Raw genomic sequence first — 72,089 nt, forward strand, 5'->3', positions numbered from 1 at the left:
TGTTGTCCTCTTATGCCATAGTTTGTACATCTTGTCAGTAGAAAACATATTTATTTAAGCAAGTCAATCATATCAGCTATGTTCTTTTTAAAAGTAGTAAATTAGGCTGAATTAACTGTTTCACTGCCAGACAAGGCTCCGTTGATAGCCAGGTGTAGCAGTGGTAAGGTTTTGGGACTGCTGTTGGGACAGCTTTATGTAGGGCCTAAAAGTTTGTGGGCGCAGTTTGTTACCGTTATAGTGCAATTCATGTATTGTTTAGTGTTGTGTTGTGTAGTGACTTTGTTGGCATGCATCCCCCCAAAAAATATGTTTGCCACAACAAGATTTACATGCTAAAATCGCCACTGTTCTAGAGGATGCATGTTTCACTGAAAAATTGTGTGAAGAATTTCCATGCATTCTCAAGCTGAGCTAAACATTAAGCATTGGATGCCCTCTGTTGAAACCATGTAAATGCTTTGGTAAGTGCAGCACAGCACACATTCACATTATACAAATATGTAAAGAGTCACAGGGCAAGAATGAACTGCAAAGACCACAGCAAAGACAAGCACAATAACAACTATTCACTTTTGTGTTGTCTGCAAAATATATTTCATTATGCAGTAAAACAGATCATGTCACTTAGTAATTTACAAAATAAAAAAAACAAGCAAAGCCACCCTGCTGAGTTCAAGTCGATAGCTTGAGGGACAACTGTTTTTCAACAACAACACTTCTCATTGGCTACCATTATTTCTAAAACTAATATAGAGATGTTCTTGATTTTAAAATACTATAACACTGACATCAGACTAATGATGGATGAAGAGGACGACAATGTTAATGAGAGGAGAGACTCATGGGAGCAGAAGTATCTTTGCTGGAGGATTGCAACTTTCAGTACCAATCTTATGCCCCAAAAACCTGGGGAAATTGGGAAAAATATCAAGATAAAAATATAGGGAATTCAATACCCTTTTTAGAGCTCACTCCTGTGCTGTCATGAGATCGTTTTCTGTGGGTGTGTCATGTCAAAGTAAAACGCTTCAATCAATGTAAGTGCGAGAAACACATAACATGTCTGACAGTTGATTCAATCAGAGAGTAGAAGCCTAATTGTGGGTTCATACTTCATCCCACTATGACTCAGCCAAGTAATCTCATCTCTGAGCCAAGGGAGACCAGAGAGTGGCAATCTAATAGCCAGGTCCGCTATGTTCACAATGGTTATATATCTCCAGAGCAGAGCATCTTTCACTTTACGACTCACAGGCCTCAGCGCCATACTGATGAACGAGAGTAGAGAGGAAATTACAGAGCATTATCACCATCTACTGGACAAAGTATTTAAGAAAGTGCCTCACACAGAGTAACATCACACAACTGCAGTATTGATGCAATCTCAGGGTGAGTATTAGTTTAAATTAATGGCATATTTTATGGATGATTTTGAGTGAGGAATGCCAGACCTGACAAGAAAAAGGTGCATAGAAGGAACGTTTTGGTGCAGAAATGTCCCATCTCTGTTAACAGTTTTAGTTAAAGAAATGGGATAAAATAAGTAGATCTACACATATCAATCCCTTTTTTTGCTCATGACCTCATTAATCTCCGACAGTTTTGCCACAAAACCCTCAGTGGAGGATATTTCACTGCCGTTACATCATGATTGAGACATACAGTGATACTCCTCCGGTAGTCTTCACGGTAGAGTTGGCTCAATTTCCAACATGCTGAAACAAAATTGGGGTTAGGTAGGGTCTGGGATAGGCTGTTCTTCAGTCCTGGTCGTGGGGACCCATAGGAAGTGTTCCAACACAGTATTAACATTCCAGTTGACATAGGCCTACTGTAAATATACAACATAACCAGGCCGGTGAAAGCCTATGGCAACGTGGATTAGTATTTCGACAGATGTAGGCTACCACTGCTTAAGGCAGCTTTTGTTGTTTCATTAATCCAGCCAAATGTCTTTGTAACATGGATTCATGGATGATTCAAAATGCACTGAAGTATGGTTTTTAAATGTTTGTGATTGTAATAAACCATGCTGCTGAGGAGAAGAGACTATTGTTTACGTGGGATATAGACAGAGCATCAAAGCAGACATAGCCAATCGTATCAGAAGTAAAAAAGATGTGCATTGGTGGGGAAAGCAGAAAAATAGACAGAACTGCACAACACTGACTGCCCGGCCAACTATACTACAAAGTCTATTTGGAGTTTATACAGACAGGAGTGTTGCTATTTTTGTGCTCTATCACGGGGTGCAGCCTTCAAGAGAGTGCAGAAATTGAATCTGCAGTAGTGATGGGTCGGCTCTAAGAGCCGGCTCTTGTAGGTGAACGTTGGAAGCTGGCTTGCATATCAGAAGAGCCGAAACTATAAAAAAAATATATAAAAAAATGAAGATATGAATAATTCAAAGATTTAAATGAATAGAATGAACTAATTCAAAGAACCAAAACAGAAATAAAATAATATAGGCCTAAATACTCAAGCGCACACATTTGTTCTGACTGTCTGCTCAGACTAACAGCCTCACCTGTTGTTCCTGTCAATCAGACACGCGGTGTCAACCAATGAACCAAAGATGCGTGAGGGAGGGCCGAGCCAACTCACTCACCGTCACACACTTAGCAGCAGAGGAGATAGAGTAAGGACAGCTGTGAAAACAACAGCTGGAAAATGAGTTGGAAGCACAATAGCATTTTGATGCATTTTAATAATGTAGACAACGTTAGAGCACAGTGTAGAATTTGCCAAAACAAAATCTCATATAAAGCCGGTTCTACACACAACCTACACAGGCATATGCGAACTGTGCACCCAACTGTGAAGCTAGCTGTAGCGGAGCTTTGAGAAACTAGCGGGCCTGCCAGTGATAGTGGTGGAGCCACTCAGTCAAGTAGGCCTACTCCGCGACCCACAGCAACGCAGTCTTCTATGAACCAGTTTATGCCAAAGTCTATGTCTGTAAAAAACAAGGCCAAATTGATATTGCATTGGCTAAAATGATTGCCACCGATTTCCAGCCATTTTCAATCGTGGAGGACAATGGTTTTAGAAATTATAGCAATAGTCTAAATCCAATGTACACAATTCCATGCAGAAACACCCTTTCAAAATCACTTATTCCACAACTGCACGAGAGCACACAGGCTTCAGTGCGGGAAAGAGTCCAAAAAGCTACTGCAGTTTGCCTTACCACTGACCGCTGGACATCAAGGGTAACCACTTCTTACATGTCGGTTACATGTCACTTCATTGAAGATTTTTCGATGTCGAGCTGTCTTCTGGACGGCTATGAGTTCTGCGACAGACACACCACAGAGAACTTGGCAGAGGAACTGTTGAGAGTGGCCAGAGAATGGCAAGTAGATGGAAAAATGGTCTGTTAAGTTAGCGATGATGCAGCTAACATGACCAAAGCTATGAGAATTTGAATGCCATGTCTTGCCCACACAATCAACCTGATTGTAAGAGATGCTCTGAAGGTGATGAAGCCCACTGTGGACAAAGTGAAAGCAGCTGTGTATACACAGGAACATAGTAGGTGCTGAAAAACTAAAGTCTACACAATGCCAGATGGGGAGGTCTAAGCTGAGGCCTAAACAAGACGGCACTACAAGGTGGAATTCAATATTTTATATGTTGAAGCGGTTTCTTGAGTCATCATCTTTACCCATCATCATGCCATCATCTTTACCCTAGCCTTTGTCAATGCACTTGTTGATGCTCTGACCCAAGAGGAATGGGAGGTGGTGGTGGTGGGGTGGGGGGGGGGGGGGGGGGGGGGGGGGGGGGGTGGGGGGGGGTGCAGAGTCCCGGAACCCTTTGAGCAGGTTACTGTGGAGTTCAGTGGAGAGAGGTACAGTAAGCAGTTATTACTACATCATTATTTAATCCAGTATTATACATATATATATATATGAGCAGTAGATGAGAATGTTGTATCAGTAGACAAAACATGAACAAAATGATACTCCTGTGTAAGCATCTGCAGATAATCACAGCCAGCCGCCAGAGACAAGCAAATGTAACCACAGGACATGTGACAGAGTTGATGGACACCCTATGTTCATCAATGGACACAAAGTTCCACAGAATGGAATATAATCAAGTGCTATCAGAAACTGCTGCACTTGACCCCAGGCTTAAGAAGTTAGCCTTCAGTGATGCCAGAGCGATTGATGAGGCTCTTCTTAGAATAACCCCAGCAGCAGGCAGGGACAACAGGAAGAAGAGGGATCAGATGGAGCAGAAGCACCAGCAGTAGTGCCACAAACGTCTGCTGTTTGGATGCTGTTTAACGAGAGAGCAACTGGGAATGCAGCACGAAGGAATCCCTCAGCAGATGTCATAATGGAGGTCCGATCCTAATTGGAGGAGCCCCACCTCCAAAGATCTGCAGATCCTCTGAGCTGGTGAAAGAACAAGGCCTCTGTCTACCCACGGCTTACTAAAGTCATGACAGGGAGCCTGTACAGTGGCCACATCCATTCCCTCTGAGAGGGTCTTCTCAAAACCGGGACAAATAATTACTGAGAGTAGAAACCGTATCAGCCCCTCGAAAGTGAGGCGGCTTGCATTTCTGAATGCAAATCTCTTATAAAAGCAAAATATGGTCAGAATTGCTGTGTGCTGCTGGTTATAACATGGCAATAAAGAACAGAGAGAAAAGAGGGACCAGTTTAATGTTTTAAGTGGGATGCTGCAGTTTTGCACATTGTTATTTAATTTTCTTTCATATGGTGCAATATTATATTTTTATATTGTTCAGATTGTATTCGTTTTGAATAGCTACATTTATATGCACTTTGTTTATATACATTAGAAAGTTATACTTTAAATGCACATGTGTAATAGCATCCTTCTTTTTTACATTTATTTCACTTTGTGGGATGCTGCAGTTTTGCAAATTGTTATTTATTTTTCTTTGATGTGGTGCAATATTATATTATGCTGTTCAGATTGTATTCGTTTTGAATGGTTAGATTTGTATGCACTTTGTTTATATTCATTAAAAAGTTATACTTTAAAATGCAAATGTTTAATAGCATTCTTTTTTCATAACAAACTGCAGATTAGTGATGGGCATTCCGGCTCTTCTCAGTGAGCCGGCTCGTTCGGTTTAGCTCACCACAAAGAGCCGGTTCTTTTGGATCCCAAACGGCTCTTTAAAAAAATATGTTTTGTATTTTTTCAAGTCAAACAGTTTGCGATAGTTTGACTATGATTGGTGTTAAAACAATTCTAATTAAAGTATTACATGAAATCATACTCTACCTTAACCAAAACGTATTTAAAAATGGTTTGGTTAAGGTTTGGTTAAGGTAGAGTGTGATTTCATGTAATACTTTAATTAGAATTGTTTTAACACCAATCATAGTCAAACTATCGCAAACCGTTTGACTTGAAAAAATACAAAACATATTTTTTTAAAGAGCCGTTTGGGATCCAAAAGAACCGGCTCTTTGTGGTGAGCGTCTACCACAAAATCACAGTACATTTCTGCAGAAGAGCCGGAATGCCCATCACTAATCTGCAGAAATGTACTGTGATTTTGTGTAGACGCTTTTCTTGTCTACAGTGGTAGTGATGCTTGATCGCCCCGATGCCGGTGTTGTAAACAGTTTTTCCCCTTGTAATTGCAATAAAAGCAAGACTATATTTGAATTGCACATGTATTGTACAAAATGTTTATTCATGAATGGGAATATGCAGAAGAGTTTGGTCACGAGGGAAGAATGACGTCACCCTTTCAACCCGTTGAACAATCAGAGAGCTCCCGGTCGAGCGACAGGGACTTGAATAGCCCAACTTTTAATGTATTCTGCCTGAACCTAGCCAGCATAGCCTATCTTGGTGGTCTTATTTGTTCATATTAGCCACTCCTTTTCTATGTGTCGATGCTATTTGAATAGATTCCTACCGACTGACAATTTAGTCAACTCTGCATTGAACAGGTTTTGTAGTCTATCAAGAGCAGGCTATTCCTCTGTGAGTCCAACTTTTATAGGGTAAGTGTCCAGTGTTCATATTTACAAAGTTGATGCTAGACTGAATTAACTGTTAGCTCGCTAGCTGTTCGTATCTTTCGCTAACGAGCAAGTTTGGTTGAATGAAACAAATGTATCGGATAAAATAGAATAAAAAACAATGCCGTTGAACATTGTGCACTAATGTAGCCATTATATTCAGTAATCTATTGCTACAGGCTACTGTAGACACCTCAAAATCACGTCCAACGTGCCATGGGACTTGAGCGCTCGCTTGATCCTTTGTAGCAGCCAAAAACTTCAGTCCCATGAGTTTGTTTTCATTCATTAGTGCTGGATAGGCTATGGCGCCTTTAGAATAATGGGCAGAGGGCAAGACACGTTTCTATTGCAAATTGTTAATATTACACAGTTGCTTCATATTAATGCTAATAAGGGCTAACTCTCAAATAAGTTAACATGTGATTGGACAAAGTGTTACATTTTCACATTTTGTTAATGCCTCGCCCTGTTGCACTTTAAATACTATTTAGAGTTAGCTTTTTCAGCAGTTAGGTTTATTAAAAGTGTAAGATGTGTAACTATGCATTTTATTTTTTTTGGTTTCAGAGCCTCTCCTGGACAAGTGGGGGGAAACTGTATGGACCAGGTTTAACATGAAGAGCCTTAAAGCAAAGTTTAGGAAGAGCGACGTAAGAACATGCATCACTTATCAGTGGGGTTGGGTGGTGGTGGTATGTTATTGCCTGACAGAATGTTTTCATTCATTCATCCATTCATCCGTATGGCTCTGTGACTGTCATAGCAATGAAGCCCTCAGCCGTAAAGCTATTTCAATAACAGCCTCCATAGGTTGTTTCTCCATAGTTGTGACTGAATCATTTGGGTGTGACTTTTCCAGGCAGGGAGTATTCTAAAGATCCTACAGGAAGTGAGCAGCTTCCACTGAGTATGACTCATTGGTCGTCACGGTGACCTGTATCAGACAGCATTAGTGCCAGAGTGTGGCCATGAAGGGGGGGCGATTTTAGACACTTTACACTGGCTACCTCCGTCATCTCGGAGGAGTACGTACCTAATCAGGAAGCTGGTGAGAAGTCCAAAAGTCAGGGAGTAGGACACTCAAGTTTGGGTTTTCATAAATCAATTTACATTTCAGAACCGTTCCTATGTTATTGACAGGCAGAGAATTTAAATGCAGAATAGCTTCACTGAAATATGTAAGAGTTGATGAGTCCTCCTGTGTCACTGGAATACTAAGAGTTGCCAAGAGGCCCAAAAACTGTTTCAGGTGGGGATTATCTGTGGGAAAAGTACTTTGTGTTTAGCACTTGACGTGCGCCTTAAATCATGGAAGGTATATTTTCTTGCATTATGCAAATCTGATGGGAAATTATTTCCCTAGATACCTCTATTAGCTTGTAATTATAAAAGTGTGAGGCTAAATGCAAATATGAATGCCACAGATAATGGAGTCGTGGATCTGATGCTTTTGTGGTGAAACATAACCATGGCTTATTGCTGATGAATGTAGTTTAACAGTGGGAGTTGCAACCCGTGGGTGTTTTTCACATTAGGTTGCTTAGGAACAGTCGGTCTGTATCTCTGTGACCATCTACTTCACACCCACTTAATCACTTCTCACACTTTTTTTGCTATTAAAAATTCCTCTTCTGTCCTCAAGATTGGCTACAGTTCACTCTTTCCACTGGTTGCCTTAGTGTTAGTAGATCGAAAATGACCTAAACTGTGACCCGGTTCTCTACTCTCATCCTCACAAGAAACACATCGTTCACTGGTGGTCATGGTAGAGTCTTGGACTGAATACATTCAAAACAAACGTTCAAAACTACGCACTCAGGGAAGAAAAAAAACATCAGAACCAGCCGTAGACTTGCCTTCTTTATTAATGGATATATTATATTTTTGTTGAATTCTGGTTTAGTATACAATTGATCCCATCTTATGAATGTAACATGCTACTACTAATTTTAAGAAGAGGCTCATGAGAGGTTCTCAAGTTGAGCTATCGGCCTGTACATATTCCATGTGGCGTTTAGATGGACAGCCTAAGTCAATACCAGAACCATGTGCCATTATGAGGCTTGACTTTTCCTCTCATACAATCTGAGAAAACCCTCCTCATATGTCAGAGTAGTGGGATTACTGTGGATCAGCTAGCTCCACAGACCACATTCATTCTTCCCTCAGCCATACCAAGCTAATCAAGGGCAATAGAAAGAAAATATCCTCCTGATTCTATTTTAGGGCTGTGTGGTAGCCTGAGATTGTGGCGGAATTCATTCCAGAGCCAGACATTCATTCTTTTACAAAACAAGGAGACCTGGAATGCCAGTATATAAATCATTTTATGTAGTCAGCCATTTGCCAAAAAGTCATTTTAATGTAATGGCTATTTTATCCAAGAACTACGATAATGTTAACTGTCAAATCAATGCTAAATGTGTCTCTCGGGATTTTCTTAATCTACAATGATCTATTTGCAATAGGCATTCAAGTCAATCACTCATACAACAGGGAACTCAGCTGAGAATGTTCAGGAATGGAGTGGAGTTGTGTCTACAGTGATTATTAGTGAAAAGTCTTGCCCAGCACTTCCAGCTATGTCATTATAGTTCATACATCCTAGTCTCAGCTATCCTTCCCTCTGCACCTCCTCCCCTACTCCCTGTTTCTTCTAGCCCAAGTGCATATTTTTCAGACTAGCCAGTAATCCCCTATAGACCTGTCCTTACCTGACACCTTCATTGAGTCTAGTTATCTAGTATGTATGCAACTCTCTGTTACAGATGAGCCTCTGTTGCTGCAACTGTGTCTTACTGGTTAGGCTAGACTGTGTTGCAATTGGCTCATACAGGTTGGACACAGTTCCGTTGACCTGATGCTGTTTTACGGAACGCAAACGCCTTCACAACCCAAATTGGAACTGGATCATCTAGCAGGCCTGTATTGACAGGGCCAGGTGGTGTAAATGTGCTTTCCCAGCTTGGTATTAAACAGATTTAACGTTGCATGAAGGAAAATGTTATATCAAGTGAGCCATGTAAGAAAACAAGTTTCACTGGTTAAAAAAAAAGCAGCCATTGTAAACTATCAGCAGCAGGTGTCTTACAGTGTCTAGCTATAAGGTCGTGGTAAACGAGAAGAGCTGATGAATGTTTTTTTGTGTTTTTTTTGTATGTGTCTGTGAATATTGTTAGCATTTTATTCTAAGCCCATTTGGCGATAGCAACAAAAGTGAGAGCCTTGTTTTTTTTTTCTGTCTCAGTAAGTCTCTGTGGCTAATGGCCAAGCACATTCCCAGAAACCAGGTTATATCCAGTCTGCTCCCTCCCAGTCACCAATCAGAAATCCACAGCTGCAGTATCTAGACCACAGATCCAATCAGGAGAGAGCTTGAGACCTGGCCAAACTGCAGGTGACCAATCATAGAATCTGGCAGCGGCGCAGCATAAGGGAATGAGACTGGCTGGGCGCAGCGGGACAGGGAGGAGTTCAAGCCTCTGAAGTACTATGCTATTAGAGTCTTTGTAGATCCCTATTCCCAAGGTCTCTGTGGCTTACAGTAGCTACCTTCTGGTCTGGCCGAGTTACCATGAACAGTTTTGTACACACACACCGCTACACATTTTACAATATTCCTCATTTGAAGTATTGGAGAAATATAGATATTGGCATGTGTACTCGAGGTTGTTCCAGTCATTATTGTGGTATATCTATTGAAAATACCCACGGTCTGGCCGGTTGCGAGAAGAGAAATTGTAAACAACACTGGAAGCTATTACAACCATGTGTGACCATGCTCATCTTGTTGTCATGTCAACATACTACCGTGTCCCTGCATTACCCTTCTCCCTCCCAGACAGACTCTCTAGCCTACTACCATACTTCTGCACTGGAGTTGATGTATTACCCTGCCCTGGCTGCCCAGAGGGATTAACAAAGGCTTGTCTCAACATACCGCCCCCTCCAATCCCCTCTAGCCTCCAGACTGTGTCTAATTCATGCGTGTGCTGGATTATGTATCCTCGACTCACCAAACACGGCTGTATGAATGATCTCAGCACAGAGCAGGCTACACGCACACTGTCTCTTATCTCTGTCGTCTTACTGAAAGGCCTCTTAATGGGGGGACAGTGACAGTAAACCGGTGTAGGAGGGCTTTAATCTGGGCTGCCTGGTGGGGTGTGTGTGTGAGGGGGGGGGGGGGGGGGGGGGGTAGATCCCGGAGGCTTGTCTGAGGGGGGTCTCAGAGACAGCCCAAACACTGACGTGTAGTTTATTAAAACTAGCACCACGTGGATTCTTTATCAGTTGTTTACAGAAGCAGAGACAAAGTAGTGGAACTTGGTCAATAACAGAAGGCTTGACTCCCAGTAATTCTAGGTTGAGCTGACGCTGACCCGGAGCATGGTATAGGGTGGCTCTGTGGTTGTTTAGAGCGCGGTGCTAATTCTGTCTGTGTTTGAACGCCACAATGAAAAAAAAAAGAATGTGGTAATAAATCAAATGTTCCTGGGCTCGGGCTGTGGCGTCGGTTACATTATCACCAGGAATGAGGTAATGATACAGTCCACTGATCACTGATGAAGGGAATGCCACTAGAGTAGTGGGAGAGAGAGAAACTTAAGTAGAGATGTAAAGGAAGGCCTCCCTTTAAAGTTAACGCATGGAGTTATTGGATTTAGGACGTCTTGCATTACTGCAGGCATGACATGTGACCTGAAGGAGTCCAGGTGAAAAGCTTGTAAGTGAGATCACTGACAAGGTCATACTGCTATTTGTCACAATTTGGCAACCTTGTGTCAATTTGTTTGCAGAACATCCCTCCTCTGGTCCATCTGATTCAGCTGTTATTTTGTTAGTTGCACCTCCATAATGCATAGAGTGAGAAGAGGAAACTAAGTAATGAATGTGTTTCTGTGAGGGAGAGCTGTTTTCCCCACAATTTCTCAACAGGCATTCAGTGTTTCTGGAAATGGGGAGCTTTCTAAGTCGAATGTTGCTTATTTATTGAACAGGAAAAGCTATTTGTGTTAGTACTGGGCTTATTTATTGAACAGGAAAGGCTATTTGTGTTAGTACTGGGCTTATTTATTGAACAGGAAAGGCTATTTGTGTTAGTATTGGCTTATTTATTGAACAGGAAATGCTATTTGTGTTAGTACTGGGCTTATTTATTGAACAGGAAAGGCTATTTGTGTTAGTACTGGGATTACTTATTGAACAGGAAAGGCTATTTGTGTTAGTACTGGGCTTATTTATTGAACAGGAAAGGCTATTTGTGTTAGTACTGAGCTTATTTATTGAACAGGAAAGGCTATTTGTGTTAGTACTGGGCTTATTTTTATTGTATGCATCAAAAGCGACATTTAGGCCTCGGCTTGGGGACGTAACTGAAAGGAAACTCCTGCACAATAATAAACCTTGTTCTTCTCCTGCACAATAATAAACCCCACGAACTGCAATGGTTCAGAAAACCAGCATCTTCGCCAAGATCACATGTGAGGGAAAACATGATGTTCTTACTCTCAAACGCATACATATGCTTTCCAACAACAGTCCCTTGTCTGTACCCCTGCCTTGGCTACTCATCACCTTTACAAGATGAAAAACGGTGAAGTTAATTTGGCCAAGCTCAGTCTGCACTGCGGCGATGGGGAAGCCAGAGGATGGACTGAGAGACTTGACGCAAAAGGAAATGTGGAAATTATAATTTCTTCGCTCTGTTTATATAGCAGTAATTGATGCCATGGCAATATACAGTCGAGTATTTTTTGCATGATGTCTACACAATGGATTCCTAGCTACAATTGCTAGTCTAAATAGGCCATAAAGTTAATTTGACTAAATGTGGGGGTGTGCATTCAACACACGTTTAGAGGTTTAATACCGTGAGGTAATAATGTACATGTGAAAATGTACTATTTTGTATGAAAAAAATATGAGACTACTGCTATGTCTGAGAGTGGAAGTCTGTCTGAAACCTACCATATGTTCTTTGTTTAACTCTGATTTGTCTGTGGTCTCCAATCCCTTATTCTGTTTGGAGTTTCAAAGTCATGTATACTGCTCGAGCCTATTTGAGATTGCTTAAGCAATTTCAGCTGTTATTTAGTAGAAAGGATGCCTTGTTTTGGGGACATTGTGCATGTGCTTTGTGTTAGGAAGTGCTTGAAGTGAACATTTCCATTGTTTATCGTAATGCTGTAGATACTTGCCACCCATTCTACACAGACATGCATCTGTGTGGTGGCAGACAGGCAATACCCATAGGGACGCACTTGAAGTGGTGTCAGACCTCGGGGTCATCGGCTGTTCCTCAGATCATTTGTTTTGTGCAGTTGTCTTTTCTGAGCCTGAGAAACAAACCGTATTGCCTGTAGCAAGTTTGCGATCCGGTGTAAAACTTTCTCCATAAACCAAACATTAAAATCATGGCTCTTGGGTTTTGCTTGTCCTTGGGGGTCCAGAGAAGAGAAAGAGAGAGTGACTTTTACAGTTGCTGTCTGTCTGCACTAAGTGGTCTATGTGTAAATCTAGGCTGATGATTTCACCAGCAGGCCGTAGTGGAAGTCCTTCAGACCAGACCCGGTATGGTAGTACAGTGCACGATAGTGAGAATACCAGAGGCATCAGGTATACTTATACAGTACATTGCTCTTGTTGTGTGGAGAAGTAATCCTTGAATAGTTGGCACGGTAACAGTATAGAGAGAATACCAGAAGCTGGCTGAGTGACACAACTGTGAGCATTGGAATGAGAACAAGTCTACATATGGAAAAGTGTATTCGGATGGCAATCCAGAACAGAACACCCCATATACTTGACTATTGTGTAGACAGTACATGCCTTGTTTCACAGTATTTACAGTTGAGGGAACACACTTTCCATGGACTGCTTCATGTTGAGCTTAACATACACTCGTAATCAAATGTTTACTAGGGTCTTGGTGTCTTTTACCTAGATTTTCCCTCTCACAATCTCCATAACCCCCCCCAGGTCAAATCTATTTATACGATTTGGCCTGCAGATTATGGTCTAAGTGTACTTTTGCCCTCAGGAAATTGCATCCGGGATAGAGCTTTGCAAGATGGCCTCCTCTTTGTTGAGTGGGACACTCAAGCAGTTTCCAGAAATGCTGCATCTGCAATTGTCAGTAGGTCTTATGTAGTTTGTTTCTGTTCTGCAGTAAGTCCTCCTATACATGATTTATCTCTGCTATCCAGTAAAGAGCCCTGCTATCACCAGGGACCGCTGTGCTGCTAACCTGGTGTGACCCAGTGAGCTTCATTTACTGTGTGTTTATGATGTTGGCCCAGTTGCCTGCTGTACTGTAATGGGAGTGGCACAGTTAGGATCATTACATACTTGGTACAGCTAGGAGACCCAGGTGCTTGCATGACCTGTGGCTAAATAAGTTCTGCTCTACATATTTTGTTGACAGGCATCACTCAATCTTTTGGAATGAATTAGCAAATTCGGCTTTAAGCGTTATTGTTATTATGGCAACATTGGTGAGAGGATCAACAGTTTGTTTTAGTCGGATACTCAGTTCACTGTTTTAGGGGGCAGTCTTCTGATTTCCTTCTTCCTAATATAAAGAACCTCAAACTAAACAAACACATTGAGTGTAGCTGAAGGAATTACAACTTTGCAGTCTGGGTTTGTTTTTTTCTATTGGAGAGACGGGGCCTCAGAGAACAGGAAGTGGACTTGAGTCTAGAACAGATTTTGGAATAACATTTGATGTGAACATTTATTTTCACCTAATTCATGTCTATTTTCTTTGAATTCTCCATGCTGGTTAGAAAAATGATTTTGCTCAATTAGGATGAAATTGTGCATATCTGTTCCATTCAAAACTCGTTTTGATATTTGCCATGGGGATTAGTATTTCATGTGATACTATCCGGTTTGACAACAAGCCTTCTTTTTTGAGATGTCACGTATGTCTCAGAGAGAGATTGATAGGGGGTTCACCTGTTGGGTTTCTGACCGGCGCATCCGGTGAGGTTCACAGCCCATACATAAAGTAGTCCCCCTGTACACCATACTGTAACCGGACTCATCAGGGATAGGGGTGTTCAGAGGAAAACCCTCTCAGGAACATTACAATAATAACCTTTAACAAAATACTGTCAGGGTAATTCATGGCAAAGATAGTCTATTTTGCATGTAATGTGCCCAAAAGGGAGTAGTTTCTCTATCATTGTGCTATCCTGCTGCCAGGCTATGAACAGATACCATTGTGTAGTGATTTAGGGAGCAGAGTGCATGCTTTTCACAGGTTTGACTGGCCTATTGTATAGGAGATGGTACATGTTTAACCTGCCTATGGGCTGACACCATACTGTCTGTACCCTGGGGTTTAGGTTGGGAGACTATCATGGTGTTAGTTTCATAGGCAGATGAAACAATCCAATTGGTTGAAAATCCCAATTTTGAAGTATTGCAGGTGTGTAGCTTGATACAGTACAAACTACCAAAAGAGGCCCACCTATCCTGCATTAGATCAAATTGAACAATATTGATACAGTTTTGTGAAAAGGTTTCATTAGTTGATTTTGGAACGTTACTCAGATTTTCGGGAACACTACTCAGAGGACAACTGTTCCCTCCCCTCTCGTTCTCCCGAGGAAGACCTGTTAGAGATAAGGTCTGAATGTTTACTCTTGGAAGAGGGTGGTTATGTTTGTCCCATGTCTTTCTTTACCCTGATGGTCATTTAGCCACACAAGCCCCTCCAGATAATGTTAAGTGTTTCCTGTTTTTACAGGGCTTGGCCCTGACTCAAGAGAGACCCCAGACCAGCCGGTAGCCACTGGGCCATTTTACACAATATTTCTTTCAGCTCTGGGTTTATGAAGGGATGTCGCTAGTCATGGTTTAGTTTTATACGCGTCCAAATCCAAGTGAAAATCTGTTCAATTGTTTACTCTTTAACTTTTGCATTAGTTTGAGTACATCGCAACTTCCTCCAACCCCTCACTCAAACTGATCATCTGTCTCCATGTTTGACAAAATAGTATATTCCAGCCCAAGCTGATCCATGTCTTCACTAATGTGATCCATGTACTTCTACTGATGGACAGTAGCCTAATTTGTAGCTAGTGTTTCCATGCTTTGGGAGGGGGCTGACTCAGCCCGGATACAGTATACCGAGTTAGCTATTGCTCTAGATTTTGTTTTGAGTCAACATCTGCAGCAGTGAGGAGTCTCGTGCCTCGCATGACTTATGTGCAAGGGCTGATACATACACATTTTAGTGTGGTGAGTGAGTGTACTATATAACTAAGTGTGTATTACTATTATCTAGCATTTGCAAGATAATAGTAGGGAGGGGGGGGGGTTACCGTTGTGTGTTTTATGGCAGTTTTATCAGAGGCACAGCATCCAGCCACGCCCATATTACAGTGGTTTTGAATTTGATCCATTCCATGGAATGTCACTCCCTTTGAAATTTGAGCATTGCATTCCGCTCCACTTAGTCCACTACTGTAGATCTGTCAAATGCAACGGTAAGGCATTCACAGTCCACTGCAGCAATATCCCGCCTCCTGTGTGTCCGCTTCATCTATCGCACTACACCGTACAGTCACGCGATAGTGTTCAGTGTTCTGTTTAGTTAGTTCTTCTAGAGCACGGCAGTATTTTCATGTTTTGTTATCTTCTCCGTCCTACTGCAGTTGAAGTAATGCTGGTGCAACCACAGTTCCACAGACATCCTCTGGGTTCAAATGAAAGAGAACTGGGAACTGTGGATGTGGTTTGGAAATGCAGAGAAACTTCTCTTTGAAACTGTGAAATGTTTTTGCAGGCTCCAATCAACAACTTTATTATAGATTATTTACTAAATGTGAATAAGGCTAGTCGACATGTGAAATCCAGCTGGAGTGTAGGTCTAATGGGCAGGAAGGTAATGTGGACTTTGACCTCAGTCTGTCAGAAGTGCAGAGTGAGTGTTTTTTAATGGTGTTGGAGAATAGAGCAGACCAGAGCAGGACTGCCACCATTTTAAAGTAGCTGCACTGTGTCTCTGTATTAGTCTGTAATCCCTGTTTACCCTCCTGCACATTCTGACAGTAGCCGCTATGGTCTCTCTATCTGGCTGGTTGGCTCACTCCCTTACTGTACTATACACTGACTGACTGTTACTGACTATCTTTGTCTGGCTCACTTCCTTACTGCACTACCAAGGAGTCTGTCACTGACTGTCTGTAACTTCAAATCACATGTTTTTGGTTGCGTACACATATTTTGCTGATGTTATCGCAGGTGCAGCGAAATGCTTATATTTCTTGCTCCAACAGTGCAGTAATACCTGACAATACAAAACAATACACAAATCCAAAAAATGAAAACTAAGAAATATCAGAACGAGCAATGTCAGAGTCCGGAATATATATTTACCGTGCCTTCAGAAAGTATTCACACCACTTTACTTTTTCTACATTTTGTTGTGTTACAGCCTGAATTTAAAATAGATTAAATTAAGATGTTATGTCACTGGCCTACATACAATACCCCATAATGTCAAGGTGGAATTATGTTTTTTGAAATGTTTAGAAATTAATTTCAAATTAAGATAGTATTCACACCCCATGACCTTTTCCACATTTTGTTGTTACAAAGTGGGATTCAAATGTATCTTTAAAAAAAAAAGATCTACACAAAATATTCTAGTGGAAGAAAATTCTAACTTAAGAAAAAAAAAATGGATGAAAAATAAAACGCATACATTGCCATGGGAAAGTATTCAGACCCCTTGACTTTTTCCACATTTTGTTACGTTACAGCCTTATTCTAAAATGGATTTTAAAAAAAGATCCTCAGCAATCTACACACAATACTCCATAATGACAAAGCTAAACCAGGTATTTTTTTTATTTTTTTTGCAAATGTATTAAAAATTCAAAACAGATACCTTATTTACATAAGTATTCCGACCCTTTGCTATGAGACTTGGAATTGAGCTCAGGTGTATCCTGTTTCCACTGACCATCCTTGAGATGTTTCTACAACTTGATTGGAGTCTACCTGTGGTAAATTCAATTGATTGGACATGATTTGGAAAGGCACACACCTGTCTATATAATGTCCCAGAATTGACAGTGCATGCCAGAGCATAAACCAAGCCATGAGGTCAAAGGAATTGTCCGTAGAGCTCCGAGACGGGATTGTGTTGAGGCACAGGTCTGGGGAAGGGTACCAAAAACATGTCTGGAGCTTTGAAGCTCCCCAAGAACAAAGTGGCTTCCATTATTCTTAAATGGAAGAAGTTTGGAACCACCAAGACTCTTCCTAGAGCTGGCCGCCCAGCCAAACTGAGCAATCGGGGGGGGGGGGGGGGGGCTTGGTCAGGGAGGTGACCAAGACCCCGATGGTCACTCTGGTCTGATGAAACCAAGAATGAACTCTGGACTGAATGCCAAGCTTCACGTCTGGAGGAAACCTGGCACCATCCCTACGGTGAAGCATGGTGGTGGGAGCATCATGCTGTGGACATGTTTTTCAGCGGCAGGGGCTGGTCAGGATAGAGGCAAAGATGAATGGAGCAAAGTACAGAGAGGTCCTTGATGAAAACCTGCTCCAGAGCGCTCAGGACTTCAGACTGGGGCGAAGGTTCACCTTCCAACAGGACAACGACCTTTAGCACACAGCGAAATACAACGCAGGAGTGACTTCGGGACAAGTCTCTGAATGTCCTTGAGTGGCCCGGCCAGAGCCCGGACATGAACCCGATCAAACATCCCTGGAGAGACCTGAAAATAGATGTGCAGCAACGCTCCCCATCCAACCTGACAGAGATTGAGAGGATCTGCAGAGACGAATGGGAGAAACTCCCCAAATACAGGTGTGCAATGCTTGCACCAACTTTTTTTTATAAGCCTAATTATAGAATTACATATAGAATCCCTATTAATTCACGAGGATCTCTGTGGGCCTAGTCGTAAAGATTTATAATTTTAACTTTAAAATGTATTACTTTTTATTGTCTCATGAACCGTTACACAAAACACCAAAAAGTGTCATGACATTTGGCGATTGTCATTAGGCCAGAATTAATGCGTCCACTGTTGTCTGTACACGGCTCAGTGTTGGCCACTCATCCCTGCCGTGGCAAAATGTCAGTGTTCTCGTGGAACCACATCACATTTTAGAGCGTAGGCTGTACCACTCATTTTCAGTGGTGTCAAGTACTTAAGTAAAGTAGTACTTTAAAGTATTTTTACTTAAGTTGTTTTTTGGGTGTCTGTACTTTACTTTACTATTTATTTTTCTGACAACTCTTACTTTTACTTCACTACATCCCTAAAGAAAATATTGTACTTTTTACTCCATACATTTTCCCTGACAACCCACAAAGTACTCCTTACATTTTGAATGCTTAGCCGAACACGCTCTTATCAAGTGAACACATGGTCATCCCTACTGCCTATGTTCTGGCAGACTCAGTAAACAGAAATTCATATGTTGTAAATAATATCTGAGTGTTGGAGTGTGCCCCTGGCCCCTGGCTATCTGTACATAAAAGATCTATAAAAAAAGAACATGGTGCTGTCCGCTTTGCTTAATATAAGGAATTTCAAATGATTAACACTTGTACTTTTGATACTTAAGTATATTTAAAACCAAATACTTTTAGACTTTTACTCCAGTACTATTTTACTGGGTGACTTTCACTTTTACTTGAGTAACTTTCTATTAAGGTATCTATACTTTTATTCAAGTATGACAATTGAGTACTTTTCCCACCACTGCCCATTTTCGAATCCATTCGCACATTTTTCTGACATGCGGTTATGATAAAAAGTTGTGTAATAGCCTACAGTTTTCTTGACATTTTGTTTTAGTTATTGTGATTGGCCCAGGTTTTACCAGTACGGCGTACCCCCACTATTTATTTCCCCGGGACGCCGTACTGGACTGTACCGCCTTACTTTCACCCCTGACTGTATCAGAGATTCAATGACCAGGAGATTGCATGTGATGAGATGCTGCATTTTGCAGCTGGACTTTTTCCTTATCCTCAGCTAGCTGCATGTAGAGATAGCCTAGCCGACTGGAATAACACTGGCTATTCCCAAATCTCTTGCAGAGCCGTGTCTCATTACGCTGCATACCAAAAATAGTGACAGAGACTTTAGCAGCCAGCAGCCACACTGGGCCCTCTACAGTATATATCAGGGCTGACTTCGCTGCTCTACTTTCCCCTGGCCCCTGCTGTGTAGAAACTGCAGGTCACCAAGTCCTCCACGAGCACGGCTCAGTTAGCGCTACAACAGAAAGGGATGAATCAATTTATAAACAAACCACTGTAAGCAGTATGCACCACTGTTCAATCACATCCCATGGACAAATTCATGCAGTATATAGTCATTTTCATGAGTACATAATACTAGAAATGTTGTTTTGACAATGTACCTTTTTTCTGTTCCTACAGTGTATGCAGTATATGTAATATTTGACATCTGTAGGAGCCTTCAAAGGGTATTGTTTCCCAGACGTTATACACCGAGTCACCTGGCTTGTTATATAAAGCAGGCAGACGGGCAGCAAGGTTTTCAGTTCCTGTTCAATTGAATGTTCGAATGGACAAAACGAGTGACCTAAGCGACTTTGAGTGTGGTATTATCTTCTGTGCCAGGTGCGCCTGTTCCAGTACCTCAAACGACTGGCCTCCTGGGCTTTTCACACACATCATAGTCTAGGGTTTCCCCGAGAATGATGCGACAAACACAAAACATCCAGACAGCGGCAGTCCTGTGGACGAAAACAGCTCGTTGAGGAGAGAGGCCGAAGGAGAATGGCAAGAATCGTGCAAGCGAACAGGCGGGCCAAATAACGGCACAGTACGACAGTAGTGTGCAGAACGGTCTCGGAACGCACAACTCGGCGGGCCTTGTCACGAATGGGCTATTGCAGTAGACTACCACACCGGGTTCCACTCCTATCAGCTAAAAACAAGAAGAAGCGGCTCCAGTGGCCACACGATCACCAACACTGGACAATTGAGGATTGGAAAATCATTGCCTGGTTCGACGAATTTCAGTTCCTGTTGCGTCATGCTGATGGCAGAATCAGGATTTGGTGTAAGCAAGATAAGTCCATGGACCCATCCTGCCTGGTGTCACCTGTACAGGCTGGTGGCTGTGGTCTAATAGTGTGGAGAATGTTTTCCTGGCACACATTAGGTCCCTTGATACCAATTGAGCAACGTTTCCATGGCCCAAAAAATTCTGGCTGTTATGGAAGAAAAGGGGGTCCGGCCTGGTACTACCGTAGATGGGTGTACCTAACAAACTGGCCACTGAGTGTATACAGTACGTCACGTTTCAGTTCATTATCTATAGATCACAGCAACAGCCTTCAGATGAGATGACTGTAGTCTGCCTGCACAGTACCTGAGCTTGATATTAATAAGAGGAATAATCTACCATACAACACCAACGTCAGATCGTCCTGACAGTATAACCCCTTCACTATTTAGGAGCTAGAGTTCTACAGGGAAGAAACATGTGTTCACTAATTGCTACCACTAGGCTTGTGTTATCTAATACTGTAAGATATGCTTTCAGTTTGAGTTGCTCAAAGAAAACCAGTTGGCTGAATCCAAATGCCCTCTATTACCATGTATGGAAAGTTGGAAACCAATCACAGATTTGTTTTACCTATTTGTCCACTTACCCACGTGAAACAAATACTACAGTACTTACTACATAATTCTATACTAAACTGTAGTAGACTATAGAATACTATACTACACACTGCAGAATCCCTCGATCATGTGTAGTACTTACTATAGAATATTGTAGAATACTATAGTAAATACTAGAGTATTATCCGCAAAAAAAATCACTGTAGTAAATAGTACAGTAATGTATACAACAGTCCACAAAAGCACTACATGAATTACTATAGCATATACTACAGTTTTCTTTTACCAATTTTAGACAATGATTAAGTGTAGACTTTAGATTCTGCAAAAAGAGATTACAGTGAATACTACAGTAAAGTCCGCAAAAACACTACAGTATTTATTTAAAAAATATATATAGTATTTTTTTTATGTGGAAAGTTATGTGTGAGCTGAGTTTATAGATTATGAATGTGTCATACCCTGCTGTGTGTACCAGATCAGAACAGTGCATCTTGCCGGTGTTGGGTAGGGTAAGGTTTGGTATTCCCGGACTGTCTTTGAGCTGGTTTCTGTTACAACATTCCCAAAATAGTGATAGAGTAGAGGAGTGTCTGACCCCTCTGCTCTTTCTGCAGCTCATCTATGCATACCTGAGGTCGCAGGTCTCTTCAACAGGTCCCCTTCCTCTGCTCACGTGTCAGTGTCAGGTAGAACCCATAAGAACTAATAACATAGCTTCAACGTAAACCTGGCTTTGAAATAGCTTTGGAAAGGACACCATGGAATAAGCACCATCTCCTACCGTCCACATACTGATGTCTGATAGACATCTTGACTTTTGATGACACTTCTATTGTAGGATGGCCCTCAAATAAAACAGAATTAATACTACCTACCAGGCCAGACAGCTTTACGTGCTGCTCTGAAGGAAACTGAGTACATGAGTCAGTCACAAAGCATTGGTCCGGTTTGTTTTTAGTGTGGGAGGGAGTGCTAAAGCCTCTTGACTGGGGGAGAGTTCTCAGTGTTATTTTCCTCCCTGTTACAGAGGCGGACTGTCAGACTGATGGATAGTCCTCCTCTTGCTTGAAGAGTCAACTTTCAGAGTTCCCACTCTACTCAGTCATCTCTCTCTCTCTCTCTCTCTCTCTCTCTCTCTCTCTCTCTCTCTCTCTCTCTCTCTCTCTCTCTCTCTCTCTCTCTCTCTCTCTCTCTCTCTCTCTCTCTCTCTCTCTCTCTCTCTCTCTCTCTCTCTCTCTCTCTCTCTCTCTCTCTCTCTCTCTCTCTCTCTCTCTCTCTCTCTCTCTCTCTCTCTCCTCGTACGTGCACACAAGTGCGGAGAGAATGGATACACGTTCCCCCTTCATAACTCTCTCGTTCCAGACGGAGCCTCCCATCATCCTAACAGTTAAGCCAGTGCCTTAACCCTCCAAAAAGATGGACGTGAGTGGGTGGATGGCTGCTATCATTGAGCATGCCAGGCAGGTTAGGGCAGAGTCAGTGTGGCCTGGCCAGCCAGTGACCTCCCATTATGAGGTCAGACTGGAGCCCTGTACGTCTTGACAGTCAGTCAGGATTACAGATGAGGGCAATTCGTTGTTAAAATGGACTGTGGCAGAGTTAGAAAAAGATTTTCGGGACATTTCAACCATTCCCGTGGCCTCATTTATCAATGGTGCATGCGCACAAAAATACCCTAAACCTTTCGTGCGCTGGTTTTCCCGCAAAGGTTCGTATTTATCAATGCCCGAACTTGAAGGGAAAGTTTGCGTATTTCCACGCACTTCTTAAACCATGCACGACTCCTAGTGGTTTATCAATTGTAATAATGGTAGGCTAATAAAACATTAGAGTAGGCCTAATGATAAAACGGGTGCATTTTCTAATGATAAGAAGGTCGCATAGCAATGTCGCCTAATATAGGATATTTATTGTACTTTTATTATATAGGCCTAAATCATAATCATATTGCTGGGCATGTATCCTTTTCTCACATGACTGGTTTATACACAACAATTAGTAGGTTACCATTTATCAATCGCTCATTCAATAGTCAACCATGCTCGAAAGTAAAGGCCGTTGGCCTCTGACAGTATGGGTAGGGTACAGTATTGCTGTGCGATAGGAGCTCGAGTCTGCGCAACATAATATCCTGTTTAATCTCAAAACCTATACCAGGGCAGGACATAGAAACACAATCATTTATTGATGAATAATTTTTGTTGGGGGGGCTTTTTATTTAGTACATTTTTCATTTAGTACATTTAGATACACAAAAATATTGAACAACAATTCGTATTTTGCATAACGTCTGCACTGTAGCATTTACTTTTAAAGTGTTCAATAGACAGTTCATTCTGCAAAATTCACGGCCAGTGTTTGGCAGTCGCTGCTAAACAATGTCACTCGCTAATTTCTCGAAAAAAGATCACATTTGACAAAGCGCTTTAGAAACTGTCATGACCCAGTTCCAACATCTTCAAATCATACAGCCAATGAGGGGATTTATGTTTCCATAAAACGCTAATGGAGGGCGTTTTCCAGGCGGGGTTGTAACGCGAGCGCAGAAATATAAAATGGCTCTGATTTATCAATGAAAACATGCGTATATGTTGAAAGCGACAGTTTGGTAAATCTCAATTATTTGTTGCGCACGCAAATCTAGAATCTCCATGTACGCCAAAATTGTGTTAGAAATGTGTGCACGGTTGATAAATGAGGCCCCTGGGCTCTGGTAAAATGAATGCCCTTGTAAATCTCTGCAGACAAGCATTTATTTGAGCAATTGATTTCATGATGTAGGAGCAGAGGGAAGCTGGCTCCCCGCGGCATTGTGTTTTCACAGTAATATGATCCAGTGGACTCAGGCAAGAAAACATGGGATAAGCCTAAGGTTTCGAACTGAATGAGTGTCATGCAGTATAGCCACGGTCATCAGGCCACGGGGTGGCCAAAAATGTGTTAAAAGTGAAACAATCTTCTCTTAATGGCTTTGAAACAACCTCCTGGTGCAGCTTGTCTAATGCCTTTAAACTACCCTAATGCCTTTAAGCTATAATGGAACTGTGTTCATCAAGTTATGTAATGGGGAGTTCCCTACTTAAGGATTAAGTCTAAATGGGATTATCACCTAGACTAGAGGTCACCAGAGAGACACGGCTGGCCGCGTTCACATGCTGAATTGTGTTAGCTAGGTTCACTGTGGAGTAAAACCAACCAAAAGCTATGACGTCTCTTATCTTTTATGCTAATTGTCTACAATGGGTAAGGAACTGTGGTTTTTGCCACACAGGATTTGAACAGTAGTGGGAGGGTGGTAGGTACATTCAACTCTGTGAATGAGAAGCATTAACCTCTGATATTGTTTCCTTCTCTCCCTCCTCAGGCCCATGAATGGAGCAAAAACGATGAGCGCCTCCTGGCAGCTGTGGAACATGGGGAGGTGGAGAAGGTGGCCTCTCTCCTCACCAAGAAAGGAGCCAGCGCGGTCAAACTGGACAGTGAGGGAAAGTCAGCGTGAGTATCGAGGGTTGAGGGATGGTGTTGAGCCACACACAGATAAGAAACAGGGAATTGGGACAGCTTGGATATTTAGGAGGTGGGTTTTGCAAACTGAATTTAAGGACCATTTGAAATATGAGTATAGTCATGTTTGTTGTTTAAATCAATTACATTTTTGCTCATCTTCCCCAGACCATCTACAACTCCAACACTGAAACTGTTTCAGTGCAGAATAGAAGTTGCAGTATGTGGATATTCCCCCATAGTTCTATGATGACACATCCTACAATAGTTGATAATAATGGAATTGGCCCCGGGCAACTGTTTGACTCAATAAGCCATAGCCCCTGTCACCAGTGGAGATGCTATTGAACTGAATGAACTGCCCTAGATACCCCGTTGAATGAGAGAATAAGTCATCTGGAGCCAGAGAAGGTTTAGGTATTATCATGGTTAGAGAAAGTTAAAGAAAGTCATGCAAATCACTGGTTCTGAATTAACTGCAACCTGACAATGAGTTGCTAAGTATAGCACCATAGAGATGTAATTGTATCTGTACGAGCATCGCTGTCATCGTATATCTCCTTTCTTCCTCCTTTTGTCTATCTGTTTAGCTTTGCCCTTCCTCCTATTCCATAATGAATATGTGCTAACGTCTAAATGGCATCTTTTGTTACTCATGATGGGGGAAATGATTAAATTGGTGAGCTAATGATTCATAAAATGCACCCCACGCACTGTTTTGGCAAAGCCATTCCTGTGCCCTTCTCTCTTTTCATGTGTACAAACCTGTGATCGCCTATTGAACATGATATAATTCCAATTGTATAGAGTAGGGCATGGTCTCCTTTGTGTTTAACAATCTCCCAAATACCACAAAGCGTGATTGTGTCCTGATATTGTCCTGATTTCTATAGGCTCTGAATGGACTTGACAGCCATGCTCCCACTTCCTAGCTGGACCAGATAATGCAGAGGGACAGTGTTAATGTTTGACCTCTTTCTGACAGTTGTAGACAGAGCACCACCACCAGAGACCAGTGAAAGATGACACCACTGACCTAAATATATTTAGTCATTTACTTTGAGGGAGATATGCACACACCAGCCAGCCACACAATTAGGGCTGGGAATTGCCAGGGACCTCACGATACGATATTATCACGATACTTAGTTGCCGATACGATATGTATTGCGATTCTCGTGATTCTATGTGTTATGAATCGTAAACTGTGATTTTATTGCGATTTGATGTCCCAAAAATATTGCTCACTATATATCTGCTGCAGAGAGACAAGAGAAAGAATGAGAATGAGTTTTGATCAGTCCGGGGAATGAAAGGGCTGAAAACATGTTGGCTCACTATTTAAAAAGAAGATGGAGAACAAGCAATGGGATGAAAACTACCAGAGTTTTGGCACAGGTACAACTGAATACAGAAACTATTTGACATTAAAAAACACCTACGTAGCCTGATAGTTACATATTGCAATATTATTTTTGGACCATATTATATAGACATTTGACTTCAAGTATCGATTTGTTATATATATATATATATATATAAATGTCTATATAATATCGTCCAAAAAATAATAATGCAATATGTAACTATCAGGCTACGTAGGTGTTTTTAATGTCACTTATATAAAGACACCATTGTTTACATATCTGACCTTCCCATGTTTCCCAGAAGGACACACACTGACTGGCATGGCATTCCCAAACAGTCAGTGTCACCATGGAGATACTGGAGACTTCTAATTTGTACATAATGACTGGAATGGGTGGTGGTGTTGGTGCTGGTGTCTGAAAGCACGACATCTCTCATTATTATTATTATTATTATTATTATTATTATTATTATTGCAAAACACACACAGACAGATAATCACGTGATAACTCCATTTGTGTGTGTGTGTCCTCTGTAGCCTGATTCATTAGGAAAATGTAACTCATTCAGTTCATTACATGACGTGTAACTGCAAGTCATTGTCTTAAATTAATATTGATAATATCGTTTTCTAGGAGTTAAATTGTGCCCTTCCACTTGTACTTGTTATCATAAATGAATAATAATTTATTGACCTAGCAATTGATGTCCCGAGGAAGTGTAATTGGTGTTGAAATGGGACTCACCGTGGAAGCTGTTGAAGAATGCTTAATTAAACATTCATTAAAAATGAAACGGACTATTCTGGCTGTGTCAGGCATATCAAACATGTTAGTCAGGCAAGTGTGTTTGATTAATGCCTTTCCATTCTGAGGGTAATTCATTTCAGCAGATACACTGTGTAAGCTCTATTAAATAGTCTAGACACTTAACTTATCTAAAAACTTGCTTATCTAAATGTTCCAATATTAGATCATCCATGTTCATTACAAAAAAAATCTGTGTTCTTCCAAAAACAAGTATGTGAAAGAAATGGTCTCGTTATCTCTTCCAATTAAAATCACAACTTTTCACAGCAGAACGGAATTATTAACAGGTGCAAACACACTTGGATGATTACTCAGTCTGACTACTTCAATATTTCCCTCACACGTCCTTGGATCAGTCAAAGTCATTTGGAAGAAGTGCACCAGAATGCTTGGAATCTGGAACCTGCTATGCGGTTTCCTTTTTCAAAAAAAAAAAAAATCATAGTTTTGAGGAAGACATCCTCTATTGCGGTGGTAATTGCTCTGTTGTCGTGTTCTTGAGTTGAACGGTGCTAGAGGCCATGCGTGTGCGTGCGCGCGCGCGCGTGTGTGTGTGTGTGTGTGTGTGTGTGTGTGTGTGTGTTTGTGTATTAGCTCTGAGTCTGCTTGATGGCCTGGAGCAGAGCTCATTGATCCACAGCAATGCACTCCCCCTGTTCTAACACCACATTCCATAGCACCGAATTCAAAAGTCACCTCCCCACTTAACCTTCTCTTGATGGCCAGTGATAATCCAATTGACAGATCACATTGGTGAAGATTGAATTGTAGTGTTGTTGACACTTTGTTTGCTTTTTGTGTAGGGAATTGAAGTATTTTTATTCTTTCTTCACAATTGATTGCTGTATTTTCTGTTTATTCCTCCAATGACATGTTTAATCTCCACTGTACCATTCCACTGTGTTAGACTGATCATCTCGATATGCTGTCTCTCCTCGCACAGTCTCCATGTGGCTGCCACCCGTGGTCAAACTGATTGTCTGGCAGTCATCCTGGCCCATGGAGTGGACACATCAATCATAGACACCTCAGGTTAGTGGACTGCATTCCTCAGGGTTCCCCAATAGGTGATTTTTATTTGGCGCCTTGAGTTTTCGGAGCAATTTTTTTGTAATTTATTTCTGTTGTTGGACATTTAAAGACTGTCAAATCACCAGGAAATCATTTATCGTGATTTAAAATATATTCCCAAGTTTTTCCATGCATAAATAGAGGTATAAATCAAGGTTTGAAATGATTCAGTTTTTCTTAAATACTATATCTGTTTGGGATTTTTGCGCTCAATTTGTAGTCTACAAATGATTTATAACTATGTTTTGCCACCCCCACCCACCCCACCCCACACACATGGCTGAATTGGGACCCCTGACATACCTTGTCCTGTGCCTGCCCAAAGATCCAGATTAATAATTAGAGGCAGAGCTACTTACATAACATGTGAATATCTCCTGAACATAGTGTAGGTGAACATTCACCTGTAGACCTAATCTGTCCAGAAACCTTTCTCAAGTATGATTCTACTGCTAGTGGTTACAGATATAGACTTGAGCCCAGTAGGGAGTTGAATTAAACTGAAGCTGCAACGTAAGATATCTCACCTGGATGTATTTTTTTCCCCTTCAGGTTTTAGTGCTTTACACCTCGCTGCCAAAAACAACCATCAGGAGTGTGCCAAAAAGCTTATACAGGTGAGATGGAGCTACTGAATGAATGAAACTGCAAACGAAAATGTTGACTGATAACTCACTCACTGGCTGTATCGGATGAAGCCGTTGATATATTCTCCAGTAGTTCATCATTATCACCCTTATGTATGGGTCATGTGTATGCAAGCGAGCTAAAACAGTTGTGCTTTTTGTTGAATCCCAATTTTAAAAAGAGTCTCTCTGACCATTGTGAAGATGGGTTCACCGAGTGACTGTTGTGTTCTGTCTGGTGGTTCTTCGGTCTGTCCTAGTGCATCGGCTGACCTAACCCCATGACCTCTTCTCTATCCTTCACACAACTATGATATGACCTCAGTTCAGCCATGCGTACGTCCACACAATAAAAGTCTGTTAATGCATCTGCAGGAGCTTGTGGAAATCAACAAGTACAGTGGATAGCTTGTTCAAGTCTTGATGTAGTGAAATCAGAGATTTCTGTGTGCATGAACTGTTGTTAGTCAGTATTTTTTAACATGTCATAATTGTGTACGTAAAATAGGATTTTATGAAGCTGTCAGAATCAAGTCTACACCACAGTGTGCATACAAGATAATACTTGGCCATTAATCAGAATGGCTGACTCTTACTGTAATATGATCTGCGAGTCAGTGTTAATTTCATCAACAATAACTATGATGAAAAGGACTCTGCAAAACATCTTTCAGTTGTGCGGTCTGATTGAACTGATCTGCCCCGCTCTCCCACACAGCTCCCAAGCGGTCACTTCAGTCACACTTTTGAACTGATGTGAAGCCAGCACACTTGACTTGTAACTAACCTCAACTAGAAACAATGTTTACTCTCTCTCTTACTTTAATGTAGGCTATTTTTGCCTTGATTGCATCAGAAGCTCTATTTTCCCATGTGCTCTGTTTTTCTCTAATCTGTGTTGCCGCTCTTACACATTGGTCCGCAAATGCTATTTGAGTTTGCTTTTTTCCTATAGAGAAAAACTAATGTTATTTGAATGAGCTTTTTTCCTATAGTGAAAAACTAATGTTATTTGAATGATCTTTTTTCCTATAGTGAAAAAGGAATGCTGTTGAATATTAGGAGTGCAGTAATACTTCTGGTATTTTTGTAAAGCTCAAATTCTCCCATTTTCAAGGAAAACCTTGAAAATCTGAGCTGTACATTTTTGAACCTGTAGCCAAGGGAATTATTCAGAACCCTCGACTTTTTCAACATTTTGTTACGTTCAGAAAACGTATTAAATGGTTTTTTCCCCCTCATCAATCTACATACAATACCCCATAATGACAAAGCGTTTTTAGAAATGTTTGCAAATTTACATGCGTATTCAGACCCTTTACTCAACCCTTTGTTGAAGCACCTTCATCAGCGATTACAGCTTCAAGTCTTCTTGGATATGATGCTACAAGCTTGGCACACCTGTATTTGTGGAATTGTTCCCATTCTTCTCTGCAGATTCTCTCAAGCTCTGTCAGGTTGGATGGGGAGCGTCACTGCACAGCATTTTTCAGGTCTCTCCAGGGATGTTTGATCGGGTTCAAGTCCGGGCTCTGGCTGGGGCACTCAAGGATATTCAGAGACTTGTGATGAAGCCACTCCTGCGCTGCCTTGCCTGTGTGCTTAGGGTCATTGGCCTGTTGGAAGGGGAACCTTTGCCCCAGTCTGAGGTCCTGAGCGCTCTGGAGCAGGTTTTCATCAAGGATCTCTCTGTACTTTGCTCCGTTCATCTTTCTCTCGATTCTGACTAGTCTCCCAGTCCCTGCCGCTGAAAAACATCCCCACAGCATGATGCTGCCACCACCACGCTTCACCATGGGGATGGTGCCAGGTTTCCTCCAGACGTGACGCTTTGCATTCAGGCCAAGGAGTTCAATCTTGGTTTCATCAGACCAGAGAATCTTGTTTCTCATGGTCTGAGTCCTTTAGTTGCCTTTTGGCAAACTCCAAGCGGGCTGTCATGTGCCTTTTACCGAGGAGTGGCTTTCACATGGCCACTCTACCATAAAGGCCTGATTGGTGGAGTGCTGCAGAGATGGAAGAACCTTCCAGAAGGACATCCATCTCCACAGAGGAACTCCGGAGCTCTGTCAGAGTAACCATTGGGTTCTTGGTCACCTCCCTGACCAAGGCCCTTCTCCCCTGATTGCTCAGTTTGGCAGGCATCCAGCTCTAGGAAGAGTCCTGGTGGTTCCAAACTTGTTCAATTTTTAGAATGATGGAGGCCACTGTATTCTTGGGGACCTTTAATGCTGCAGGAATGTTTTGGTACCCTTCCCCACATCTGTTCCTCGACACAATTCCTTCAACCTCATGGCTTGGTTTCAGCTCTGACTTCCATTGTCAACTTTGGGACCTTATATAGACAGGTGTGTGCCTTTCCAAACCACGTCCAAGCAATTGAATTTACCACAGGTCGACTCCAATCAAGTCGGAAACAGGATGCACCTGACCTCAATTTCAAGTCTCATAGCAAAGGCTCTGAATAATTATGTAAATAAGGTATTTCTGTTTTTTGATTTATTATACATTTGGAAAAATTCTAAAAAGCTGTTTTATTATGTGTAGATTGGGGATGTCTTTTGTATTTTATCCATGTTAGCATAAGGCTGTAACGTAACAAAATGGGGGGGAGGGGAGTCAAGGGGTCTGAATACTTTCCGAATGCACTGTATGATTAATTATGGCTGCTTTTGGTTACACTCTGCCACAATATCAATGTTGCCAGCTAAGTTATATGAGGAGATAGTAAGTGTAGTTGGACACGGCTATCTGAATGTGCACATGATGGAAGTTGGAGGTAGCCAAAATATTCATTATTTAATAGAAGAAAAAAAATGCACCGACTATTATGTGACTAAAATGGCTGTGACAACAACTAGACTAAAATAGTTTTAGTCAACTGAAACTAACAATGGATGAAATAACTCAAATGTGACAAAAAATCTAAAAAATAGCTGCCAAAATGAACTCTGCTGTGAGTAGGTCTGTATGTACATCATCAACTTAATGCTAATATCAGTCCTTCTTATATATTTGTTTTGTAGCAGCTGAATTCAAAGCTTCAGTGCAGCAATTCTGTACTAAAGCTGTTTTTGTAATCGATACGTAGCCTATCAACAACTGAGGGAACTATTTTCAGTGGGTTCATTTTAAGTGTCTCTGTGAGATTGAGACCATTTTCCAAACAGTTGGGAAGATGAAGTCAGATGTAATACATATCCTTCCCTCTCTCTGGTAATGCCTGTCACTTGAATGGCCAGCTAAGCCACTTGCCCATACAGATTGACTTGACACACTGTCAGAAACCTGATGCAAGGGCACTCCCATTAATTCCAAATGAAAATGAGTCTAAAAAATGGCTTACAACGGTGCCTAAAGCTCTCCGGCTTAGAGTGGGACTGCCTGTCAAAGTGTGCCCCTCTCTCACTCAGGGAGAGCAAGGCAGAGCTAGAGCGAGCGCTGCGTCACAAGGTTATGCGCCCCTCACTGAGCGCTAGATAGAACTTTGTGTTCACGGGTTCACAATTGGACCTTTTCTGAGGTCTCAGCCAAGCAAGCAGGAAACAGCAGTGGCTTACTGCACGTGCAACAACACGCGCATGAGGGAACTTCTCATAAACACAACACTGTCACTGACCGTTTCCAAAATATACTGAACAAAAATATAAACACAACATGTAAAGTGTTGGTCCCATGTTTCATGAGCTGAAATAAAAGATCCCAGAAAATGTTTCTATGCACAAAAAGTATATTTCTCTCAAATTTTGTGCACAAATTTGTTACTGAGCATTTCTCCTTTGCCAAGATAATCCATCCACCTGACAGGTGTGGCATATCAAGAAGCTAAATTAAACAGCATGATCATTAAACAGGTGCACCTTGTGCTGGGGATAATAAAAAGCCAATCTAAAATGTGCACAACACAATACCACAGATGTCTCAAGTTTTGAGGGAGTGTGCAATTGGCATGCTGACTGCAGGCATGTCCACCAAAGCTGTGGCCAGAGAATTGAATGTTCATTTCTCTACCATAAGCCGCCTCCAACTTATTTTAGAAAATTTGGCAGTGCCTCCAACTGGCCTCACAACCTCAGACCACGTGTAACCACGCCAGCCCAGGATCTCCACATCCGGCTTCTACACAAGTGGGATTGACTGAGAAGAGACAGCTGATGAAACTGAGTATTTCTGTCTGTAATAAAAGCCCTTTTTTTGTGGGAAAAAAAACCATTCTGATTGGCTGGTCCTGGCTCCCCAGTAGCTGAGCTCCTCCCCAGTCATGTGAAATCCATAGATTAGGGCCTAATGAATGTATTTGAATTGACTGATTTCCTTATAACATAACACACCTTTTATTATAGTCCTATTTTCAGTCCGTTTCTCTTTCAGTCCCTTTTTCTATAGCCTAAACCAAACAGAAAATGCGTGTGCGACACAACAACACATTCAACTTTAGTGCGTGAAAAAATGTATACTGAAGCAAACATTTTACCCACCTTTTCGATAAAACATATCCTCATACCTTTCTGTCATGTCAACCATTCATTCAAATAAAATAATTCCATGTGTCCGCTTGGCTTTTGTCTTCATAAACTTTCAGTATCTCTGTCTCGAAACTAGGCTAGATTAGCTACCCCATAAGGTATGCAAATATTTTCTTATCTAAAACGTGGGTGAAATTTGCTTCAGTATATATTTCTTGAGTGACTATAGGACTATAATAAAAGGCGTGTTGGGTGATGTGGTAAAGACGGATGTATTTTGAAAACTGACGGTGACAGAGTTGTGTTTTATGAGGAGTTCTCTCGTGCCTGTGTTGTTGCACGTGCAGTAAGCTCACACGGGCTGCTGTTTGCTGCTTTCTTGGCAGAGATCTCAGAAAAGGTCAAATTGTGAACCCGTGACCCAAATGTATCATATATAATGTGTATGTTGCATCGCACAATCGATTGGTCTTCCCAGATTTAGTATGTTCGCTGTGACGGAACGCACAGTCCAACACTAAGCAGAGAGGTTTAGGCACTTGGACAAATTTCCCGAAATTTGCCGTGGTTCCCCTTTTTAAGGCTCAGACCAATTTTTCAAGACAAACATAACAGTGATGGAAAAATAATATGGTGATATAGATGTTAACCTAAGCCTGTGTTTTCCCACCAGAGTAAATGTGTGTTGGATGCTCTGGACAGCTCAGGGAAGACAGCCCTTCATCACGCAGGTAAGACTTGGTTAGAAATAACTATGCAGAAGGCCTCTATAATGCCTACATGAACGTATGACACTTTATGTCTATAGGGCATCCCTAGGCATCAGCTTTGGGAAAATTGTAACTTGGGCATTGAAGATTCCCACTGAAATGGTGGTGTTCATCAGAAATTAATTGAGATCCTATTTGTATTACTTGAGACCATCAAACCTAGGAGGATAAAATGGCTTGATGATTCCTCTTCTTAGGTGCAGAGCAGCAGATAGCCTATCCTCTAAGCATCTGATCTCAATTCCCCTCTTTCAGTCACGGTCCTGTACTCATCCATGACACAATCCGTCTCACTGCTGTACCTCAGCTCAAAGTCCTGCTGATGATTACAGAAGTGGCCGCGGCTATAAGACTAGACTATACCGCGGGTGTTGTCTTATACAGTATATGACAGGAATGTTTCTGTGCCTGGGGTGAACCATACTTTACTAAAGAACATATACATTTAGAGAGGCTTCGGCCAGCTTTTATCTGGGGTGCGGGGGCTTGGATCAAAGACTACAGTAAAAAGAGCTATGTCAATCGCATAGTAAGAGACTCTACTGACAGGTTTTTTTCTCCCGGGTTCCAACGTCCATTTATGGGTGACTGCAAGATAATTGCACCATGTTGGACACAGTAGGGTTCTATTCAGGGAGCAAGCTGCTATAGGAGGAGTCATGCCGGGGGCCTGTGGGAGAGCTTTGACACGGCTCTCAGTTAGTCAATAACCTGCCGTGGCGTTTTGTATTCGTTCCGTACATAACTCCATGGTAGGCAGGGCATTTTGGGCTTATCAATCCATGTATCTTATTTTTCTCCCTCAGCTGCCAGTGGAAGCATTGGGATTGTCCGAACCTTATGTGAGCACAAGTGTCCGGTAAACATCAAAGACACGGTACGTATGCCATTAGATCAGATACAGTGCCGTTTTCTATGTCAGGTTATTGTTTGTATCGTCTTCAACTAAAGAAATATCCAGGCCTGAAGTGTTGTTACTACCCTGTGGGTTGAGAGAAGGCTGTTCCGCATAAATGCAGCATGGAGTAGTCCCACTGTACTGGCTCTGCTGTGCCTCAAAAAATGACCAGCAAATTAACATCCGCTGACTGTGTGTGCGTGCGGGTGTGCATGCATGCGAGTGTGTGTTTGTGGCGTTAACGGTGTGTATGTGTGTTGGGGGTTCGCTGTGTATGAGGCATACTTTGTGTATTTGTGTCGTGGTAGCTGGGCTTGTGGTCTCCAATGGAGACATTGTACATGTCTGTGGTTTCTTTCAGCTCGGTGTTGTTTTTCCTCCTCCTCTTTGGGAGGCGTGATGCCACATCCCTGCTGTACAAGATGTCTCCCTCCCGCCAGCTTCACTGACAAAACCCACTCCCAGCACACACTCACCCTCATATAAAAATCCCTATGTTACTTCCAATTACGTTAATTGCAGCACCGGGGTCGTATAAAGGGCCGTGGGGGCTTTTATTTATGTAGTGTTTTTAGAGTCCTTCTGATCCAGTAATTTACTGCCAGTCTACCACGGGATACATGTTTAAGATTGTATGTCTCAGTAATATCCAATACAGCACAGTCCGAACCTCTGATTCAACTCCGTAGAGAAGCATACTCTTCCTTTAGTGAGGGTTTGTGTTACATCCCCTGTCCTCATACTCAATTGTTTGAAGCGTTTCTCAAATCCTGCATTTCCTTGTACTTTTGCCAAGTCTATAACGTTGACATAGAGCATTTTTCGTAAAACAAGATAGGAATTACGATACTCTTTTGTTAACAAATGAGTCAATTTGGCCCAATCAAAGACGTTAGCTTTTGATGGGGGACGTATTAGAAAAAAAAGAGCTGTGCTGCAGTGTAGATATCAAACCTCTCCAAACCAGCTGTGGCTTCTCCTCAACCCTCCTTCATCCTGAAATAGCACGGAACACTGATACACTCCAAGGAACTGGGTGCTGTGGAGGGCCAGGGAGGGAGTCACACACCAGTCAGAGTTTTTTTTTAAGTGCATCGCTTTCTCACCCCACTCAAACCCTGGTTGACACATCTTCATTACTGTGAGCCTGTCATCCTGTCTGTATCCTCCGGATAATAAACACACAAGATAACTATGTTGTGTTTCTGTTAGAGAGCTATTGCAGCAATTAAAGTCTCTCTCAGAAACAATCGCGGGTAATGGTGGAGTGCTATCCAATCCAAATGGGCTTTGATGCCATCTGAACGGCGGTACTTTAGCTGTGTGTGGGCAGAGCCTGCTGTTCAGAAACAGTCGGGCGCGGGAGGCAGTCAGCTGCGGTATGTATCCTTGTTGAGAGGTTTTGTTAAGTTCACGGAGTATGACCTCACTAGGAGGTGATGGAGACAGTCATCAGCAGCGCACACGTCAAGCCAAAGTACCTAATTTGGCTGCATTTCACATTCAGTTGGAGGAGCTGTAGCTAACGCCTGCTCTTACTCCGTGTTACTGTAGGTCAACACCTCTATAGCCGTGGTTCACAGTGAAGGGTGAACCTGGACCCTGGTCTCGCTCACATCTGGAACTCATTCATCTTCTCTTCTAACAGAAAGTGCTGGGAAGAACATGCCAACTTGTTAATACTTGACGTGCCATATGCCTATATATCTTCTTTAAATACTGTAAATACTGACAAAATGATGTAACAGAGAGAGAATTCCTGGGATTGGCGGTTTTTGAACATTCACAGTCGCAGAGGGGTGAATGTTTACCGTGTGGTTGGCTGTAATCCATGTTCATGTCAACGCACCGTTAAAACACACAGAGACAGAACTATGTCAATACCATTAGAGGATGGTGATGAGGTACTTACTGTAGTCACGCAGGCCTCTCAAATGCAGGAGCGAATGGAGTAGAAATAAGGGAAACTATAGCCAGTGGGGCACATTATTGCTGTAACAATGTGGCTTTGCTAGGACCCTGGGCACTCCTTCATGGTTAACCCTCCCCATCTCTGTGTGTCGGACCAGACAGCCTTAGCCACAGCTTTCTGTGGTGCACCGTGCTGAGTGCTGAGATTACACATGGTTTTAATGTTAGATTGTTACATTAGCCTCCTGGGCCCTGGCAGCCAGCCTCTGCTCTGCTGGCCTAACCCACAGATGCCATACTGTAGCTTTATTTAGGCATGAGGATCAGTCCACGTATTTCTCATCCCCTTGTTTCCCCCCCAGACTGTGAGGGGTATGAAAACATTCACTCTGGAAAACATTCACACTCTGCGCCTGCCAGGGCTTTGTCTGCCAGAGATGAGGAAAGCAGGACTTTTGTCTTGTTCTTTTTTCAAGACCAAAGTTAGGCCTTTCGGCTGGTAAATACATGACATAAGGCCCTTAGAAACCCACATAATAGCTTTGCCCTTTGTGGTGTGTGTTCGTTTAACACTAAGCAAGTCTGACACATTCCCAGTCAACTCTGGCACATCTCTGAACCCCATTTAGATTCCTCATGTGTCAAATGTTGTATTTGTCACACCTACACTCAATGGCTAGTGTTCATTCCTCTTTCCTACCAAGGTTGATCTGTTCTCTCTTAATTTGAGCCAGTTTGCTACATCGGGAAAATAATCCTGCAGCAACAGGAAATGTGGATTATTATGTGGATTATTATAAATTGACATTTTTTGTAGGGGTTGATACATTTTTGTAAGGGAAAATCAAGTCAGAAGCCTTTTTAAACCTCAAATAGCCTACAAGTTTTACATTTCATGCATTGCTGGAAAGTTCTCCTGCAACAGGATTATCAAATTTAGATCCTACACCTGTATAGACATACACACACACACTAACTAAAACTGTAGAGTATGGTCTGAAAAGATTCCAATGTTATTTACCAGAAATCACCCCAGTGACAGAGAATATGGTCTAACTGTCCAGAGTGTGGTCTGAACCCCGATATGTTAAACAGCTCGGAAGGTTCCATTTTATACACGACAGAATCATCCAAGGTCATTCTTGGTGAATAAGAGCTGTCACTGTCAGTTTTCTCACACCTGGCTGTCAGAAGCCTCACCACCTTGACAGAGCTGGTAGTCAGCGTCTAGACAAGGTCTTGGAAATGTAAGTATCACCAGAGAAATCACTCAACCTACTAGTTATGGTATGTGACGTGTATCTCTGGGGAAAGTATGTTGCTAATGGTGAAATGCTTTTTAAACTGGCTCCTGGTTTTAGTGTATGGTAGAAGTTAGAAGTAATTAACTTACTTTGATGTTGATTTTGAAGGTACAGATGTGGTATCTTAATTTGATCACCGCGTTGCAGGAGAATTTCCTACTGATACATTTTTCACAAGGGGAAATCTGGTCAGAGATTTGCAGGAGAATTTCCTGCAACACAGGAAATAAAACATTTTGTTGTGAATTCAAGGTTTTAAAAAGGCTTCTATAAAGTTTGTCATTTCCACTTAGAAATTTCAGACTTGATTTTCCCTTGTGAAAAATATATCAACCGCTACAAAAATGTCCATGAATTATAATCCACATAATAATTAATATTTCCTTTTGTTGCAGGATTATTTACCTGCTGTAGGAGACTGGCTCAAACTAAGATTCCACATCTGTATGAAGTTTAGTGTCAGCTAAAAAAAAAAGAAGTGTATTTCACTTTTTATGGTTCGTCCAGAACGTGTTTTCCAAGAGCTTTCAGGGATAATATGTGATTTTCGAGAAATGTTCCATCTACCAGTGAGACAGAAATTGTGTAAATCCTCTTGATTGTGTTAAGAGTCAACGCCCAGTGCAGTGTGTGTAATGTCCTGTGAAGCAGACAGGCTGCGCATGTAGATATTGCCTGCCTCTGCTTTTGATGAGGTGTCAGTTTCCTAAACCGTATTACTAAGACAAGCCAAACCCTGGGAAAGAAAGGATATAAGGAAAGGAATCTAGAAAATATGTGGAACATATGTGTTGTGTACATTATTTGATAAGGAGGACTGTCTGTGCATGGGACGGAGAACGCTGTGTGTGGAGGGGTGTATGAAGGGGTCTGTGTGTGTGTGAGAGAGCGGGGGGTAGAGTAAAGTTTCTCATTTTCCCTCTCTGAGCTGTGGGGGAGAATGGCTAACTCTGCATGCCAAAATAATATAATAAAAGGCCTTTGCTCTGGTTTGTTTGAGTGGAGGCTGGCGCTATAAAGTTGTGCTTTTATTTGAGCAGGATGCTGAAGGATGTAGCCCAGCCTGTTACCACTCGTCAATGCTCCAATTGTCGTCTTAGGAATTGCATTGTGGTCATAGACTACATGAGCGAAACAGCTGGTTTTTCTCTGTGCTATACGTCTGGTATGTTTTCATTGCAGCAGACCAAACAATGCTTCTAGTGTACAGCAGCTGAATATGTACTGTCGCGCTTACATTCCAATCACTTCTCCCACTTCTTCCTTTCCCGAGAAAACAAGGTTGTGGATCCTTTAACAGTGAACGTCAGTATGTCGGTTTAGGACCGTATGTGTGCTTCTGTGTTCACCTGCTATGATCAAGGCATCTGAACAGACCGTCTACACAGGATACTGTTACTCTGAGTGAACTATGATGTGTGGGTCCTGCAGGATGGCCTCAGCCCCCTGCTGCTGTCCGCCAGACACGCCCAGACAGAGGCGTGCGGCAGCCTCCTGGACTGGGGAGCCGACGTCAACGCGTGTGATAAGAACGGCAGGTAGGGGAGGACTCATCTGGCAAATCACACTTGCCTTCCACTTCATAACTTCATCTCATCATTACAGGGTTGTCTACAAGCACGTTACATTATAATGCCTTGATGGTGAGGATGATGATGGTGAGGATGATGATGATGATGATGGTGAGGATGATGATGGTGAGAATGATGGTGAGGGTGATGATGGTGGTGTGGATGATGATGATGTAAATGATGAGTATTGTGATGACGGCAATGACGATACTATTTCTGACTGTGTGATACAGGACAGCGGTGATGCTGGCCAGTGAGAGCAGCAGTGTGTCTGTAGTGGAGGTTCTGGTCCAGAGAGGAGCTGACCTCCAGGCTGTGGACTCTTTGGGTCACGACGTCCTGCACTACGCCAAAATGTCTGGCAGCAGTGAAGTCAAGGCCGTCCTCACTGCGGCGCTGCACAAGGCCCACTCCGACTCAGGTGAGACAGGAACTGTCTTCATTACTGGATTGTGCCTAGTATGAGGCAGTTGACCAGACTCTAGCAGACTCCTTCAGGCTTAATTTCCCTTCAAATCTATTTGAGGTGTGTGGAAGTTATGACATTCAAGCACAGTGTTTCCCAACTCCAGTCCTCCAGTGCCCTCAACAATACACATTTCTTTCTACCCATGTACATCATTGACCTCTTTGTGGTCAAGCTTTGAAATGCAGCTTTTCAGTTTGCCTGTTATGCAGAATTGACCCAACACTGCCATCTTCAGGCTGTCCCTTGAATGTTGTTCCCCCCCTTCTCTCCTCTCCTCATTCACAGACACCCCGAAGTCCCCAAAGTCCCCCAAAACTCCTCAGGTAAGTTACCAGTACTTCAGCTTCTGCAACCTTGCTATCTTCTTCCAAACTGCAACCAGTTGTCCTGCTCATTGACCCTACACACATTTACTTGATATATTACACTTATTAGTCTAATCAGAAGGAATAATACACATGAAACAGTCAGAACCAACCTCTTGCCACAGTATCATCATTAAACAACCTAATCTTGAATAAGATTGATAGCTTTCTTTTTAAACCTTGTGTTTTTTTTACGTAATGAAACTCGTTTTGAAATGCACTTCAAGCAGCATGTATTTTTTTTGTTTTGTATTTCATTTAACTAGGGAAGTTAGTTAAGAACAACTTCTTATTTACGGCCTACCAGAGAACAGTGGGTTAACTGCCTTGTTCAGGGGTAGAACAACAGATTTTTTACCTTGTCACCTCGGGGATTCGATCCAGCAACCTTTCGGTTACTGGCCCAACGCTCTAACCACTAGGCTACCTGCCACCCCAAAACAGGACAATGTATGAGCATGAATCTAACACCGTAGCTAAACAGATTACTCTCCAAGCCCTTGCTACTCCTGGATAAATACCTTCTCTTTGATTACAAGTTCTCCAAATGTTTGATTCTTCTTTTTCACTAGCTAACCTAACTAAACACTGCGGGATCGTTCTTCTGTTTTTGTTCTTCTTTCTTCCCACTCCTTCACTCACACCTCAGCATGATCAAGTGGCTAGATTAGGTGGCGATCCAAGCACAACTCCCAAAAAACGAAAAGCACCTCCACCTCCCATAAGTCCTGTGCAGGTAAAGGCATGTCTCTCTCTGTCAGTCAGTCTGCCTGTCAGTCAGTCTGCCTACTTGTCAGTCAGTCTGCCTGCCTGTCAGTCAGTCTGCCTGCCTGTCAGTCAGTCTGCCTGTCAGTCAGTCTGCCTGTCTGTTTTGGGTCTGTTCGTTTCCCGTCTGTGTGGCTATCTATGTATCTGCTTCCCTTTTGATTGATCCTTAGCCCTGTTTGTGTCAGGTAACGCTTTACTTTGACTCTGAAGGAAGTTCTTGAACGTTATAATATGTGTTGACCTCGTATGTGTCTGTTTGAATTCCCAGTAGTAATTACTGTGTCAATACAGCAAAACACGTAAGAAATGTAATTCACCTTTGTATCTGTTTGGATACCCAGTGTTGTCTTTAAATGTTTTGGACCCTCACCCTGCTTGTCTACTGCTTTCATTCAAGGGCTCTTTGTATTCAGTACATTAGGGTTGTTATTCTGTCTGTCTCAGTGTAATTGTATGTATTGACTATTGCTGAAGTACTGTAACTGAAATGTCTAGTTCCGAACGCGGGGAGTAAACACTGAGAAATGTAATTTATGTTTTATGTTTCCAAACTTTCTAGATGTCTAGCCCCAACTCTCCCGCGTACATGACCCCAAATGAAACTCCAGTCTCCAGTAAAAGTTTTGGATCTAAAGTATTCAATTATAAGGTACATGCACTTACATACACTCAAGAATTTCTTAGAAGTCATTACAGGGCTCTCATTTAAAAGAACAGCTCTTTTCTCTAAAGTATTATCTTGGTTGTTTGCCCGTCATGTTTTTGTTCTGTGTCGATATTTTTGTTTATGTTGGTTTTGCTCACTGCTCGCTCTCTCTCGTCCGTCCGCCCCCCCCCATCCCATCCCCTCCCTGTCTCAGGAGGAGGAGTTGCAGAGCGTGTCTCTGAGGGAGGAGGTGGAGAAGCTACAAGGGGAGAAGTGCATACTGCTGGAGACCATTGAGGATCTGAAGCAGATTGTGGACCAGACTGTGACTATGAGCCAGACGGAGCCGGGGCCCAAGGCGAGTTACAGCTACAGCGCAGGCCTTTAATATCACTTTCCTGCACTGCTTTGATCCCAGGCCTCTAGCATTCTCTGTCCCCTTTCTATCTCTCTGGAACCCATTTATACAGCTGCTGTGCTGTGTTTTTAATGGCTGGGGATGTTCAGGTAGAGAATCCTGCCTGCTCCAGGGCACTGTCCTGCTGTAGCTCAAAACCCCACACAGTCACCCACACTGTTGACTAATATTACTACATGTACTAATGGAAGGTTATGGAAGTCTCATGAGATGCCCCAAGAACTTAACATATTCCCTGGTAGTCCAAACCATTGCAGGTTAACTGTATAATTGTGTTGATACAGGCAGAGGACTGTGGGAAGGTAGACTCAGCTCTAGTAGTGGCCCTACAAGCAAAGATTACTGCTCTGTCTCTGGAGAACCAGCAGTTAGCCCAGATACTCAAGGTAAGCTGTCAAACGAAACAACTCGTCATTCCAAGAGCGTAGATATCCCATTATAGTGATAATAGGCCTTTTCTCTGTCAATCGTAATACCAGTGTTTTGTTTACTATAATTTGTCACTCTACATAGGAAAAATCCATTAAGATCCTAAAAATCGACTAAACAGTGGTTACTTATTTTTCCTCAATTCTCATCTCTCCATCTCTATGTAGAAGCGTCCGTCTCCCCAGGGAGGTGAGGGGGGCCATGAAGACTCGTCCCGTCCAGATAGTATGAACTCTAACGCCTCCTACCACACCACCCACGAGTCCCCCAGCGAGACCCTGCTCCAGCCTCAGGTGACCGAGGAGGACATGTCTGAAGGGTCCGCCCTGGAGCTCAGCATCACCTCCCTGAGACAGGAGGAGGAAGAGAGTGAGGAGGGGGGGAAGGAGGGAGGCGAGGAGGAGATCAGGCTGCTGAGGGAGACCTTAGGGAGCATCCAGTCTAAACTACAGGAGACGCAGAAGGAGAACCGCACACTCCATGCCAGGTTCATACCTGAGCAGGATGAGGAGAAGGGAAGGGAGGGAAAGGTGCTGCTTGAGAGTCTAGCAGAGCTCCAGGCCAAGCTGACGGAGACACAGGAGAAACACCAGCAGGCCAGAGAGGAGGTGCTGGCCCTCAGGGCACAGATTGAAAGAGGAGGTGCTGGAGGAAGGGAATTGGCAGAGCAGGAGCTCCAGAGACTGAGAAGCTCTCTGGAGCAGGAAGTGAAAGAGCTGAGGTCCCAGCTGGCCCAGTCAGGGCAGCAGAGGGAGAGGGATGTAGGCCGGATCAGGGAGCTGGAGGCCAGGCTGAAGGCAGCAGACCACAGCTCTGATCACGATAAGAGTTTGCTGGTGGACCGGTACAAGGAGGCACAGGAGGAAATCAGGATGCTGCAGGAGGCGCTGAGGGGGACGGTCCCTGTGGAGGCTGCAGCTAATGACTTTGAGGAGATGAAGGGTGAGCTGGGGAGTGTTATTGATGGGCTGCAGCGCCGCCTGCTGGAGCTCTCCAAGTCCTACAGTGAGGCCAAGAGTGAACTGAGCTCCACCAGGAACCAGCTGGAAGAGACCCGGGCTGTCAAGTCTAAGCCTGGCAGCCCTGTATTCTCCCCAGTCAAAGAGCAGGACACGCTGAGGAGCAGAGTGGAGGAGCTGCAGGCATCGTTAGCCGACACACAGGGCAAGTACTCAGCCTCTCTGGAGGAGATCGCCCTCCTGAAGCAGGAGGCTGATGCTCTGGCCCAGGGGTCAGTGGCGTTAGCTGACCACACCCAGGTGGTGTCCTCTCTGGGCAGCGCCATCAAGGACCTGGAGGACCAGGCAGATGCTCTGAGACAACAGCTGTCCCAGAGGGCCCTGCAGGTGGACGCCCTACAGAACAGACTGACCGTGGAGAAGGACCACACACCGGACGACTCTATATCACGGCTGGAGCACGAGCAGATGAGAGGGGGTCTGGAGACTGAGGTGGGCCACCTGACGCAGCTTCTCCAGGGGGCCCTGAGGAAGCAGGATGAGGTGGCTCTGGATGCGGCTGCAGCGTGGCAGGAGCTGAAGGAGGGGAGGAGCAAGAGGGAGGCCCTGCAGGAGCTGGCCGTCAGCAGGGAGAAGGAGAACCACGCACTGAGCACCAAGCTCAGAGGTGCCCAGGATGCCATAGCTCAGCTGAAGAAGCTGGTGGAGGGACACGTCAGCTCAGAGAGAGAGAAGAATAAGAAGGTTTGTAAGTTACAGTTTTCTGTTGGTAGAGTGTTTAGTACAATGTTCACCAGTAATGATATAGCAAATTTCCCTGGTTTGGCAAAGGAAATACTTTGAGTTTAGAAAGCTATCCCTCTATTTTGCTTCCTCATGACATTTTATTTTGTTGTGGCCATATGATAGACAGTTTCGTTCCTTGTATTGATCCCCCGCGTTGTTTGTGTCTCAGATTGATGACCTGTCGAGAGAGGTGGGGAAGTTAAAGGATGCCTTAAACAGCCTATCCCAGCTGTCCTACAGCGCAGGCTCTGCCAAGAGACAGCAGACCCTGCAGCAGCAGCAGCTGGACAACCTTCAGCAGCAAGTCAAGCAGCTGCAGTACCAGCTAGGGGTGAGTCGTGAGTCATACACCTTCACACTATAGCTAATATGGCTCATTCAACCATGAATCAGTATACTACATTCACCCTCACTCCGATAGCGTCAGAGAAGACAGGATACACTCTTTACACAAATCCCTTCGACTAAGGACTTTCCTGGAACAACTGCCAGACAGTTGGAAGCGGAATTGCAATGAATTATGTGCTGAAATTAAGATCTCTGTACTGTCATGATTAGCCTCCGTGTTAGAGCCAAGAGATATAATGTACTGATACAGGGCATCCTCCTTTGGTCCAGGGGAGGACAAACGGGACCCTCCTGTATCTCACCATCTTCCGCTGTTTGTCACAGGCTGCACACGTTGGTGTATACGTTGGCTTTATCAAACGTATGCATCAAACTGTATGTGTAGATGGCTTGACAGAAATGGTAGCAGAAGTTGAATGTTGAACCTTTGTTGCACACACATCCAGATGATGCTGCGTAATATTTTTGCGCATTAACGCTGTCGGTGTGATCAAGGCGTTAGCCATTGACCTCCCTGTTCCTCTGGATGTACTGTGCAAATCAGATGGCTCTGAGGAAGGACATTTGACATGTAGATGCTGATCTTTGAAGGACGTCTACTGTAATTTATGTTTTCTGTTTCTGTCACTGCTGGGTGTTTGCCTAAAATATTCAGTCTTTGGTTTATTGCTTATCTTTCATGATTCTGAGCAGTTTCATCATGGTTTTTATAGCTGGTGTATGATATTCCACCAATTGGTTAACGCGCTAGCCTGTTTCTGCATCTCTTTACTATAGGAGTCAAAGAGGCAGCACCATGAGATAGTGTCCGTCTACAGGATGCATCTCCTATACGCCGTTCAGGTACGTTTTTATGCATACTGGGTACTCTGCGATTTCATATTAAATGGCGCAGATGTGGTTTTAATGGTATTACGTCATTGCTTTATTCCTCATAGGGTCAGATGGATGAGGACGTTCAGAAAGCCTTGAAGCAGATTCTGAGGATGTGCAAAATGCCAACAGAAGCCAAATGAAGTGTCTGAGATGGAGCAGCCTATCTATCTACTGCCAGTGCTGGAGAGGAGACAAGGAAACGACATCCTTACACGCTAGTCTCCTAACCTACATGGCCTGTCACACATGTGTGCCGCATCCGTCCATCAAAGTCACACGTCCAGCAAAATCAAAGATAATGATTCTTTATTTGTCTACAAATTATTTCAGAGGGGAGCTACCATATGAAGACTTCTTGTCAATAGATTTGAATGGCATCCTATCTTTGAACTAGCAGTGTTAGTTTTGTATTGTTGTCAATTAGTTTTTAATTGTAGCACTGGTTTTCATGACAATGATATAATTCCATTTTTGGGACCTCTGCATGCAATTTTTCCTAAATCAACCACATGCAAAATGCTTTTTCGACACATTTATCAATATTTTCCTAATAGCATAAAATGTTTATGAAAACTAAAAGTTGCAAATGTATGGAAGATTTTTCTAGATACATTTATGAAATGAAAACAAAGAAGTTTGGTAGTTGTATTTTTTAACAACCCTATTTGGGGGTTTTGTATAAATTCAATATTGTGTGTGATAACCTAGGCCCTTTTTAGTGTCTGCGATCTGTGAATGCCAATTTTACCCAATTGGGGGTTTTTGTCCTCATTTACACCATATTCCCTTGGAGGCTTTTTAAATCAATATGACTTTATGAACAGAATCGACCTTTTGAGTAATGTAACCCCCCATTGCGTCAACAATGATATTTATTGAGCAATTATCCCGTACTTGAAGGGTGAGGTGGTATCAGATCTCTGGGGAGTGTCTCTCTGAGGACAGAAAATACCCATGTGACTAATGCACTTTCATCATGCTGTACTCCCATTCAAACTCTATATTGCCTCAGCAGATTACCTGTCCCATCCGGGACATCTTAGTTTTTGTGTCCCGTGTGCCTGCTCTTTCTGTGTTGAAGCCTGACAGACTTGTCTTGACTCTTGATCTTCTTCCCTCATTTTGTAATATCATTATAGTGTTATATTATTATAGGGGGGTGAAACAACCAACTATTTCAGTGTTGCTATACTGTATCTTGGTATGGCAGCATGTGAGTCTGTTGGACTGTTGCTCAGCCTCATTCAAACCACTTCATCCACATACTGTACATGAGCAGTAGAGTAGGTATAGTAAGCACCATAAAACACGAAGTTCATTACTCATAAATATGGCTATAATCTCTGGTGGACAGATGCACGTAACATAATGGTACTAGCATCTGTCGACAGACTGGGATGCGTTACGAACGAGGAACTTTGTTCTGGTAAGCAGATTCTTCATCATTTGGACAAATCGCGATTTCGCAGGCGCTCTCGTTTTTAGGAAGGGGACATCCGGCCCATAGATTTGCCCAACACTGGCTGGTTTATCCGTTTAAAGGGGTGGAGATTTAGCTAGTCTTGTTCAAGAGGCCATTGTTCCGGTCTAGAAGCACGATTTCGGTACTGCAGCTTAACTGAGAAAGACAATTCACATAGACGATACCATAGAGAAATTACATTTAAAAAGTCCAAAAAAGACACTTAAATCGTCACCTTTGTGCACACACATCCATTGAATTATTTAAATAATTGTCGCTGGGGCAGATTAGATTTGTTTTATATACATTTTCATACACAGCCGAACATATAAAAATGTTCTATTCATCCAATGTCTGTCATGTTTTTGGATCACGTGATGATGTCGTCGCTAATCGCTCTGTGTGCACTGAGTGCTAGTGAGTTGGGCTGAGTAAATCGGATGCAACCCGAATATAGACGGTCCATGAATTGGCGTGTGAGAACGTGAGAAGATTACGTTGAAACAACGGTCGGACATTTTAGACGCTTAATCTAGTTCTAGTTTAGTGGTCTCGTTAGTACATTTTTTAAAACACGTCTCCTTCCCAGAAATGAATCAATCATCTGGCGCAATTACGCAATAATTTTGTTCTGGATGTCCGGGATTAGTAGGGCTCCAATTTGGTGCTGTATCATTGTGGCCTGGTAATAGTAAGAACTGCACCATTTCATCCCTGCACTGCCACGGTTGACCTCTACAAATCATGTATTTTACAATAGCCCATGGCATCTGAACTCTTTTGAAAACAAGCTCCATTATAGTTGTACCACTAAAATGGTACAAGGAACAATGCTGAAGATGCATCCAATGAGAAATAGTTGAGTATATTAGTGGGTTGAACACTCTTACATTGACTGTGCCATGTATTACACAGTGTACTCCCATAGTGATCAAGGTGATGTGCAATTACAACAGACACGTGATATGCAGGATGACTCCAGTTATGGATGATATACATAACCCGAACCTATACATACCACCACAGTTCTGTACTCTGGTTTCAGCATTATTTGGGCTCCTCACTGTGTTTACACAGGCGGCTCAATTATGGGCAAACGATCTGATCTGATTGGTCAAAAGACCAACATATCAGTATTGGGCTGCCTGTGTAAACACAGCCTAAATTATTTAGGATGATCCACTACAGCGGAGTAATAGAATATAATAGAACATGATGAAGACAGGAGTGAAGTTATATCCCAGGTCACTCGATGACTTTCTCTAAATCTCTTGTTAACAAGGTAAAAAATAAGACTTCTCTTTGTGACAGAGGTTAATAAGCATTGCCTGAATGTTTTGAATTTAGAAAGGGATAAGGATGAGATGCCCCTTGTCTCCTGTTGTTTTTACAACTGTTTTTGTAATGGAAACTGATTTTGATGTGTCTGTTTGCCAGTTGTTTTTCACCCAATTCAATAAATTGTGAAGACCTCGCCTGTTGCCTTTTCCATAAATATGGCGTGTATTGATCCAATTGGCTGTGGGGATGATTGCTTTTTATTTCAACCCCTGCCAGAGAGCCCAAGGGCCCTAATCAATAATAAATTAGGATGACAGAGAGGCTTCTGCCAAACAATTAAAGAATGACTAGCTCTGATTTCAACACATACCACTTTTGGTGACGTAAAGCAGGTGGACATAATTTGTTCTCTGGAAAACGTACTTATTTTTAGAAGAAGTAGAGCATTAGATGAATGTTGAAATGGTAAGCGGCTCAGGTTTCCCCAGGCGTGGATGTCTGTGTTATATGTATAATGGCTATTAGATACGGATTTATCTCTATTAGCCTGACATCAGACTGCATTTACAGCCCTGATGACATCCTCCTTATGTATACAGGAACCTGTTTCAAAGACTTTTGCCTGGACAGTCACTATTCCCTATCTCTGGTCATTATTCATGTCTGTTCCTCTAGATTCAATCTGTAGCGCAGAAGATCTACACTTTAGTGCGAAATTGAAATTAAAAGGCAATGTTCCCATGTTCGAGGAGACCACATTCGAGGTAAATGCTGCCATGGCCGTAACTAATTTGAAAAAATAAATTAATAATAAAAATATATATTTTGTACACAAAGAAAATCAATTACGGGTCAGCATTGAACATTTCTCTGCCGGTGTTGATCAAAGCTCAGAACGCTTATATCCTTGATCTGACTGAGTTCTATTCGCACCTGCCTCTTTGCGAATGAGTGGAATCATGAACAGTTGTGTGTTCACTATGTTTGCCTCCATCCTCCGGATTTGCCTCCCAGGTAAGCCTTTTTATCAGCACTTTCACCACTGTCTCAAACAGCTGAGGGCCTGAGACATGAAATGAACTACATTTTTCTTTATACATGTTCTCTGACAACCTAGAGAACTTAGGTTGTCATGGAAAATGTATGGAGTAAAAAGTACAATATTTTTGTTAGGAACATAGTGAAGTAAAAGTTGTCAAAAATATAAATAGTAAAGTAAAATACAGATACCCCAAAAAACGACTTAAGTAGTACTTTAAAGTATTTTTACTCAAGTACTTTACACCACTGGTTCTAAAAATGCCTTTTGTCCGGCATCTCGCAAACATACTACGTGCTTCTAGTTCCGACAGTGCAGTAATATCTAACAAGTAATCTAACAAATTCACAACAACTACCTTATACACACAAATGTAAAGGGATGAATAAGAATATGTACATACAAATATATGGATGAACGATGGCCGTGCGGCATAGGCAAGATGCAGTAGATGGTATAGAATACAGTATATACATATGAGATGAGTAATGTAGCATATGTAGACATTATTAAAGTGGCGTTATTTAAAGTGACTAGTAATACCTTTATTAAATCAATTTATTACATTTATTAAAGTGGCCAGAGATTTGAGTCTGTATGTTGGCAGCAGCCACTCTGTGTTAGTGATGGCTGTTTAACAGTCAGATGGCCTTAATATAGAAGCAGTTTTTGTGTCTCTTGGACCCAGCTTTGATTCACCTGTACTGACAGTACCTTCTGGAGGGTAGCTGGGTGAACAGGCAGTGGCTCGGGTGGTTGTTGTCCTTGATGATCTTTTTGGCCTTCCTGTGACATTGGGTGCTGTAGATGTCCTGGATGGCAGGTAGTTTGCCCCTTTGATTCATTGAGCAGACCACACTACCCTCTGGAGAGCCTTGCGGTTGTGGGCGGAGCAGTTGCCGTACCAGGCGGTGATACAGCCTGACAGGATGCTCTCGATTGTGCATCTGTAAAAGTCTGAGTGTTTTAGGTGACAAGCCACATTTCTTCAGCCTCCTGAGGTTCACACTGTCTGTGTGCGTGGACCGTTTCAGTTTGTCTGTGATGTGTACGCTGAGGAACTGAAAACTTTCCACCTTCTCCACTACTGTCCCATTGATGTGGATGGAGGGATGCTCCCTCTGCTGTTTCCTGAAGTCCACGATCATCTCCTTTGTGTTGTTGACGTTGATTGAGAGGTTATTTTCCTGACCGCACACTCCAAGGGCCCTCACCTCCTCCCTGTAGGCCGTCTCCTCGTACCACTGTAGTGTCGTTTGCAAACTTGATGATCGAGTTGGAGGCGTGCATGGCCACGCAGTCGTGGGTGAACAGGGAGTACAGGTGGGGGCTGAGCACGCACCCTTGTGGGGCCCCAGTGTTGAGGATCAGCGGGGTGGAGATGTTGTTTCCTATCCTCACCACCTGGGGGAGGTCTGTCAAAATCCAGGACCCAGTTGCACAGGGCGTGGTTGAGACCCAGTGTCTGAAGCTTAGTGATGAGTTTGGAGGGTACTATGGTGTTAAATGCTGAGCTGTGGTCAATGAATAGCATTCTTACATAGGTATTCCTCTTTTCCAGATGGGATAGGGCAGGGTGATGGCGATTGTGTTGTCTATGGACCTATTGGAGCAATAAGCAAATTGGAGTGGGTCTAGGGTATCAGGTAGGGTGGAGGTGATATGATCCTTAACTAGTCTCTAAAAAGCACTTAATGATGGCAGAAGTGAGTGCTATGGGGCAATAGTTATTTAGCTCATTTACCTTTGCTTTCTTGGGAACAGGAACAATGGTAGCCATCTTGAAGCATGTGGGCACAGCAGACTGGGATGGATTAAATATGTCCGTAAACACACCAGCCATGCGCATGCTCTGTTTTACTCACGTTGGCCACAGTGAAGGAGAGCCCACAGGCTTTGGTAGCGGGCCGTGTCAGTGCCACTGTATTGTCCTCAAAGCATGCAAAGAAGTTGTTTAATTTGTCTGGGAGCAAGACGTCAATGTCTGCAACAGGGCTGTTTTTTTTGTGTGTAATCCGTAATTGACTGTAGACCCTGCCATATACGTCTCGTGTTTGAGTCGTTGAATTGTGACTCTACTTTGTCTGTGTACTGACGCTTTGCTTGTTTGATTGCCTTGCGGAGGGAATAGCTACACTGTTTGTATTCAATCATGTTTCCAGTCGCCTTGCCATGATTAAAAGTGGTGGATGGCACTTTCAGTTTTGTGCGAATGCTGCCATCAATCCACGGTTTCTGGATGGGGAAGGTTTTAATAGTCACAGTGGGTACAACATCACTGATGCACTTGCTAATAAACTCGCTCACCAACAATGTTGTTGTCTGAGGCTACCGGAACATATCCCAGTCCACGTGATCGAAGCAATCTTGAAGAATGGAATCCAATTGGGCAGACCAGCGTTGGATAGACCTGAGCACGGGCGTTTCCTGTCTTAGTCTATAGGCTGGGAGCAACAAAATGTAGTCATGGTCAGATTTGCCGAAGGAAGGGTGGGGGAGAGCTTTGTATGCATCGTGGAAGTTAGAGTAGCAATGGTCCAGAATGCTACCAGCTCGTGTCGCGCATTCGATATGCTGACAGAATTTAGGAAGCCTTGTTCTCAGATTAGCTTTGTTAAAATCCCCAGCTACAATAAATGCAGCCTCAAGATATATGGTTTCCAGTTTACATAGAGTCCAGTGAAGTTCTTTCAAAGCCGTCGAGGTATCTGCTTAGGGGGATATACATGGCTGTGACTATAATCAAAGAGAATTCTCTTGGTAGATAATGCGGTCGGCATTTGATTGTAAGGAATTCTAGGTCAGGCGAACTAAAGGACTTACGTTCCTGTATGTTGTTATGATTACACCATGAGTCGTTAATCATAAGGCATACACGCCCGCCCTTCTTCTTACCAGAGAGATGTTTGTTTCTGTCGTTGCGATGCGTGAAGAAACCGGGTGGCTGTACCGACTCTGACAACATATCCCGAGTGAGCCATGTTTCTGTGAAACAGAGAAAGTTACAATCTCTGATGACTCTCTGGAAGGCAACTCGTGCTCTTATTTCACCCATGTGGTTGTCTAGAGATTGGACATTTGCGAGTAAAATGCTCAGAAGCAGTGGATGGTGTGCTCGTCTTCTAAGTCTGACCGTCTGCCTATCCTGCGGTGGCCGCGTTTTTTGGGTCGGCCTCTGGGATAAGGTCCCATGTCCAGGGTGGAGGTCCGAACAAAGGAACCGCTTCGGGAAAGTCGTATTCCAGGTCGTAAATTTGTTAAGTTGACTTCACTTTTATATCCAGTAGTTCATCCCGGCTGTATGTAATAACACTTGAGATTTTCTGGGCTAACAATGTAAGAAATAGTACATAAAAAAAAAAAAAATACTGAATAGTTTCCTAAAGACCTGAAGCAAGGCGACCATCTCTGTCGGCGCCATTGTCTCAGGCCCCCGGGCCATTTGAGAGAGTGGTGAATGTGCTGCTAAAACGGCTTATCCGGGAGGCAAATCCGGAGGACGCAGGCGAACATAACGAACAAACAACTGTTCATGATTCCACTCATTTGCAAAGAGGCAGGTTACATTTTGAATGCTTAGCAGGATAGGAAAATTGTGAAATGCACTTACAGTATCAAGAGAACACTTGGTCATCCCTACTGCCTATGGTCTGGCGGACTCACTAAACACACTTGCATCTTTTGTAAATAATGGTGTTGGAGTGTGTCCCTGTCAATCTGTACATTTTTAAAACAAGAAAATGGTAACTTCAGCTTTGCTTAATATAAGACATTTTAAATGATTTATACTTGTTCTACTTTTGATACTTACAGTTGTAGTCGGAAGTTTACATACACTTAGGTTGGAGTCATTAAAACTAGTTTTTCAAACACTCCACAAATTTCTTGTTAACAAACTATAGTTTTGGCAAGTTGGTTAGGACATCTACTTTGTGCATGACACAAGTAACTGTTTACAGACAAATTATTTCACTTCTAATTTATAATTCACATATCAGAATTCCAGTGGGTCAGAAGTTTACATACACTAATTGACTGTGCCTTTAACAGCTTGGAAAATTCCAGAAAATGATGTCATGGCTTTAGAAGCTTCTGATAGGCTAATTGACATCATTTGAGTCAATTGGAGGTGTACCTGTGGATGTATTTCAAGGCCTACCTTCAAACTCAGTGCCTCTTTGCCTGACATCATGGGAAAATCAAAATAAATTTTTTGGAGACCTCCACAAGTCTTGTTTATCCTTGGGAGCAATTTCCAAAAGCCTGAAGGTACCACATTCATCTGTACAAACAATAGTCCGCAAGTATAAACAACATGGGACCACACAGCTGTCATACCGCTCAGGAAGGAGACACATTCTGTCTCCTTGAGATGAATTTACTTTGGTGCGAAAAGTGCAAATCAATCCCAGAACAACAGCAAAGGACCTTGTGAAGATGTTGGAGGAAACAGGCACAAAATGATATAGATCCACAGTAAAACGAGTCCTATATCGACATAACCTGAAAGACCGCTCAGCAAGGAAGAAGCCACGGCTCCAAAACCACCATAACAAAGCCAGACTACGGTTTGCAACTGCACATGTGGACAAAGATCATACTTTTTGAAATGCCCTCTGGTCTGATGAAGCAAAAATAGAACTGTTTGGCCATAATGACCATCGTTATGTTTGGAGGAAAAAGTGTGAAGCACGGGGTGGCAGCATCATGTTGTGAGGGTGTTTTGCTGCAGGAAGGACTGGTGCACTTCACAAAATAGATGGCTTCATCAGGGAGGAAAATTATGTGGATATACAGTGCCTTGCGAAAGTATTCGGCCCCCTTGAACTTTGCGACCTTTTGCCACATTTCAGGCTTCAAACATAAAGATATAAAACTGTATTTTTTTGTGAAGAATCAACAACAAGTGGGACACAATCATGAAGTGGAACGACATTTATTGGATATTTCAAACTTTTTTAACAAATCAAAAACTGAAAAATTGGCCGTGCAAAATTATTCAGCCCCTTTACTTTCAGTGCAGCAAACTCTCTCCAGAAGTTCAGTGAGGATCTCTGAATGATCCAATGTTGACCTAAATGACTAATGATGATAAATACAATCCACCTGTGTGTAATCAAGTCTCCGTATAAATGCACTTGCATTGTGATAGTCTCAGAGGTCCGTTAAAAGCGCAGAGAGCATCATGAAGAACAAGGAACACACCAGGCAGGTCCGAGATACTGTTGTGAAGAAGTTTAAAGCCGGATTTGGATACAAAAAGATTTCCCAAGCTTTAAACATCCCAAGGAGCACTGTGCAAGCGATAATATTGAAATGGAAGGAGTATCAGACCACTGCAAATCTACCAAGACCTGGCCGTCCCTCTAAACTTTCAGCTCATACAAGGAGAAGACTGATCAGAGATGCAGCCAAGAGGCCCATGATCACTCTGGATGAACTGCAGAGATCTACAGCTGAGGTGGGAGACTCTGTCCATAGGACAACAATCAGTCGTATATTGCACAAATCTGGCCTTTATGGAAGAGTGTCAAGAAGAAAGCCATTTCTTAAAGATATCCATAAAAAGTGTCGTTTAAAGTTTGCCACAAGCCACCTGGGAGACACACCAAACATGTGGAAGAAGGTGCAGTGGTCAGATGAAACCAAAATTTAACTTTTTGGCAACAATGCAAAACGTAATGTTTGGCGTAAAAGCAACACAGCTCATCACCCTGAACACACCATCCCCACTGTCAAACATGGTGGTGGCAGCATCATGGTTTGTGCCTGCTTTTCTTCAGCAGGGACAGGGAAGATGGTTAAAATTGATGGGAAGATGGATGGAGCCAAATACAGGACCATTCTGGAAAAAAACCTGATGGAGTCTGCAAAAGACCTGAGACTGGGACGGAGATTTGTCTTCCAACAAGACAATGATCCAAAACATAAAGCAAAATCTACAATGGAATGGTTCAAAAATAAACATATCCAGGTGTTAGAATGGCCAAGTCAAAGTCCAGACCTGAATCCAATCGAGAATCTGTGGAAATAACTGAAAACTGCTGTTCACAAATGCTCTCCATCCAACCTCACTGCGCTCGAGCTGTTTTGCAAGGAGGAATGGGAAAAAATGTCAGTCTCTCGATGTGCAAAACTGATAGAGACATACCCCAAGCGACTTACAGCTGTAATCGCAGCAAAAGGTGGCGCTACAAAGTATTCACTTAAGGGGGCTGAATAATTTTGCACGCCCAATTTTTCAGTTTTTGATTTGTTAAAAAAGTTTGAAATATCCAATAAATGTCGTTCCACTTCATGATTGTGTCCCACTTGTTGTTGATTCTTCACAAAAAATACAGTTTTATATCTTTATGTTTGAAGCCTGAAATGTGGCAAAAGGTCGCAAAGTTCAAGGGGGCCAAATACTTTCGCAAGGCACTGTATTGAACATCTCAAGACATCAGTCAGGAAGTTAAAGCTTGGTCGCAAATGGGTCTTCCAAATGGACACTGACCCCAATCATACTTCCAAAGTTGTGGCAAAATGGACAACAAAGGACAACAAAGTCAAGGTATTGGAGTGGCCATCACAAAGCCCTGACCTCAAACCTGTAGAAAAATTGTGGGCAGAACTGAAAAAGCGTGTGCAAGCAAGGAGGCCGACAAACCTGACTCAGTTACACCAGCTCTGTCAGGAGGAATGTGCCAAAATTCACCCAACTTATTGTGGGAAGCTTGTGGAAGGCTACCCTAAACGTTTGACCGAAGTTAAACAATTTAAAGGCAATGCTACCAAATACTAATTGAGTGTATGTAAACTTCTGACCCACGGGGAATGTGATTAAATAAATAAAAGCTGAACTAAATCATTCTCTCTACTATTATTCTGACATTTCACATTGGCGCTGGAAGGAATGGCAGCAGTTTTACGGGTGCCCAACCCTGTTTTATTTCTTTACTTACACACACACACACACACACACATTTTTTTTCTCGCATTATTGGTTAGAGCCTGTAAGTAAGCATTTCACTGTAAGGTGTTGTATTAGGCGCACGTGACAAACAAACTTTGATTTGAAAACTAAGTGGTGATCCTAACTGACCTAAAACAGGGCATTTTTACTAGGATGTCATTTACTAAATGTCAGGAATTGTGAAAAAATTGTGAATTGTGAAAAACTGAGTTGAGATGTATTTGGCTAAGGTGTATGTAAACTTCCGACTTCAACTGTAAGTATATTTTAGAAATTACGTTTACTTTTGATACTTAAAAATAAAATACTTTTAGACTTTTACTCAAGTAGTATTTTACTGGGTGACTTTCACTTTTACTTGAGTAACTTTCTATTAAGGTATCTATACTTTTACTCAAGTATGACAATTGGGTACTTTTTCCACCACTGTTTAAAACCGTCCCGCGACTCCTGCGTTGTCTACAAACATCCCCCAAACAAACAAAAACCGACTCTCTGAGAAAGACTGCACAACTTGTAAATAGTCGCTGTCAGTCAGGTGACTAGCTTCCGGCAGAGACTTCTGTTGCAGTAATGCTCTGGCTAGTATTACTTAGCCAGCTATAAGGAAGTAAGAAGCTAACGTTAATCGTAGCCTACCTCAGTAGCATATTTTCTGCTCTTGCTGAGTTCTCAAAATAACGTTGTTTTACAGAGCGTAGGCTACTGAGACAGATAGTGATGTGGCGCTTAGTGGTGAGGCAGGCTGCAATGCATGCAAAAAAATCAAAATCAAAAATCAAATTTTATTTGTCACATACACATGGTTAGCAGATGTTAATGCGAGTGTAGCGAAATGCTTGTGCTTCTAGTTCCGACAATGCAGTAATAACAAGTAATCTAACTAACAATTCCAAAACTACTGTCTTGTACACAGTGTAAGGGGATAAAGAATATGTACATAAGGATATATGAATGAGTGATGGTACAGAGCAGCATAGGCAAGATACAGTAGATGGTATCGGGTACAGTATGTACAAATGAGATGAGTATGTAAACAAAGTGGCATAGTATAGTATAAAGTGGCTAGTGATACATGTATTACATAAGGATACCGTCGATGATATAGAGTACAGTATATACGTATGCATATGAGATGAATAATGTAGGGTAAGTAACATTTATATAAGGTAGCATTGTTTAAAGTGGCTAGTGATATATTTACATAATTTCCCATCAATTCCCATTATTAAAGTGGCTGGAGTTGAGTCAGTGTCAGTGTGTTGGCAGCAGCCACTCAGTGTTAGTGGTGGCTGTTTAACAGTCTGATGGCCTTGAGATAGAAGCTGTTTTTCAGTCTCTCGGTCCCAGCTTTGATGCACCTGTACTGACCTCGCCTTCTGGATGATAGCGGGGTGAACAGGCAGTGGCTCGGGTGGTTGATGTCCTTGATGATCTTTATGGCCTTCCTGTGACATCGGGTGGTGTAGGTGTCCTGGAGGGCAGGTAGTTTGCCCCCGGTGATGCGTTGTGCAGACCTCACTACCCTCTGGAGAGCCTTACGGTTGAGGGCGGTGCAGTTGCCATACCAGGCGGTGATACAGCCCGCCAGGATGCTCTCGATTGTGCATCTGTAGAAGTTTGTGAGTGCTTTTGGTGACAAGCCGAATTTCTTCAGCCTCCTGAGGTTGAAGAGGCGCTGCTGCGCCTTCTTCACGATGCTGTCTGTGTGAGTGGACCAATTCAGTTTGTCTGTGATGTGTATGCCGAGGAACTTAAAACTTGCTACCCTCTCCACTACTGTTCCATCGATGTGGATAGGGGGGTGTTCCCTCTGCTGTTTCCTGAAGTCCACAATCATCTCCTTAGTTTTGTTGACGTTGAGTGTGAGGTTGTTTTCCTGACACCACACTCCGAGGGCCCTCACCTCCTCCCTGTAGGCCGTCTCATCGTTGTTGGTAATCAAGCCTACCACTGTTGTGTCGTCCGCAAACTTGATGATTGAGTTGGAGGCGTGCGTGGCCACGCAGTCGTGGGTGAACAGGGAGTACAGGAGAGGGCTCAGAACGCAACCTTGTGGGGCCCCAGTGTTGAGGATCAGCGGGGAGGAGATGTTGTTGCCTACCCTCACCACCTGGGGGCGGCCCGTCAGGAAGTCCAGTACCCAGTTGCACAGGGCGGGGTCGAGACCCAGGGTCTCGAGCTTGATGACGAGCTTGGAGGGTACTATGGTGTTGAATGCCGAGCTGTAGTCGATGAACAGCATTCTCACATAGGTATTCCTCTTATCCAGATGGGTTAGGGCAGTGTGCAGTGTGGTTGAGATTGCATCGTCTGTGGACCTATTTGGGCGGTAAGCAAATTGGAGTGGGTCTAGGGTGTCAGGTAGGGTGGAGGTGATATGGTCCTTGACTAGTCTCTCAAAGCACTTCATGATGACGGATGTGAGTGCTACGGGGCGGTAGTCATTTAGCTCAGTTACCTTAGCTTTCTTGGGAACAGGAACAATGGTGGCCCTCTTGAAGCATGTGGGAACAGCAGACTGGTATAGGGATTGATTGAATATGTCCGTAAACACACCGGCCAGCTGGTCTGCGCATGCTCTGAGGGCGCGGCTGGGGATGCCATCTGGGCCTGCAGCCTTGCGAGGGTTAACACGTTTAAATGTCTTACTCACCTCGGCTGCAGTGAAGGAGAGACCGCATGTTTTCGTTGCAGGCCGTGTCAGTGGCACTGTATTGTCCTCAAAGCGGGCAAAAAAGTTATTTAGTCTGCCTGGGAGCAAGACATCCTGGTCCGTGACTGGGCTGGGTTTCTTCCTGTAGTCCGTGATTGACTGTAGACCCTGCCACATGCCTCTTGTGTCTGAGCCGTTGAATTGAGATTCTACTTTGTCTCTGTACTGGCGCTTAGCTTGTTTGATAGCCTTGCGGAGGGAATAGCTGCACTGTTTGTATTCGGTCATGTTACCAGACACCTTGCCCTGATTAAAAGCAGTGGTTCGCGCTTTCAGTTTCACACGAATGCTGCCATCAATCCACGGTTTCTGGTTAGGGAATGTTTTAATCGTTGCTATGGGAACGACATCTTCAATGCACGTTCTAATGAACTCGCACACCGAATCAGCGTATTCGTCAATGTTGTTATCTGACGCAATACGAAACATCTCCCAGTCCACGTGATGGAAGCAGTCTTGGAGTGTGGAGTCAGCTTGGTCGGACCAGCGTTGGACAGACCTCAGCGTGGGAGCCTCTTGTTTTAGTTTCTGTCTGTAGGCAGGGATCAACAAAATGGAGTCGTGGTCAGCTTTTCCGAAAGGGGGGCGGGGCAGGGCCTTATATGCGTCGCGGAAGTTAGAGTAACAATGGTCCAAGGTCTTTCCTCCCCTGGTTGCGCAATCGATATGCTGATAAAATTTGGGGAGTCTTGTTTTCAGATTAGCCTTGTTAAAATCCCCAGCTACAATGAATGCAGCCTCCGGATAAATTGTTTCCAGTTTGCAGAGAGTTAAATAAAGTTCGTTCAGAGCCATCGATGTGTCTGCTTGGGGGGGGATATATACGGCTGTGATTATAATCGAAGAGAATTCTCTTGGTAGATAATGCGGTCTACATTTGATTGTGAGGAATTCTAAATCAGGTGAACAGAAGGATTTGAGTTCCTGTATGTTTCTTTCATCGCACCATGTCACGTTAGTCATAAGGCATACGCCCCCGCCCCTCTTTTTACCAGAAAGATGTTTTTTCCTGTCTGCGCGATGCGTGGAGAAACCTGTTGGCTGCACCGCTTCGGATAGCGTCTCTCCAGTAAGCCACGTTTCCGTGAAGCAAAGAACGTTACAGTCTCTGATGTCCCTCTGGAATGCTACCCTTGCTCGGATTTCATCAACCTTGTTGTCAAGAGACTGGACATTGGCAAGAAGAATGCTAGGGAGTGGTGCGCGCTGTGCCCGTCTCCGGAGTCTGACCAGAAGACCGCCTCGTTTCCCTCTCTTTCGGAGTCGTTTTTTTGGGTCGCTGCATAGGATCCACTCCGTTGTCCTGTTTGTAAGGCAGAACACAGGATCCGCGTCGCGAAAAACATATTCTTGGTCGTACTGATGGTGAGTTGATGCTGATCTTATATTCAGTAGTTCTTCTCGACTGTATGTAATGAAACCTAAGATGACCTGGGGTACTAATGTAAGAAATAACACGTAAAAAAACAAAAAACTGTATAGTTTCCTAGGAACGCGAAGCGAGGCGGCCATCTCTGTCGGCGCCGGAAGGAGGAAGCAGAGAGGTTAGTACCCAAACTTGTGGTTGGGTACCATCTGGGATCGCTTGAGAAAATCAGTACTAATCTTACCAAACAAGTTAGGAACGTTTTGTCTCTGATGCCACGTGTCAGTGTGAATCATTTCTCATATTTCCTCCCTTTCAGGGGAATAACATTAGCTAATAGGCTATGTGTTTGTAGATTGACTGAGGTGAATGAACGTACAGCAGCCAAGGTGATAATGGATGGGATCATTTTTGCTTGTTTTTGCTGTTCTCTAAATAGCATAAAGTTTTTTTTTATTTGTATAGAAATGCAGTTAATAAGCTTCAACTTTTCAAAAACAGGAGGACACTGACTGCTGATGTAGCCTCACTGACGGCAAGCAGCACACATATTTTACAGTTTTGCCCTTGCTTTGACTTATTGGAAGTAATTCTCAATTGATCATTTTCTTCAGAGAAGTGGAAATAAGGTGATTGTGCCCTGCAGGCATGTACTGTATGCACAGTCGTTCTCCTGCTGCCAAACACACCCATCACAAGTGCATATTATTGTGCCTGCAGGCGAGCATGACTGTGATCTGTGGTTCTTTGTGATTGTAATCTACCCTGAAAGTAATTCTCCAATAGCATTCAAACTTTTCCTGAGCCTCATATTAACATCACTGCTGTACCCCGGTAAAGGGAAAGGCATTCTGTTATAGGGCTCAGGGAAGTTAGAAAGGGTTGGGACCAGGGTTGGATAGTAACAGATTAAAGATGTAAACCGTTACATGTAAGGGCTAATATATATATATATATATATTTTTTACTTTAGTCCGTTACCTTACAAGCTAATATATTGTAATCAGATTACAGATACTTTTGAAAAACTAGATGATTATTTCGGGGATTACTTTTGAATACAGAAAGGATGTTTGCGAAAATAAATCTTTAACACTTCTCTGTTTTCTCAATGACATTAGAAAAAAGGAGCAAGTTTAAATTTGTTCCAACTGAGCGAGTCTGACCACAAGTCAGAGACCGTTATGATGACATGCCAAATGTGTTTGATGGATTGCGGGAAAAGAGCAAGAATGGGCTTTTGTAGGCTACAGTCTAAGCTATGTCTTCCAATGGGCGACTGCTGTCGGCATCCAAAGATTATCCAATTTGAATAAACGCTTGGAGGTAAGGATGACAAGCAGGGGTGTAGTCTACGGCGATACGGATATCACTTATTATTGATATCTACATAGCGCATTGATGTGAATCACACTACTGCTCTCTCATTTAGCTATTTGCGATTTACGGATTGTGGTTGTTGTGGATGGCTGTTCACAAATCTAAATGTCTATTTGAACCCAATAATGGTTAATTTCAAGAAGTTTAAACTGCCTATCAGTCATTGTTTTGGAAACCGGTGGACAGCCAGTGAAAAATGCACTGTTGCAACAGCTGCATAGTGCGGATCCCAGCCTAAGAAATAAAGTGGGACTTTTATTACTCAGTCTAATTCATGCCAGCTAGGTAAACTTTAACATTGCAGGATAAATCAATAGATGTTGTTCAATTGGTAACATAGATTGTTGTCTTCGTCTTATGTCTCTTAAGGGAAAGTAATCTAAAAGTAACAATGTAAATAGATTAAGTTACTGAGTTTGGGTAATCCAAAAGTTACGTTACTGATTGCAATTTTGGACAGGTAACTGTAACGGATTACATTTAGAAAGTAACCTACCCAACCCTTTTTGGGACTAGGGTCTCTATTCAATCAAATCTGCTTTAGCCGAAATCCGCATAGGTATTATTTTGAGGTGTCGGAGGTGGAACTGCGATAGAGCTGTCAAATCCACATGCAGCTCCTGGAATTATACCTAAAGCGGACATTGCCAATGGCTGCACAGAGTCGCAATAAGATAAATCCCATGGAGCATTGTTTACAAGTTCAAATATTGGAATGTGAGATCTACACCTTTATATAGGCTGATAGAAATCCTCATTATTTTGTTTAATGATTTTCAATTTGAGTGTAATTATTTCTGTATACTGTAGCCTAAACTTTTTACGGGAGTGGGACTGGTATGGCTTCTTAACAATTATCAAGAGCAGCTGCTCACTGATTTGTCAGTTCCACCTAGCCTGGCTGACACGCGACCCACGTGACTACCCAGCGAGCTAGTGTCAGCCCATAGAGAAGGATAGAGGCCTCTAGCCAAAAGGCCATACTAGCATGGGCAGCACCATTTGAGGGATTCCACCATTTTAATGTAGTCAACTGGGTGGGACATTTCATTGGCGGATCCCTCCTGGTGACCCTGTTGGAGTCAAGTCCAACCGGGTCATCAGGAGGGATCAGCCAATCATGAAGAAGAAAATGTACTACTTCAAAATGGAGATAGCCTCAATAGTGCAGATACAAAGATGTCCTCTATCTATCTTTATGTGTCAGCCAGACTACGTTGCACCTCCAAAACATCAGCTATGTGGGTGTCTGGGCTATCGCTGGTTAACGCTTGATCTGATTGAATCTAGGCCTAGGATAGAGGGCACTTTACTTCGCTGCAGGCCTGCACTGACCTCAGGACACTGACAGCTCCTTTTGGTATGCACCCGACACACACACACACACACACACACACGTGAACAGACTGTCCTTGCTGTGCCGTGGCCTCAGATGTGCTGCCAGCTGAATTTTGGGGTAATTTATCCGCTCTATTTTCCTCTTCCCGGTGGCACAACCCTTTAGAGTTTCCTCCCCTGGCCCACTGTCATTCCCCTAGGGCAGAGAACAGAGAGCCACCACTATAAACCTCTGCCACATTCTGACTCTCCTAGAGCCAACAAACTAGTTCACTTCTCATGACTCACGCCAATAGATCTTTATAACCTTTAAATTCTATATTGTTTTCCTGGTTAGAATGGGTTAATGGCTCAATTCCTGCTAGGAGATGCAATGATGAAACTTGTGGAAACTTCTAGGACTGGGGACAACCACACTCCCATATTTAGACAAGTCAGGCAGTTTCATGCAGGCACTATGCCAGCCAGTGCATTGAAGCCAACGCCAAATTGGGTCCTCAAGTTTGTTTGACAAAGTTCAGGAAAAAAGGTTTTAGCATTATGATTCACATGCACTTTGCTTTCATTGACTATATTTCTTTACTTCACCAGTGAAGAAGTTTACTATTTACCATAGACTGTATGCTATTCACACACCTCTTTGGAAATGTGGAAACATTTCCATAGCAATTCTCTCCGCCTCTGGTAGATGGCAGTATGGACTTACCAACAGTATGATCACGCACAATATTGGCCAAATTACAGTTCCCTTTTTTGACAACCACATTCTTTAAGCGAAGCTGTCATCAGAAACTCAACTGCAGTCAAATGAAGTCATACTAATCAATCCCTTGTCTCCAGACCCTGCATCTGGACTTAATAGGGACATACCAGAGGAAGTTAGAGGAAAACAAACAAACAATTCGAAAACCAAATATGAAAGATGTGTGGATGGAGTTGGCAATAAGAGGTCAATTATATTATTTCGACTTCCAAATCCCATTAATATGAAGAATTACTACCGCATTATGTAAGTAAAACTGTACAGGTAAAAAGAAAAATTATTGATGATGATCTATTCACAGCTTTTAAAGTAAATTATATCTGTTGAATAAAACTCCTATTGTGGTTAATCACCCAATAATGTATTCCGTTTTCAAATCAGTGTTGTTACTGATATGCTGTCAATATTTGACTTCCAAAACAACGATGTTGACTTCAGCCAAACATGCATCCATGCAGCACAGGCCCATTAGTTTCCCTAAACCTCCAGTGATATCTGGGTTACATGCTTGTGTTCAGTCAAATGCAACCGCATGTGATTGTCGCGTAATTAACTGATGTCCGCAACATGTTCTGCCTCTGTTCATCATGCCTCAACCATACCATCAAAAACTTTGCCTAATAAACACTGGCCCAGAAAACCAGATTCGATTAATATATTTTCTGTACAAGGCACATGCTGCTAAATTGCTGCAAGATGTGCGGCCAACTGCTTACCCATAGAGCACACGGAGTGTGGTGGTAGTGGTGGCGGTGCTCCCGAACCCAGGTCAGGGAGATTAAGTTCCATTGCCAATTTTTAATCAAAATTTGTGGGGTCATGGAACCTGCTCAGATACATTGAGGTACGGGTAGGTATGTGAGTTATCACAATGTGCGTTTCAAGTGATCATTCCACAGCGAATGGCAAATCTATTGGCAAACGGCTTTCTTTTTGGCAAATGACTTTCTTTTTTTGTACAGCATACACATGAAGTTCTGATGAGCCTAAATGGAAACACATGCCACAATCGGACTTCATAACAGATGGGATGATGTTGCATTATTAATAACAGAGAGTTTCAAGCTGGAAAAAAAAAATGTCTCAGCTGGGCTTGAATATCTCAACACACTTCCTACTGGAGAAGTTTCTCTGACTAGAGAGAACCGGAGAACGCCTCTGATTGTCTCAGCAATAACTACTCAACACACAGAGCTTACCCCCATACCCCACCCGACCCCACGCACACACTACTATACACATGCTGTTAACAGAGGTGCTATCGACCCCTGAACTAAAACCCTGGTCCCCTTTGACCTCAACCACCTTCCGAGGCGCCACTCCAACCCATAACCACACCACCCCAATATGCCTTGGTTAGATGCCAGAGTGGCACATGTAAAGCAATTAGCGCATACAGCTCCCTAATTAAAACACAGCTCCCTAATTAACACACAGGTCCCTAATTAAATGGCTTCTTTAACCTGCGTGACATCTGACTCACCCAAAATCGAAGGGGTGCCGGAAGCTGTGTTTGCACTGAGTCAAAAAACTAGCAAACAGACCCATTTGGAGGGGAGGAGGTGCGGGGGGGTTCAAAGGAGGGATTTCAATGTTTGCAGCCAAGTGACAGGGATTTTATGGGCGTACTTTAGGTCTAAGAGTCTGACACTTGTCTATGAGTGGCTTATTAAAAAGGTGAGAAGTGAGTGTACTGTCTGGAGGGGGGAATAATTGTGCTCTTAAAAAGGACTTCAAAAGGCTAGTGGTGTTTGTGAAAAAGTGTTAGCAAACGTGAAGGGAACCCTGGGAGGAAGTGGCTAGCAAGGGTTTGCTTCTCTGGCGTGGCGACATGTGGCAGTTGAAACTGCCTCGTGGAGAGGGGATGTGGAGGGAGACAATCCGCCTGGTTGGAAAGGGAAGGTGGAGGGAGGCAGCCTCTGACTGAGGCAATGGAGACAGGGACAAGCCTGACAGGGGAAGAGTTAGACAGGGAGCAGGTTAGACAGGGAAGGTTCGTGTTAGGGGTGACCTTATATGTGGGGAGCTTTCACTGAGAGTGAGGTCTGGTAAGGGAAACTGTCGATCTTACAGCTGGTTATTACGTGGACTGACATATCCAATCAAGGTCTGTCCTTCAATCTGTCCTCTGCCAGCATGCCGAGGTGATGAAAGGGCTTTATTTTCTAGTGAGGTTGAGCTGATCCTCTTTTACTGTGAGTGCCACAGGGCCTGCTCTGCTCTGTGTCTACAGGGCCTGCTCTGCTCTGTGTCCACAGGGCCTGCTCTGCTCTGTGTCCACAGGGCCTGCTCTGCTCTGTGTCCACAGGGCCTGCTCTGCTCTGTGTCCACAGGGCCTGCTCTGCTCTGTGTCCACAGGGCCTGCTCTGCTCTGTGTCCACAGGGCCTGCTCTGCTCTGTGTCCAGACTGGCACGTCACCAGGCTTCTTCCTCTGCAATATTGAAACTTTGTTCCAGTGGGGATTAGTTGTTCTTTGTGAGTTTATTCAGGGCTTTAGGAAGAGAGAATCAGAATCAGCACGGTTTTGAGTCTGCCTCTGGAATACATTACAATTATCTCCACAGATCTACTAGTGTTTATGACTGAGACCTGACTAGACTGAGGAATAGGAAGTTATCCGCTTTTACTGTACTGCCAAAGGACACATGGGGATTTTTTGCTTTCAATCATTGGGGAGAATTTCCCCATCCTGTCCGACGCTGGTCAAGGGACCAGGATAATTGTCTCTATCCAGCTCGAAGGACCATGAAAAAGACTGTCACTCAGTGGTGAGGAGGTGGTTTAAGACATCCTAATTACCCTGTGCCCCTGGTTAGAAAGAAAATAACTCAGTAGGACAGTTGTTAATTGACTAACATTGGCATTCAATGTATGTCAATCAGAGATTGGTAAGCAAAAAATGCATACCAGTGTGTGAGCGATTTCTTGAAAGGGTCGCTATTTCACTTAAAGACAATGCTACAGCCATTGATTCTCAAAGTATTTCCCTCACTTCTTTGGTTAGGGAGCGGTCGAAATGTACACAATTGTGACCGAGAGGAAAATGGGGGAGGTATTTTGTATTTTTTTGATTTAGTCCATGGCAGGGTCATGTCATTTGTAATCGATTAAATTTCATATTGTTCAGGGTTTGAGAATTAGTTGCGTATTTTAGTATTTCTGTGTGTCCGACGACGCCCCTTAGCTGGGTGCGCAATATCAAGTGCGCCTAATGTGGTCTCAATAAAATGATCCATAGCGTACACTATAGTATAATAGGCCTAGGTAATTTGAAGAGCAGTGGTGGAAAAACTACTCAATAGTCATACTTGAGTAAAAGCAAAGATACCTTAATAGAAGATGACTCAAGTGAAAGTCACCCAGTAAAATAGTACTTGAGTAAAAGTCTGAAAGTATTTGGTTTTAAATATACTTCAGTGTCAAATGGAAATGGAAATTGCTCAAATGTACTTAAGTATCAAAAGTAAAAGTATACATCCTTAATTCCTTATATTAAACAAACCAGATGGCACAATTGTATTATTCTTTTTATTGACAGATAGCCAGGGGGCACACTCCAACACATAATTTACAAACAAAGCATTTGTGTTTGACGAGTCTAACAGATCAGAGGCAGTAGGGATGACCAGGGATGTTTTCTAGATAAGTGTGTGAATTTGACCATTTTCCTGTCAAAACGTAACAAGTAATTTTGGGTGTCAGGGAAAATGTATGGAGTAAAAAGTACATCATTTTCTTTAGGAATGAAGTGAAGTAAAAGTAAAACATATATAGTAAAGTACAGATACCCCCAAAAACGACTTAAATAGTACTTTAGTAGTTTTACATAAGTACTTTATACCACTGACGAAGATCATGCTCGGAGAAGCACAGGGAAAAGTTATATTTCTATGAAATTGTACTTCCTGAGTTGTTGCACTGCTGGGACAGTGTATATAACACTAGGCTACACTGCATTACACACGGCAATGGATAGCCATTCCCAATCATGAGCTCCGGCCTGCCCTGCTCTTGCTGATGTAAACCCTTTTGTGCTGCCTAACCAATGGCTGTGTTGTGTGAGGTGACACTTCAGGAGGTGAGTCAAAGGCTTCTTCCAAAATATTTTGTTCTTTGTAAAAAAATAAAAATAATAAATGCTATGTCTGTGCGTGCGGATTAGGCCTACTGATGTTCTATTCAATTTGAGAGGGCGAGCGTGAAGATGAGGGGACCGAAGGTAAGCTTGCTACTGCTATAATTTTTTTTTTAATTAAATAATGTTTTATTGCCCGTAATCAAGCTATTTGTCAGAGTTATTGACCTCACAATAAGCCATATTCGAGTGATTTACATGACTTACATCACTAAGAAGCGGATGGACAGCGCATGGGTGCTGAAAGTAGACTAATTTGAGAAGGCCTAATTCATTTAAACAGTCTTCATTTTTATTAGACTTTAGGCTACTAACAACAAGAGGGATTTGTGTTGGAGCCTATGTCTTCCTTTCAATAAATATAAGGTAGGCCTACCTGTTTGACAGACAAAACTATAGTCTACTATACATAGATTTGGTCAGCCAAATTCTTCAGTCACCAAGCACTCCTTAAATATCTCAGTGTCAGTGAAGAGCTTGGCGTGTTGAGTTAAAACCAGAGCTTGAAATGAGGGGGTATGTGAGGTTAACATGCTTTTGTTACAGAAAATGGCTAAAAACGTAGGCCTACCCCTTGTTAGTTTAAGATTTAGGTTAGTTTGGACCTGATTATATAAAGCGATCTATAACGACACTTTAATCCTGCTAGAAACAAGCTGTAAAATGCTGGGAAAGATGTGACTCCGATGCATATGGGATATCTTTGGTTTTGTCTCTATGACCTATAGAGGCTGCACTACAACCTCAACCTGCACTACAACCTCGAGCCGAGGAGACATGAAATTGACTGCAGAAGTTGGCGTTTGACATTTCAGCAACATACTAACTCTATATCAGTCAGGAGCAAGCCAGGTAGCCTAAGAAGGAACGAAAATGAATTATTTAGGTTATATTATTATTATTTTAAGGCTATAGCCTGCCATTTAAGAAATACATTGTGAAGCATTTGTGACACGCTACAGGCTGGCAGGAGCACACAGCATTTCAACAACACATCAACAACAGCACTTCAACATACCTACAGTATAAATTCATATTTAGGCTGTATAAAATGAAGTGTATGGCTGTACAATGCTGCATTCTTCAGTGCCTTTGAATTCACATTTAGAAACATAAGTTTGGCCAGTAATTGGTTTGAGGATCATGCGGTGAGCTCTGCATGCATATTTTGTTTATTTAGCCTATCAGATCCTCTTACAGTGCCTTCGGAAAGTATTCAGACCCATGGACTATTCCCACATTTTGTTACATTACAGTCTTATTCTAAAATGGATTAAATTGAAAAAATCCTCATCAATCTACACACAATACCCCATAATAACAAAGTGAAACAGGTTTTTAGAATTTTATTTACATAAATAAGAATTTGTTTTTAACTGACTTGCCTAGTTAAATAAAGGTAAAAAATTCAGACCCTTTGCTATGAGACTCGAAATTGAGCTCAGGTGCATCCTGTTTCCATTGACCATCCTTGAGATGTCTCTACAACTTGATTGGAGTCCATCTGTGGTAAATTCAATTGATTGGACATGATTTGGAAAGGCTCACACCTGTCTATACAAGGTCCCACAGTTGACAGTGCATGTCAGAGAAAAAAGCCATGAAGTCGGCGGAATTGTCCGTAGAGCTCTGAGACAGGATTGTGTCGAGGCACAGATCTGGGGAAGGGTACCAAACCATTTCTGCAGCATTGAAGGCCCCCAAGAACACAGTGACCTAGATGGACTATACATTTACCACATAGGGCCTATGCATTTAAACGTGTGAAAGCAACAGCAAACATTTCAACAAGAGAAAAAAAAAGCACTCTCCACTGGCGTGAGTTTGGGGAGCGCAAGTGAAGAGCCGCGCCTGAGCTTCATAAGTATATTATACATTTCAAACAATTGTTGTTTACCAAAAGACCAGTAGGCCTATGCTAGTAATTGTTGCCCCATTGTTGGTACGCTTCCTAAGTAAACAGTTCATATTCTTGATCAACAAACTACATATTTATTGATTATGGCAATCCTCTCTCCCTACAATTTGACGTTTGCTCTGCACCCGATCCTATAGCTGTACAGCAAATCAGCAATATGTTTGATAGCGGCCCCCTACCTGTGTTGATTGATAGTTTGCCGGTGTGCATTTCACTAGCCAGTCTGTTGCATTTCACTAGCCAGTCTGTTGCATTTCACTAGCCAGTCTGTTGCATTTCACTAGCCAGTCTGTTGCATTTCACTAGCCAATCTGATGCATTTCACTAGCCAATCTGTTGCATTTCACTAGCCAGTCTGTTACATTTCACTAGCCAGTCTGTTGCATTTCACTAGCCAATCTGTTGCATTTCACTAGCCAGTCTGTTGCATTTCACTAGCCAGTCTGTTGCATTTCACTAGCCAGTCTGTTGCATTTCACTAGCCAGTCTGTTGCATTTCACTAGCCAGTCTGTTGCATTTCACTAGCCAGTCTGTTGCATTTCACTAGCCAATCTGTTGCAGTTGTTTCTTTGTAAGGGCGATGCTACGGTTATTGCCTCAGGCTGCGTGTAGAGTAATTTACGTAGACTTTGTGCCACAAAATGAGTTACAAAACATTAGAAAACCTGGTCAGATAATTTCAAGTCATCAGTCTCAAGTCAAAGTCGAGTCCTGAGGCTTGATGTTCCAAGTCCAAGTCTCAAGTTATTTTATTTTCTATCAAGTTGAGTCTCCGGTCATCAAATTTGTTACTCGAGTCAGACTTGAGTCCAAGTCCACAACTCTGAATATAGACCTACCTACGTAGCTGCTGTGTTAAACAACAACATAGCTTTTTCTCTAATCCATTGATGATCAGATACTTCAGTTGTAACTGGTTCTGTTGTGCTCAACAGTTGATAGACAACTTTAGCACTGTTCCAGGCTTAGTCTATCTTATTTTTTATTAACAATAGCCTGTATAGAAAACAAAATGTCTCTGGTGCTGCAGCATGCACTCATTCGTTGTTATGCTCTGTTGTGGGATTAAAAAAGATTATTTTCCCAGTCATGTAAAATGACATAGAATTGCATGGTATGTGTTAATAAAAGGCAATTTTTTTCCCCGGACCACAAGTAAGATGATAGATTCATGCAATGCTTTTATTATCAGGAATATCTTTTCAGCCCTATGCTTGTCCGTGGTGGTCTGCGAATCCACAACCTTCTGGCTACTTTGCCATGTGTTGCTTACAAAATGAAGAACAGTTTCTAAAACTGCATATCTAAGGCTCGGGTCTGTCCTAGGAGCGAGGGTGAAAAGTTAGCCATGTTCTCTGCTATCCACTTCATGTTATAATGATAATTTTGGGTATAAGGGAGGGTCCCTTTTTTTCAAGTGTTCAGGGAGGGTCTGGGGAAAAAAAGTATTTTTCCTGAAAGGAGGGCCATTCATTTTTATCCCAGAGAGATTTTCTCCAGGTATCCCTCATTATAAATGCCGTACAGTCCCTTAGATGTTAATGTTGCGTAGATGATTAGACATGAACATTTTTCCAATTAATCAGGCAGCTGTGGAGCAGATGGTTGACCCAACTTAGACTAAACACACACTCTCAGAGGAGTCTGGGCAACAAGAGCCTTATCATTGTGGGCTCACATTAACATTCCCATCAACAGCTCTGGAAGTATTTCATTCATCATCCCTTTTATCCACACAACTGTAAGGAAGCAGACATCTTCACTCCTAGTCCATTTATAGAGCTCGATATTTCAAAGCACCACAACAAGGGATACACCAACAATATGCTGAATAACTTGCTTTATTCCACAGTATATTGAAGAATTGTTTGTGAATGTATCTGTAATGACGTTTTAGTTAGTGTGTTAAAGGTTAAAGTGCAAGACTTTATGTCAGTTAATTTATACTCATTGTGAGGACAGACGCTGGGAGACGAGAAGCAAGTACGGAGAGTGAATATTCAATAAATAACGGACACGAAAAAAAACAAGGACAGTGTCTCGACAGGGGGAACAAAACAACATTAATGCAGACACGGGGAAGAAACTGAGGAAGTGACAGATATAGGGGAGGCAATCAATAAAGTAATAGAGTCCAGGTGAGTCCCATGAAGCGCTGCTGCGCGTAACGAGGGTGACAGGTGTGCGTAAAGATGGCGCCCTCGAGCGCCAGAGAGGGGGAGTGGAAGCTGGCGTGACACTCGTACGTCTCCAGACTTGGTTGGTCAGATCCTGTGTCTCATACAGGATTTGGCCTGGTCACAGCAGGCCTGGGGGAACGTACATGAGTATTGTATGAGCGTAAAGGGCAGCTGAAACCCAACACCTCATTTCTAATATAATAGTTGTTTAATCTCTTTTATACACGTAGTCATGGCTTTTCTCGGTCTCTCCAAGGCTTTTTTTGTTCATGTGAATTGAGTTGAACCCGTGGCAGTTTGACAGACACAACCCAGCTGCTGTTTTTGATATCGTTTAACCGTCGTTTCTGACACCTGAACCAGAAATAGTATCAAAAGCAACTTTCAAAAGCGTTGATAATTATCACGGTCAGAAATCCCTCTCGACTGATATAAAAGCTTGCATTTTGTCTGGGGAAATAATCCCTCAATACTTACAGCTACATAATTACAAGTCTACTACAATGGAGATAAAACTGC

The 72,089-nt window shown here is 42.7% G+C and overlaps 1 protein-coding gene across 2 annotated transcripts; it reads left to right on the top strand.

Annotated features, from left to right (window-relative positions):
• The first annotated feature begins 5,746 nt into the window (after window positions 1–5,746).
• Window positions 5,747–47,971, top strand: rai14 (retinoic acid induced 14). Of its 2 annotated transcripts, XM_021602825.2 has the most exons (18): window positions 5,747–6,008; window positions 6,597–6,679; window positions 24,038–24,168; window positions 27,298–27,386; window positions 27,978–28,042; window positions 33,191–33,248; window positions 34,094–34,164; window positions 38,832–38,938; window positions 39,205–39,392; window positions 39,726–39,763; window positions 40,455–40,541; window positions 41,133–41,222; window positions 41,434–41,577; window positions 41,922–42,023; window positions 42,234–43,769; window positions 43,981–44,142; window positions 44,937–45,002; window positions 45,098–47,971. In XM_021602825.2, exons 2-18 carry the CDS (start codon window positions 6,644–6,646, stop codon window positions 45,173–45,175), a joined length of 3,048 nt encoding a protein of 1,015 aa, XP_021458500.2. In that variant the 5' UTR covers window positions 5,747–6,008; window positions 6,597–6,643; the 3' UTR covers window positions 45,176–47,971. The 2 variants fall into 2 exon arrangements, with proteins under 2 accessions (XP_021458500.2, XP_021458501.2); XM_021602826.2 differs by lacking the exon at window positions 40,455–40,541.
• Window positions 47,972–72,089: the final 24,118 nt, after the last annotated feature.

The sequence above is a fragment of the Oncorhynchus mykiss genome, chromosome 5, assembly GCF_013265735.2.
Source record: "Oncorhynchus mykiss isolate Arlee chromosome 5, USDA_OmykA_1.1, whole genome shotgun sequence".
Lineage (NCBI taxonomy): Eukaryota > Metazoa > Chordata > Actinopteri > Salmoniformes > Salmonidae > Oncorhynchus > Oncorhynchus mykiss.

Coding starts and splice junctions, on each gene's coding strand:
- rai14 (XM_021602825.2), top strand. CDS start 6,644: ATGAAGAGCCTTAAAGCAAAGTTTAGGAAGAGCGAC. Junction 34,165..38,831: donor CGGTAAACATCAAAGACACG/GTACGTATGCCA, acceptor TGGGTCCTGCAG/GATGGCCTCAGCCCCCTGCT. Junction 45,003..45,097: donor ATCTCCTATACGCCGTTCAG/GTACGTTTTTAT, acceptor TATTCCTCATAG/GGTCAGATGGATGAGGACGT.